At 44.9% G+C, this 72,089-nt stretch overlaps 2 protein-coding genes across 3 annotated transcripts; both read left to right on the top strand.

Moving 5' to 3' along the window:
- The first annotated feature begins 6,102 nt into the window (after nt 1–6,102).
- Nucleotides 6,103–48,479, top strand: LOC115147910 (mitotic spindle assembly checkpoint protein MAD1). Its single transcript, XM_029690165.1, has 16 exons — nt 6,103–6,211; nt 7,167–7,346; nt 7,817–7,957; nt 14,199–14,378; nt 17,710–17,834; nt 17,982–18,063; nt 19,132–19,262; nt 19,474–19,588; nt 19,852–19,913; nt 26,058–26,144; nt 33,118–33,262; nt 37,138–37,278; nt 43,155–43,211; nt 44,452–44,543; nt 47,931–48,021; nt 48,456–48,479. Exons 2-16 carry the CDS (start codon nt 7,200–7,202, stop codon nt 48,477–48,479), a joined length of 1,620 nt encoding a protein of 539 aa, XP_029546025.1. The 5' UTR covers nt 6,103–6,211; nt 7,167–7,199.
- LOC115147664 (uncharacterized) lies at nt 12,706–13,782 on the top strand. Of its 2 annotated transcripts, none has more exons than XM_029689956.1 (2): nt 12,706–13,334; nt 13,377–13,782. In XM_029689956.1, exons 1-2 carry the CDS (start codon nt 12,767–12,769, stop codon nt 13,733–13,735), a joined length of 927 nt encoding a protein of 308 aa, XP_029545816.1. In that variant the 5' UTR covers nt 12,706–12,766; the 3' UTR covers nt 13,736–13,782. The 2 variants fall into 2 exon arrangements, with proteins under 2 accessions (XP_029545816.1, XP_029545817.1); XM_029689957.1 differs by having other exon boundaries at nt 12,706–13,154; nt 13,197–13,782.
- Nucleotides 48,480–72,089: the final 23,610 nt, after the last annotated feature.

Consider the following 72,089-nt stretch of genomic DNA (forward strand, 5'->3'; position numbering starts at 1 on the left):
TTCTTATTTACAATGACGGCCTACCCCGGCCAAACCCGAACCCGGATGACACTGGGACAATTGTGGGCCGCCCTATGGGACTCCCAATCCCGGCTGGTTGTGATACAGCCTGGACTCGAACCTATAGACATATAGGTCCTGGATGTCAGGAAGCTTGGCCCCCGTGATGTACTAGGCTGAACGCACTACCCTCTGTAGCGCCTTGCGGTCGGATGCCCAGCAGTTTCCATAACAAGCGGTGATGCAGCCAGTCAAGATGCTCTCAGTGGTGCAGCTGTAGAACTTTTGGAGGATCTGAGGACCCACGCCAAATCTTTTCAGTCTCCTGAGGGGGAAAAGGTGTTGTCGTGCCCTCTTCAGGACTGTGTTAGTGTGTGTGGACCATGATGGATCCTTGGTGATGTGAACACCACTCCACCACAGCCCCGTTGAAGTGATGGCGGTGTGCTTGGCCCTCTGTTTCCTGTGTTGTCCACGATCAACTCTTTTGTCTTGCTGATGTTGAGGGAGAGGTTGTTGTCCTGGCACCGTACTGCCAGGTCTCTGACCTCCTACCTATTAGGTGTCTCATCGTCGTCTGTGATCAGGCCTTCCACCGTCGTGTCATCACGAAACAAGATGGTGTTGGAGTCGTGCGAGGCCACGCAGTTGTGTGGGTGAAGGTACTATAGGAGGGACTAAGCTTGCACCAGTGATGGGCCCCCGTGTTGAGGGTCAGTATGTGTTGTTCCCTACCCTCACCACCTGGGGGCGGCCCGTCAGGAAGTCCAGGATCCAGTTGCAGAGGGAGGTGTTGTTCCCTACCCTCACCACCTGGGGGCGGCCCGTCAGGAAGTCCAGGATCCAGTTGCAGAGGGAGGTGTTTAGTCCCAGGGTCCTTAGCTTAGTGATGAACTTGGAGGGGACTATAGTGTTGAACGCTGAGCTGTAGTCAATGAATAGCATTCTCACATAGGTGTTCCTTTTGTCCAGGTGGGAAAGGGCAGTGTGGAGTGCAATAAAGATTGTGTCATCTATGGATCTGTTGGGGTGCTATGCAAATTGGAGTGGTTCCAAAGTGTCTGGGATGATGGTGTTGATGTGAGCCATGACCAGCCTCTCAAACCAGTGTCTACATACAGTTCAGTCAACAGTTTGGACACAGCTACACATAAAGAAAAGGACACAGGGTTTTTCTTTATTTTTACTATTTTCTACATCGTAGAATAATAGTGAAGACATCAATACTATGAAATAACACATGTAGTAACCAAAAAAGTGTTAAACAAATCAAAATATATTTTATATTTGAGATTCTTCAAAGTAGCCACCCTTTGCCTTGATGACAGCTTTACACACTCTTGGCATTCTCTCATCCAGCTTCATGAGGTGGAATGCATTTCACCTGGAATGCATTTCAATTAACAGGTGTGCCTTGTTAAAAGTTAATTTGTCGAATTTCTTTCCTTCTTAATGCGTTTGAGCCAATCAGTTGTGTTGTGACAAGGTAGGGGTGGTATACAGAAATAGCCCTATTTGGTAAAAGACCAAGTCCATATTTTGTCAAGAACAGCTCAAATAAGCAAAGAGAAACGGCAGTCCATCATTACTTTAAGACATGAAGGTTATTCAATACGTAAAATTTCAAGTGCAGTCGCTAAAACCATCAAGCGCTACAATGAAACTGGCTCTCATGAGGACCGCCACAGGAAAGGAAGACCCAGAGTTACCTCTGCTGCAGAGGATAAGTTCATTAGAGTTACCTGACTCAGAAATTGCAGCCCAATTAAATGCTTCACAGAGTTCAGGTAACATTGTTAGGGCTCCCGAGTGTCGCAGCGGTCTGATGCACTGCATCTTAGTGCAAGAGGCATCATTACAGTCCCTGGTTTGAATCCAGGCTGTATCACATCCGGCCGTGATTGGGAGTCCCATAGGGCGGTGCTCAGTTGGCCCAGCGTTGGCCGGGGTTAGGCCGTCATTGTAAATAAGAATTTGTTGTTAACTGACTTTCCTAGTTAAATAAAGGTTCAATAAAAAATGGTAATAAAAGCAGACACATCTCAACATCAACTGTTCAAAGGAGACTGCGTGAATCAGACCTTCATGGTCGAATTGCTGCAAAGAAACCACTACTAAAGGACACCAATAAGAAGAAGAGACTTGATTGGGCCAAGAAACACGAGCAATGTAGAAAATAGTACAAATAAAGAAAAACCCTTGAATGAGTAGGTGTGTCCAAACTTTTGACTGGTTCTGTGTGTGTAAATGCCACGCTTCTCTGTGACATCACAGGGTAGGATTAAAAGTAAGAAAAACAGTGATTTTCAAAACCTGCAACATGTTTCTAGTTGGGGAGGAAGGGTATTTTCTTTGCTCTCCAGATCACTGTGAATCTCACAGTGTTTGAAAAATAACTGTTTAACTTTTGACGTCATCGGGTCGAACTTTTTTTAAACATAATTTGTTTCTACAAAAACGTAGAAAATACGCCGTTTTCACCTATGTAGACACTGGTTTGGTGCTGGAGATAATGGTTTGGTGCTGGAGATAATGGTTTGGTGCTGGAGATAATGAGGTTGAAAAATGGCGGAGTGCCCTTTTATTGATAAAAACAGCTTGATTAAAGAAGTTGATTTGTTGTCTGAGGTCAAATCAAGCAGCGCATCGAGCAAAGTTGGTGAAGATTAATGTCCTGAATGGACAATAGCAGTGTTGAAAAATGCAACAACAAAAAATGTATTGTCTTGAATTGGAGGATACGTGTATGAACGATAATGAATTGTTTCTTGTCAGGATGTGTTTGTTCAGCGAGGATGTAGGAGACCCGTTTGAGGTGTTGAAAATAGTGAATTATGCACTGGGAAAAGTGGAGTCTGTCAGAGCGACCAGGAGTGGTCTTATTTTGATTCGTTGTGTTTCTGAAGAACAGAGGAAGTTTGCATTGGGCTTCAAGAGAATCCAGAATAACAGAAGTATCGTGCTTTGAACTTGGGAGTAGAACACCTGTCAGAGGAGTCATCTGGGGTGAAGACGGATGTTCAAGTTGAATACATGAAGAGAATTCCTGGTATGGTTGGTGTCCGGCGTCTGACCCGCTGGGTGAATGGAGAAACAGAAGAAAGTCTGTCGGTCCTGTTGTTTTATGATGAAGAGCATCTACCTACACATGTGAAGCTTGGTTATGTCAGATACACTGTAAGAGCTTTCATTCCCAAACCACTGCAGACGAAGCACCGTAAAGGATTTGGCCATGTTTCAAGTGTGTGCAGACTGGCGGAGTATAATGAAGAACGGTGTGTAGAAGGACGGTGGTGTTGCAATTGTGGTGGGATCACGATCCTGAGTTCCTGGAGTGTCCTGTAAGGGTGAAGGAGATTGAGGTGTAAAACATTTAGAGCGATCAATCGAATCTCCTATGCGGAGGCGATTAAAATAATTAACAAAACAATAAGTGATGCTAGTAAAGATATGGTAGGGGATGGACCCACAGCCTGTAGTAAATGTTTGCTATGAGTCAAAAGATACCCGGTGTGTTAAAAAGGTGGATTTTGTGGTGTTCATTTCCAAAGTTATAAACTGTACGGCTCAAATCTCAAAGGGGTCAAAGAAACTGGATATTATTGTGGCTGCGGCAGAAATGTTTTGGGGACTTTACATCTGAAGGACTTGTAAGGGGTGCTGGCGCCAGAAGAAGGCCCTCCCAGGCTCCTCTTGAGACTTGTGTGTAGGGATCAGATCGTTTTTATTTTTTAACATGAACGTTGTTTGATTTAGTTTTGTAAAAAAAGTATACATTTTTGTTGTTGTTTTTTGGTATCAGCCGAATCTATTTATAAAAATATAAGAAAATTAAGATATGAATAATCAAAAGATTTAAATGAACAGAATTAACTAATTCAAAGAACGAAAAAATAAATAAAATAATGTAGGCCTAAATGCTCAAGCGCACATACATTCGTTCTGACTGTCTGCTCAGACTAACAGCCTCACCTGTTGTTCCTGTCAATCAGACATGCAGTGTCAACCAATGAACCAAAGGTGCGTGAGGGAGGGCCGAGTCAACTCACAGTCACACACTTAGCAGCCGAGTAGAGAGAGGAAGGAAAGCTGTGAAAATGAGTCAGAAACACAGTAGCATTTGGATGCATTTTAATAATGTAGACAATGTTAGAGCACAGTGTAGAATTTGCCAAAACAAAATCTCATATAAAGCCGGTTCTACGCACAACCTACACCGTCATATGCAAACTGTGCACCCAACTGTGAAGCTAGCTGTAGCGGAGCTTGGAGAAACTAGCGGGCCTGCTAGTGATAGTGGTGGAGCCTGCACCTCCACACGTGGAGATGTATCCACTCAGTCAAGTAGGCCTACTCCGTTACCCACAGCAACGAAGTCTTCTATGGACCAGTTTATGCCAAAGTCTATGTCTGTAGAAAAACAAGGCCAAATTGATATTGCACTGGCTAAAATGATTGCCACCGATTTCCAACCATTTTCGATCGTGGAGTACAGAGGTTTTAGAAATTATAGCAATAGTCTAAATCCAATGTACACAATTCCAAGCAGGAAAACCCTTTCAAAATCACTTATTCCACAACTGTACGAGAGCACACAGGCTTCAGTGAGGGAAAGAGTCCAAAAAGCTACTGCAGTTTGCCTTACCACTGACTGCTGGACATCAAGTAACCACTTCTTACATGTTGGTTACATGTCACTTCATTGAAGATTTTTCGATGTCTAACTGTCTTCTGGACTGCTTTGAGTTCAGCAACAGACACACCTCAGAGAACTTGCAGAGAATGGCAAGTAGATAGAACAAGTGGTCTGTTGTGTTAGCGACAATGCAGCTAACATAACCAAAGCCATGAACATTTTAAAATGAACCCATCATCCATGTCTTGCCCACACAATCAACCTGATTGTAAGAGATGCTCTGAAGGTGATGAAGCCCACTGTGGACAAAGTGAAAGCAGCTGTGGAATACCTCCACAGGAGCACAGTAGGCGCTGAGAAACATAAGTCTACACAACGCCAGATGGGGATGCCTGAGCTGAGGCCTAAACAAGACTGCACTACAAGGTGGAATTCAACATTTTATATGTTGAAGCGGTTTCTTGAGTCAAAGGATGCCATCATCTCTACCCTGGCCATTGTCAATGCACCTGTTGATGCTCTGACCCAGAGGAATGGGAGGTGGTGGAGGAGGTGTGCAGAGTCCTGGAACCCTTTGAGCAGGTCACTGTGGAGATCAGTGGAGAGAGGTACAGTAAGCAGTTATTACTACGTCATTATTTAATCCAGTATTATATATGTATATGAGCAGTAGATGAGAATTTAGTATCAGTAGACAAAACATGAACCTGAACTAATAAGTTACTGTTCTCTCTTTTCAGCTATGTGACAGCCTCAAAAATGATACTCCTGTGTAAGGGTCTGCAGCGAATCACAGCCAGCCGCCAGAGAGAAGCAAATGTAACCACAGGACATGTGACAGAGTTGATGGACACCCTATGTTCATCAATGGACAGAAAGTTCCACAGAATGGAATATCATTTATATACACTTTGTTTATATACATTAAAAAGTTATACTTTAAATGCAAATGTTTAATGGCATTCTTTTTCATAACAAACCAATGCATTTTTAAATACATTGTGGTTAAGGTAGAGTATGATTTCATTTAATCATTTAATTACAATTGTTTTAACACCAATCATAGTCAAACTATCGCAAACTGTTTGACTTGAAAACATACAAAATATATATATTTTTTAAAGAGCCGTTTGGGAGCCAAAAGAGCCGGCTCTTTTTTGGTGAGCTGAGCCTAACGAGCCGGAATGCCCATCAGTACATCCGCCAACCCAATTCCAAAGAAGAAGATAAGAATACCATAGAATACGTTTCTTTCTTCAAACAGTGGAAGCCTGCTAAACTGAAAAAAAGGTATTAAAGCCGCTTCACGGATTCGTTTACATAAACATCACCATTACTTCCAAACCAAATGGTATAAAGATATAAGATGATCTTCCTCGGAAGTATTTAGTGAATTGCTCAATATGCGCATCAAGCGCAGCCTTGACTATCTTTACAACGCAGCAGGTATTCTCGCGATAACAGCACAGATCTTGTTCTAGGAAAGGAGGGAGTTCGAAGTTATGCTAGCTAACGTTAGCTGTTGTTAGTATCTATAACTACTTAAGTAGTCAACTTTCTAAGTCAAGTTCTAAGGTAAGATTTGATCAAGCTGTATAATAAATTCTATATACGTGTCCATATTATTTAAAGTCGGATTATTTGCCGACGTCTATCCGATCAACATGTGTCGACAATTTGTCGATTGAGCTTGCTAGCTAACGTTAGCTAACTAGGGGATTCGAAACGTCTAGGTAACCAACGTTGACTATCTTAGAGAAGTTGTTGTGATCACATTATTTATGTTCATCAACACTATTGTCAACTACGACGAGTGAATCGTCCATATTTAAAATGACCGAGTAATCCATAGTTATTAGGCAACCCTGGTTGCAGGTTAGCATGGCTAGTTGGTTACTAGTTCACGTTAGTAGCTCTGGTCCACGGTGTCGCATGCGGCTTGACCCTTCATCTTAACAATTGTGCAATGTTAGTGACTTTGCTAAAGTACTGACCAGCTTTTCTTTGTATGCTCATTTCAAATATCATGTCGCGGCTTTCGGACACTTTTTATTTAACCCCAGACTAGCTTTGCTCCAGGCGCATGCGTCGGATCAGCAGTACGAGTTGTGCATGCGAATGGACTAGTTTATAGGTAGATTTTTATTTCTTTAACCTTTATTTAACTTAACCCTAACCCGGATGACGCTGGGCCAATTGTGCGCTGCCCTATGGGACTCCCAGTCACGGCCGGGTTGTGATACAGCCTGGAATTGAACCAGGGTCTGTAGTGACGCCTGTAGCACAGAGATGCAGTGCCTTGGACTGCTGCGCCACTCTGGAGCTAGCTAACATGCATCTTCTTGCCCACCAGGGAGAGAGGCCCCAGAATGTTCCTTGACCATGGACATAGCCTCCTATGTCACATAGGAATATGAAGCTACTGAAATGTTGCCAGCTAGTTACCCTCTATGTTCTAGTGCAGCAAGCTTGTAAATAAACACTTGACCATGGAAATCGTAGCTCCTGTAAATGTTGGTCTCTCTCATAGAAGCTCCAGCAACCTTGTAAACAGTTGACCACCATGGACATTGAGGATGACACGACGGTGTTCGCCACTCTTAAGTCGTTTAAGAGTTTCATCTCTCTCCCGGACACGTCTCGGAACCAAGGAGAACCGGCCCCGGTGCAGAGCGACGTCCTGCAGAAACAGTACCTGCAGAGATTACAGGTGGGTGGAGTAGGACAGAGCCACGTCCTACACCAACAGTACCTACAGAGATTACAGGTGGGTGGAGTAGGACAGAGCCACGTCCTACACCAACAGTACCTGCGGAGATTACAGGTGGGTGGAGTAGGACAGAGCCACGTCCTACACCAACAGTACCTGCGGAGATTACAGGTGGGTGGAGTAGGACAGAGCCACGTCCTGCACCAACAGTACCTGCAGAGATTACAGGTGGGTGGAGTAGGACAGAGCCACGTCCTACACCAACAGTACCTACAGAGATTACAGGTGGGTGTAGGACAGACATGTAAGGAGAGACACACACCTGCCCTGGTGCAGCACCACTTCCTACACCAACAGGATTTAGAGGACAGAGGTGGTGGGACTGAGACAGACACATTGTATTGTTGTGAAGGTACAGTCTGAAACCTGTGTATGTAAGCCACAGAAAGTGACTGTGTCTCTGTGTGTAGTTGCTGGAGGCAGCAGAGAAGGTTCAGTCTAAGACCCAGCTGATCCAGATGGACCAGGAGAAGAGACAGATGGAGATCAGTCACAAGAGAGCACGCATCGAACTGGAGAAGAACGCTACGCTGAGCGCTAGGGACCTTGAGGTACGTAACACACACACCTGGATGTAACACACACACACACACACACCTGGATGTAACACACACACACACACACCTGGATGTAACACACACACACACACACCTGGATGTAACACACACACACACACACACCTGGATGTAACACACACACACCTGGATGTAACACACACACACACACACACACACACACACACACACACCTGGATGTAACACACACACACACACCTGGATGTAACACACACACACACACACCTGGATGTAACACACACACACACACCTGGATGTAACACACACACACACACACACACACACCTGGATGTAACACACACACACACACACACACACACACCTGGATGTAACACACACACACACACCTGGATGTAACACACACACACACCTGGATGTGTGTTATAATATCCACCCGGCACAGCCAGAAGAGGACTGGCCACCCCTCATAGCCTGGTTCCTCTCTAGGTTTCTTCCTAGGTTTTTGGCCTTTCTCAGGAGTTTTTCCTAGGGAGTTTTTCCCAGCCACTGTGCTTCTTTCACATGCATTGCTTGCTGTTTGGGGTTTTAGGCTGGGTTTCTGTACAGCACTTTGAGATTTCAGCTGATGTACGAAGGGCTATATAAATAAATTTGATTTGATGTAACACACACACACACACACACACCTGGATGTAACACACACACACACACACCTGGATGTAACACACACACACACACACCTGGATGTAACACACACACACACAACCACACCTGGATGTAAACACGATCACACACACCCTGGATGTCACACACACACACACACACCCACCTGGATGGTAACCACCACACCACACACCTGATGTAACACACACACACACACACACCTGGATGTAACACACACACCTGGATTTAACACACCTGGATTGTAACACCACACCACACACCTGGATGTACACACACACAGCACACACCACACACCTGGATGTAAACACACACACACACACACACACACCCTGGAATGGTAACCACCACACACACACACACACACCGGATGTAACACACACACCACACACACACTGGATGTAACACACAACACACACACACACACACCTGGATGTAACACACACACACACCACACACACACACACACACCTGGATGTAACACACACACACACACACACACACCTGGATGTAACACACACACACACACACACCACCTGGATGTAACACACACACACACCACACACACCTGGATGTAACACACACACACACACACCACACCTGGACCCTGTAACACACACACCACACCACACACACACACCTGGATGTACACACCACACACACACACACACCTGGATGTAACACACACACACACACACACCTGGATGTAACACACACACACACACACACACACCTGGATGTAACACACACACACACACCACACACACACCTGGATGTAACACACACACACACACACACACACCTGGATGTAAACACACACACACACACACACCTGGATGTAACACAACACACACACACACACACACACCTGGATGTAACACACACACACACACACACACACCTGGATGTAACACACACACACACACACACACACCTGGATGTAACACACACACACACACACACACACCTGGATGTAACACACACACACACACACACACACCTGGATGTAACACACACACACACACACACACCTGATGTAACACACACACACACACACACACACCTGGATGTAACACACACACCACACAACACACACACACCTGGATGTAACACACACACACACACACACACACCTGGATGTAACACACACACACACACCACACACCTGGATGTAACACACACACACACACACACACACCTGGATGTAACACACACACACACACACACACACCTGGATGTAACACACACACACACACACACACACCTGGATGTAACACACACACACACACACACACACCTGGATGTAACACACACACACACACACACACACCTGGATGTAAACACACACACACACACACACACACCTGGATGTACACACACACACACACACCACCTGGATGTAACACACACACACACACCTGGATGTAACACACACACACACACACACACACCTGGATGTAACACACACACACACACACACACCTGGATGTAACACACACACACACACACACACACCTGGAGGTAAACACACACACACACACACACACACACCTGGATGTAACACACACACACACACACACACACCTGGATGTAACACACACACACACACACACCTGGATGTAACACACACACACACACACACACCTGGATGTAACACACACACACACCACACACACACACCTGGATGTAACACACACACACACACACACACACACCTGGATGTAACACACACACACACACACACACACCTGGATGTAACACACACACACACACACACACACACCTGGATGTAACACACACACACACACACACACCTGGATGTAACACACACACACACACACACACACCTGGATGTAACACACACACACACACACACACCTGGATGTAACACACACACACACACACCACCTGGATGTAACACACACACACACACACCACACCTGGATGTAACACACACACACACACACACACCCTGGATGTAACACACACACACACACACACACCTGGATGTAACACACACACACACACACACACACCTGGATGTAACCACACACACACACACACACACACCTGGATGTAACACACACACACACACACACACACCTGGATGTAACACACACACACACACACACACACCTGGATGTAACACACACACACACACACACACACCTGGATGTAACACACACACACACACACACACACCTGGATATGTAACACACACACACACACACACACACCTGGATGTAACACACACACACACACACACACACCTGGATGTAACACACACACACACACACACCTGGATGTAACACACACACACCTGGATGTAACACACACACACACACACACACCTGGATGTAACACACACACACACACACACACACCTGGATGTAACACACACACACACACCACACACCTGGATGTAACCACACACACACACACACACCTGGATGTAACACACACACACACACCTGGATTGTAACACACACACACACACACACACACCTGGATGTAACACACACAACACACACACACACACACACACACACACACACACACACACACACACACACACCTGGGTGAATAGTAACACACACACACCTGGATGTAACACACACACACACGCACACACCTGGATGTAACACACACACGCACACACCTGGATGTAACACACACACACACACACCTGGATGTAACACACACACACACACACACCTCTGGATGTAACACACACACACACACAGACCTGGATGTAAAACACACACACACACACACACACACACACACACACACACACCTGGATGTAACACACACACACACCTGGATGTAGTGGTTCTGTAGATGGTAGTGGACCACGGGGATGTAGTGGTTCTGTAGAAGGTAGTGGAACACGGGGATGTAGTGGTTCTGTAGAAGGTAGTGGACCACGGGGATGTAGTGGTTCTGTAGAAGGTAGTGGACCACGGGGATGTAGTGGTTCTGTAGAAGGTAGCGGACCACGGGGATGTAGTGGTTCTGTAGAAGGTAGTGGACCACGGGGATGTAGTGGTTCTGTAGAAGGTAGAGGACCACGGGGATGTAGTGGTTCTGTAGAAGGTAGTGGACCACGGGGATGTAGTGGTTCTGTAGAAGGTAGTGGACCACGGGGATGTAGTGGTTCTGTAGAAGGTAGTGGACCACGGGGATGTAGTGGTTCTGTAAAGGTAGTGGACCACGGGGATGTAGTGGTTCTGTAGAAGGTAGTGGACCACGGGGATGTAGTGGTTCTGTAGAAGGTAGTGGACCACGGGATGTAGTGGTTCTGTAGAAGGTAGTGGACCACGGGGATGTAGTGGTTCTGTAGAAGGTAGAGGACCACGGGGATGTAGTGGTTCTGTAGAAGGTAGTGGACCACGGGGATGTAGTGGTTCTGTAGAAGTAGTGGAACACGGGGATGTAGTGGTTCTGTAGAAGGTAGTGGACCACGGGGATGTAGTGGTTCTGTAGAAGGTAGTGGACCACGGGGATGTAGTGGTTCTGTAGAAGGTAGTGGACCACGGGGATGTAGTGGTTCTGTAGAAGGTAGTGGACCACGGGGATGTAGTGGTTCTGTAGAAGGTAGTGGACCACGGGGATGTAGTGGTTCTGTAGAAGGTAGTGGACCACGGGGGATGTAGTGGTTCTGTAGAAGGTAGTGGACCACGGGGATGTAGTGGTTCTGTAGAAGGTAGTGGACCACGGGGATGTAGTGGTTCTGTAGAAGGTAGTGGACCACGGGGATGTAGTGGTTCTGTAGAAGGTAGTGGACCACGGGGATGTAGTGGTTCTGTAGAAGGTAGTGGACCACGGGGATGTAGTGGTTCTGTAGAAGGTAGTGGACCACGGGGATGTAGTGGTTCTGTAGAAGGTAGTGGACCACGGGGATGTAGTGGTTCTGTAGAAGGTAGTGGACCACGGGGATGTAGTGGTTCTGTAGATGGTAGTGGACCACGGGGATGTAGTGGTTCTGTAGAAGGTAGTGGACCACGGGGATGTAGTGGTTCTGTAGAAGACAGATGAAAGGTCATGAATATACTGAACATGGGATATCAGGAGAGCTGTGATAAAGGACCATCTCTGAACGTGGGATATCAGGAGAGCTGTGATAAAGGACCATCTCTGAACATGGGATATCAGGAGAGCTGTGATAAAGGACCATCTCTGAACATGGGATATCAGGAGAGCTGTGATAAAGGACCATCTCTGAACGTGGGATATCAGGAGAGCTGTGATAAAGGACCATCTCTGAACGTGGGATATCAGGAGAGCTGTGATAAAGGACTGTATAAAGGACCATCTCTGAACGTGGGATATCAGGAGAGCTGTAATAAAGGACCATCTCTGAACGTGGGATATCAGGAGAGCTGTGATAAAGGACCATCTCTGAACATGGGATATCAGGAGAGCTGTGATAAAGGACCATCTCTGAACATGGGATATCAGGAGAGCTGTGATAAAGGACCATCTCTGAACATGGGATATCAGGAGAGCTGTGATAAAGGACTGTATAAAGGACCATCTCTGAACGTGGGATATCAGGAGAGCTGTAATAAAGGACCATCTCTGAACGTGGGATATCAGGAGAGCTGTGATAAAGGACCATCTCTGAACATGGGATATCAGGAGAGCTGTGATAAAGGACCATCTCTGAACATGGGATATCAGGAGAGCTGTGATAAAGGACTGTATAAAGGACCATCTCTGAACGTGGGATATCAGGAGAGCTGTAATAAAGGACCATCTCTGAACGTGGGATATCAGGAGAGCTGTGATAAAGGACCATCTCTGAACATGGGATATCAGGAGAGCTGTGATAAAGGACCATCTCTGAACATGGGATATCAGGAGAGCTGTGATAAAGGACTGTATAAAGGACCATCTCTGAACGTGGGATATCAGGAGAGCTGTGATAAAGGACCATCTCTGAACATGGGATATCAGGAGAGCTGTGATAAAGGACTGTATAAAGGACCATCTCTGAACGTGGGATATCAGGAGAGCTGTGATAAAGGACCATCTCTGAACATGGGATATCAGGAGAGCTGTAATAAAGGACCATCTCTGAACGTGTTTAAAGGTTACAAGCTACACTGAGGCAGCATAGATAATGCAACAATAACAACGAATGACTAAGAACACAGCTCACGTTGTGCCTGCACACCATCCCACCAGTCCAGAGATATGAGGGAGTCCTGGTGGTGTTGTGAAAGATGGAGAGGAGCTTGCTGCGTTCTCTGTGACTGAGGGCGAGGCAGGAACTGGGGATCTGGGACCCAGTATGACTGCTTGTGATTGGCTGATCTTGCACAGGCCCCTGGCAACCATGACCCCGTGGCAACCAATGGGTTTGGCTAGGGCCAGTTGATGACTCCAGTGGGTGAGCCTACTGCAGGTGTTAGTCAGTAACGGAGTATCTGAGAAAGGGCTGTGAGGATGAGGTGTGCTGAGAGGCAGGGAATTCATACACCAGTTTGTTTGATGTTCTTTGTTTCCTGGTCTATTCTGTGTTCTAAATTCCATGTTCTGACTTCTATGGCCCACGTTCTAATTGTTCCAGCGTGAGGTGGACCGTAACCAGGACCTGCTGGGACGAATCAGACGCCTGGAAGAGAGGGAGGCGGAGTCTAGCCAGAGCCTATCGGAAAAGGCAGAGGCAAACCGTGCTCTCCGTCGGACCATGGAGTCTCTCAACAGAAGGGTGGAGGAGAGGGACGGATGGCTCAACACCTCTAACCAGGTACACCTGTAACAGAGCTCAGATTATACCATAAAATCACTCCTCTAACCAGGTACACCTGTAACAGAGCTCAGATTATACCGTAAAATCACTCCTCTAACCAGGTACACCTGTAACAGAGCTCAGATTATACCGTAAAATCACTCCTCTAACCAGGTACACCTGTAACAGAGCTCAGATTATACCGTGAGATCACTCCTCACCTATAACCAGGTACACCTGTAACAGAGTTCAGATTATACCGTAAAATCACTCCTCTAACCAGGTACACCTGTAACAGAGCTCAGATTATACCGTAAAATCACTCCTCTAACCAGGTACACCTGTAACAGAGCTCAGATTATACCGTAAAATCACTCCTCTAACCAGGTACACCTGTAACAGAGCTCAGATTATACCATAAAATCACTCCTCTAACCAGGTACACCTGTAACAGAGTTCAGATTATACCGTAAAATCACTCCTCTAACCAGGTACACCTGTAACAGAGTTCAGATTATACCGTAAAATCACTCCTCTAACCAGGTACACCTGTAACAGAGCTCAGATTATACCGTAAAATCACTCCTCTAACCAGGTACACCTGTAACAGAGCTCAGATTATACCGTAAAATCACTCCTCTAACCAGGTACACCTGTAACAGAGCTCAGATTATACCGTAAAATCACTCCTCTAACCAGGTACACCTGTAACAGAGCTCAGATTATACCGTAAAATCACTCCTCTAACCAGGTACACCTGTAACAGAGCTCAGATTATACCGTAAAATCACTCCTCTAACCAGGTACACCTGTAACAGAGCTCAGATTATACCGTAAAATCACTCCTCTAACCAGGTACACCTGTAACAGAGCTCAGATTATACCGTAAAATCACTCCTCTAACCAGGTACACCTGTAACAGAGCTCAGATTATACCGTGAGATCACTCCTCTAACCAGGTACACCTGTAACAGAGCTCAGATTATACCGTGAGATCACTCCTCACCTATAACCAGGTACACCTGTAACAGAGCTCAGATTATACCGTGAGATCACTCCTCTAACCAGGTACACCTGTAACAGAGCTCAGATTATACCGTAAAATCACTCCTCTAACCAGGTACACCTGTAACAGAGCTCAGATTATACCGTAAAATCACTCCTCTAACCAGGTACACCTGTAACAGAGCTCAGATTATACCGTAAAATCACTCCTCTAACCAGGTACACCTGTAACAGAGCTCAGATTATACCGTAAAATCACTCCTCTAACCAGGTACACCTGTAACAGAGCTCAGATTATACCGTAAAATCACTCCTCTAACCAGGTACACCTGTAACAGAGCTCAGATTATACCGTGAGATCACTCCTCTAACCAGGTACACCTGTAACAGAGCTCAGATTATACCGTGAGATCACTCCTCTAACCAGGTACACCTGTAACAGAGCTCAGATTATACCGTGAGATCACTCCTCACCTATAACCAGGTACACCTGTAACAGAGCTCAGATTATACCGTAAAATCACTCCTCTAACCAGGTACACCTGTAACAGAGCTCAGATTATACCGTAAAATCACTCCTCTAACCAGGTACACCTGTAACAGAGCTCAGATTATACCGTAAAATCACTCCTCACCTATAACCAGGTACACCTGTAACAGAGTTCAGATTATACCGTAAAATCACTCCACAACTTGACGTCTCCACTAGAGGTTGACCGATTATGATTTTTCAACGCCGATACCGATTATTGGAGGACCAAAAAAAGCCGATACCAATTAATCGGCCTATTTATTTTTTTTATAATCTTTTTTTTAATATATTTTTATAAATATATGTGTAATATGACAATTACAACAATACTGAATGAACAATGAATACTTTTATTTTAACTTAATATAATACATAAATAAAATCTATTTAGTCTCAAATAAATAATGAAACATGTTCAATTTGGTTTAAATAATGCAAAAACAAAGTGTTGGAGAAGAAAGTAAAAGTGCAATATGTGCCATGTAAGAAAGCTAACGTTTAAGTTCCTTGCTCAGAACATGAGACATATGAAAGCTGGTGGTTCCTTTTTAACATGAGTCTTCAATATTCCCAGGTAAGAAGTTTTAGGTTGTAGTTATTATAGGAATTATGATGCGTCGACTATTTCTCTCTATACCATTTGTATTTCATATACCTTTGACTATTGGATGTTCTAATAGGCACTTTAGTATCGCCAGCCTAATCTCAGGAGTTGATAGGTTTGAAGTCATAAACAGCGCTGTGCTTCAAGCATTGCTAAGAGCTGCTGGCAAACGCAGTAAAGTTTGAATGAATGCTTACGAGCCTGCTGCTGCCTGCCACCGCTCAGTCAGACTGCTCTATCAAATCATAGACTTAATTATAATATAATAAACACAGAAATATAAGCCTTTGGTCAAATCCGGAAACTATCATTTCGAAAATAAAACGTTTATTTCAGTGAAATACGGAACCATTCTGTATTTTATCGAATGGGTGGCATCCCTAAGTGTAAATATTGCTGTTACATTGTACAACCTTCAATGTTATGTCAAATTCTGGCAAATTAGTTCGCAACGAGCCATGAAGCCCAAACTGTTGCATATAGTCTGACTCTGCGTGCAATGAACGCAAGAGAAGTGACACAATTTCCCTAGTTAATATTGCCTGCTAACATGAATTTTTTTTAACTAAATATGCAGGTTTAAAAAATATATACTTCTGTGTATTGATTTTAAGAAAGGCATTGATGTTTATGGTTAGGTGCATTCGTGCAACGATGGTGCTTTTGTTAAATCATCCCTCGTTTGCCGAGGTTGGCTGTGATTCGATGATAAATTAACAGGCACCACATTGATTATATGCAAAGCAGAACAAGCTAGTTAACCTAGTAATATCATCAACCATGTGTAGTTAACTAGTGATTATGTTAAGATTGATTGTTTTTTTTATAAGATAAGTTTAATGCTAGCTAGCAACTTACCTTGGCTCCTTGCTGCACTCGCGTAGCAGGTGGTCAGCCTGCCACGCAGTTGTCTCGTGGAATGCCAAGTAATGGGCCATAATTGGCGTCCAAAAATTCCTGATTTACCGATTGTTATGAAAACTTGAAATCGGCTCTAATTAACCGGTCGACATCTAGTCTCCACTCACATCGTCAAATTGCTACTTTTTTGTGGAGTAACTCATTATTTGTCATATATATATATATATATATATATATATTTAATTATTATTATTATTTTTTTTTTTAATCCCAGCCCGCATCCCCGCAGCAGGCAGCAGTAGTGCCACACAGCTGATGGCTACAGTATGTGTTATTTGTCCCTGTAGATGGTGAGTGGTTTAAAGGATGAGATCCGTGACCTGAAGCAGCAGATTCAGACTCGGGACAACACCATCTCTAAGCAGACACTGGAGAACCAGGGACTACAGGAACAAGTGGAGCTACAACACAGGTAACACACACTCCTTCCTTCCTGGATTTCCTTTCTTCTGATTAGTATTTCCTCGTTTCCCTTCCCTCTGATTGGTCCTGCCTGGATTTCATTCCCTCTGATTGGTCCTGCCTGGATTTCCTCCCCCCTGACTGGTCCTCTTTACAGGAAGTACCAGGAAGTTTCTCAGCGGTGCCAGGCCCTCCAGTCAGCATCGTCCACCTGCTCCGACCACGAACTCAAGATTAAGGTGAGGCTAAGATTATTGTTGTTCAAAGTAGGACTAAAATGAATGATGTCTAGATTAAGATTGGTATTAATACAGTTCAGATTGGGACTAGGTTTAGAAAACTAGGAGGTTAGGACTAGGGTTGACTGATGTATGAAGATTGAGACTGATTGTACCTGAATTCAAATTAGGACTGGGGTTGAGATTGGGACGAGAGTTGGGGAGCTAGATTAGGATTAGGACTGGGGTTGATATTGGGACTAGAGTTGGGGAGCAAGGTTAGGATTAGGACTGGGGTTGAGATAGGGACTAGAGTTGGGGAGCTAGGTTAGGATTAGGACTGGGGTTGAGATAGGGACTAGAGTTGGAGCTGGGTTAGGATTAGGACTGGGGTTGAGATAGGGACTAGAGTTGGGGAGCTAGGTTAGGATTAGGACTGGGGTTGAGATAGGGACTAGAGTTGGGGAGCAAGGTTAGGATTAGGACTGGGGTTGAGATAGGGACTAGAGTTGGGGAGCTAGGATTAGGACTGGGGTTGAGATAGGGACTAGAGTTGGGGAGCTAGATTAGGATTAGGACTGGGGTTGAGATAGGGACTAGAGTTGGGGAGCTAGGTTAGGATTAGGACTGGGGTTGAGATAGGGACTAGAGTTGGGGAGCTAGGATTAGGACTGAAGTATCAATCTGTCTATTCTGTGGTTCTTTATTTGCCTGTAGAGGTTTTGAGCTGTTGTACCTGCATTTGCTCTGTTCATTTTTTTGCTTCTGCTTATTTTGGCATCCATGTGTGTTCTCTCCAAAGTGCCATTTGGGAAGTAAAGTGGTAGTTTTTTAAAAACAGCCAGTGAGAGGCCTCTGTCCCCTGTAGGCTTTATAAACTCTCAATGTAATCACCATTTATTTTTACTGGGTTTAAATGACCTGCAATCAAATGAAGAGATGCTATTAACTCTTCAGTTTAACACAAACTCAAACTCCACATGATGTTCACCTTTCAGATGGTCATTAAGTCTCTTTCATGAGCAGAGAATACAACTCAAAGGTGTGTGTGTCTCTCTCTCCCCCCCCCCCCCCCCCCCCCCCCCCCAGGAGTTGGAGAGGAAGTTGGCTCTGCAGGAACAGGATGTTGTCATAGTGAAGAACATGAGGTCAGAGGTTGCTAGGGTCCCGGATATGGACAAGGAGCTCCGACAGCTACGAGAAGAGAACGTTTACCTCAGGTAACACTACTAGAACACATGGAGCAGGACAGCTAAGAGAGGAGAATGTTTACCTCAGGTAACACTACTAGAACACATGGAGCAGGACAGCTAAGAGATGTTATTTGTAGGTTTAAAAGAAGACAACTATCATTAATGTCTCTTAAACCTCTCTCCCTCTCTCTTTCTCTCTCTCTTATCTCTCACTGTCTCCCCTCATTCTGTATCCCAGGGAGACGAGGGAGAACGTGATCCTGCTGAAGGAGGAAGCGGAGGGATTGAGACGTAAGGTAGAACGGATGGAGAAGATGAAAGAGGAGATGGTGAACGTGGAGCTGGAGAAGGAGGTGTGTGACCTGTTAGTGTGGAATGACCTGTTGGTGTTTTAAATGTGAAACAGGGCTGGAGGAAAAACATTTGCTGTCTGTTCTAATTAATGGTTGTTCTAAAACAGCTGAAAGGGAAACGTAACTTTTTTCTTTTTTAATTAGCGAAAAATAAACAAATCTCAGGGTTGGAAACAATCTGCATAATAGTTTAATTTGTAAATGTGGAGCCTTGAATCCCTACACCCTGGTGTGTAATCTTGTTCCTTCCTCTCCTCCTTCAGAAACTGTCTCAGAAACTGCAGGCCTGGGAGAACCTGGGACAGTCTACTGGACTCAACATACGGTCAGCTGGAATGTCTCTGTCTGTAGTATAATATTTCACCACTGGGCAGAGCTCTTGAGTCATGAAAAATACTGGTGCCTCATTCTCTCTGTGAAGAGAGAGTGACGTTTTATGATTTGTTTGCTTTATGCCTGTTGTGTGTGTGTGTGTGTGTGTGTTCTGGGCTGAAAGCCCGTAATGACAGAATGATTGCATGTTTCCATATGAGCAGCGACGCACATCAGACACATTACAAACACTGCGCTGCATCTAACACACACACACACACACACACACACACTATATTTTTCTCTCATGACTACCCCAGTGTTTGATGTACACTGAGTGGCCAGATTATTAGGTACATCACCTTGTTAACCAAAATAGATGGCTCCTACAGAGAGTGAGTCACGTGGCTCGCTATAGAAAGCAGGCAGGCAGGCATCGAGGCATTCAGTTACTGTTTGATTGAACGTTAGGATGGGAAAACGAGTGACCTGAGAGACTGAGCGTGGTATGGTCGTCACTGCCAGGTGCTCCAGATCCAGTGTCTCAGAAACATGGCTGTACCTAATAAACTGTGTAAATTGAATGTTAAATGGTGCACGTTTTCTCGTTCTCTCTCCCACACGATACTCTCAAATGGCATCACTCACCTTGACATTGCGCTTGATGTTCTTAGGCTTGTGTGCGGCTGCTTGTTTCACGTGTTTCAGCACTCGTTGGTCCCGTTCTGTGAGCTTGTGTGGCCTACCACTTCGCAGCTGAGCGGCTGTTGCTATTAGACGTTTACTCTTCACAATAACAGCACTTACGGTTGCCCGGGGCAACTCTAGCAGGGAAAAAATATGACAAACTGACTTGTTGGAATGGTGGCATCCTATGACGGTGCCATGTTGAAAGTCACTGAGCTCTTCAGTAAGGCCATTCTGCTGCCGATGTGTGTCTATGGAGATTGCATGGCTGTGTGCTCGGTTTTATACACCTGTCAGCAACGGGTATGGCTGAAATAGCCAAATCCACTAATTTGAAGTGGTGTCCACATACTTTTGTAAATGTATGTATATATACAATAACAGTCAAAAGTTTGGACACACCTACTCATTACTATTTTCTACATTGTATAATAGTGAAGACATCAAAACTATGAAATCACACATATGGAATCATGTAGTAACCAAAACAGTGTCAAAATATATTTTATATTTTAGGTTCTTCAAAGTAGCCACCCTTTGCCTTGATGACAGCTTTGCACACTCTTGGCATTCTCTCAACCAGCTTCATGAGTAATGCTTTTTCAACAGTCTTGAAGGAGTTCCCACATATGCTGAGCGCTTGCTGGGTGCTTTTCCTTCACACTACTGTACAACTCATTTCTAACCATCTCAATTGGGTTGAGGTCGAGTGATTGTGGAGGCCAGGTCATCTGATGCAGCACTCCATCACTCTCCTTGGTCAAATAGCCCTTACACAGCCTGGAGGTATGTTTGGGGTGATTGTCCTGTTGAAAAACAAATGATAGTCCCACTAAGCTCAAACCAGATGGGATGGTGTATCACTGCAGAATGCTGTGGTAGCCATGCTGGTTAAGTGTGTCTTGAATTATAAATAAATGATGTCACTGTCACCAGCAAAGCACCATCACACCACCTCCTCCATGCTTCACGGTGGGAACCACACATGCGGAGATCATCCCTTGACCTACACTGCGTCTCACAAAGACACGGCGGTTGGAAACGAAAATTGCAAATTTGGACTCATCAGACCAAAAATACAGCTTTTCATTGGTCTAATGTCCACTGCTCGTGTTTCTTGGCCCAAGCAAGTCTCTTCTTATTATTGGTGTCCTTTAGTAGTGGTTTCTTTGCAGCAATTCGACCATGAAGGTCTGATTCACACAGTCTCCTCTGAACAGTTGATGTTGAGATGTCTGTTACTTGAACTCTGTGAAGCATTTATTTGGGCTGCAATTTCTGAGTCTGGTAACTCTAATGAACTTATCCTCTGCAGCAGAGGTAACTCTGGGTCTTCCTTTCCTGTGGCGGTCCTCATGATTGGCTCAAACGCATTAAGAAGGAAAGAAATTCCACAAATGAACTTTTAACAAGGCACACCGGTTAATTGTAGTGCACTGTTTGAGAGAATGCCAAGAGTGTGCAAAGTTGTCATCACGGAAAAGGGTAGCTACTTTGAAGACTCAAATATAAAATATATTTTAACACTTTTTTTTGGTTACTACATGATTCCATGTGTTATAGTGTTGTCTTCACTATTATTCTACAATGTGGAAAATAGTAAAAATTAAGAAAAACCCTGGAATGAGTGTGTCCAATCTTTTGACTGGTACTGTGTATACATGCATACATATGTGTGTCAAATATATATATATATATATATATATATATATATCTCCAAGGTAGTAGAATATTCAGATGGATACTGTTAGAATGGCACAAGTGACATTTATCCAAGCTAGATTTACATTTTTCTGTCACTAGTTGTCCATCTTCTCGCTTTCTCTCTGTGGTTGTCACTCTGTCTCTCTCTTTTCTGTTTTCAAATTTTGGAAGATGCTGTAGACCAGTGATTCCCAACCGGTGGGCCTTGAGCAGCTCTCGGGTGGGCCTTGAGCAGCTCTCGGGTGGGCCACAAAACAGTTCCTAATCTTGATACATTTAAAAAACATGATCTCCTTAATGTGACCTATGGGATGTTGACTTGGGCAGTGGCAGTCAGATAATACACTGAATGTCACATGGTTCCATCTGTCTGGTTGATTCACGTCCAGTGTTCTCAAGCTGTTACATTTAGTATCATTTGAGGAGTGGGTGCATCACAAGCAAAGTCATTTGTATTGTTTTACTTGGTCTGTGAACCATTAGCACAGGAGATCCAGCTTAGCCAGAGTCAGTTATTTCTTAACATACTGTATGTCTCTGGGCGTAGCTACAGCCACAACCACAGCCTCTGCTACAGCCTCTGCTACAGCCTTCCCTGTAGCTCAGTTGGTAGAGCATGGTGTTTGCAACACATGGTGTTTGCAACACCAGGGTTGTGGGTTCGATTCCCACGGGGGGCCAGCACAGAACAAAAAAATGAAATGTATGCATTCACTACTGTAAGTCGCTCTGGATAAGAGCGTCTGCTAAATGACTAACATGTACATGTAGAAAACAAACGGGCTTCGTGTCCACCGTTTTTCTGAGATATATTCAGGGTTTTTCTAGCCCAGATTTGCGGGATGCTCTTAAAGGGGTACACACAAATTAACCATCATGAATTAGGTTAATAAACCTTATTTAAGGTTTGTCACAGAAAATCGTTTTTTTGCAGTTTGGATCGGATGAGATGGAGGTCATTACCAGTAAATATACTGAATATAAACACAACATGCAATACATTTTATTGATTTTGAGTTACAATTCATATGAGGAAATCAGTCAATTAAAACAAATTCATTAGGCCGTAATCTATGGATTTCACACGACTGGGAATACAGATGTGCACCTGTTGGTCACAGATGCCTCACAATAGGCATCACGATCTCGATAGGGTATTTTCGTGCATTCAAATTGCAATTGTTTTCATTGTCCGTAGCTTATGCCTGCCTATACCATACCGCCAGCATGGGGCACTCTGTTCACAACGTTGACATCAGCAAACCGCTCGCCCACACAGCGTCATACATACGGTCTGCGGTTGAGGCAGGTTGGATGTTCTGCCAAATTCTCTAAAATGATGTTGGAGGCGGTTTATGGTAGAGAAATGAACATTCAATTATCTGGCAACAGCTATAGTGGACATTCTTGTAGTCAACATGCTAATTGCACGCTCCCTCAGCTTGAGACGTCTGTGGCAGTGTGTTTGATACGACTGCACATTTTTGTGGCCGTTTCTTGTCCCCAGCACAAGGTGCATCTGTGTAATGATCATGCGGTTTAATCAGCTTCTTGATATGCCACACCTGTCAGGTGGATGGATTATAATACAATTTGAGAGAAATAAGCTTTTTTTTTGTTTTGTGCGTATGGAACATTTCCTGTGATCTTTTAGTTCAGCTCCTGAATCATGGGAGCAACACTTTACATGTTGCGTTTATATATATTTCTGTTCAGTGTACGTTAATAAACTGTCACGGTGTATAAGGTTAGTAACCACTGCTCTAGACTGTAATATGAGGAGAAGGGAAGCTGGTGGAACTCATTTAATAGTTAGTCTTTAAGGACTTGAAAGAATAGAAGCTTCCAGAGAGTTTAGATTCAGCATGCTTCCCAAATGGCACCCGATTCCCTATGGGCCCTGGGCCCTGGTCAAAAGTACTGCACTATATAGGGAAAAGGGTGCTACTTGGGATACCGACAGTGTTGGTTAATTGAGCTACTGTAGCGTCTAGGTCCATCAGTTAAGCTTTAGGACTGGAGACAAGCACTTTGAGAAGCTGTGTGATCTCTTTAGAACCTACCCATCTGTCTGTTCCCTCACACTAATTAGTCCTCATCTTCTCTCTATTGCTCTCTTCCCTCTCTGCTCCACCCCTGCTCTCTCTTCCCACTGTCCTCCTCTCTCCTCCACCCCTGCTCTCTTCCCTCTCTGCTCCACCCCTGCTCTCTCTTCCCTCTCTGCTCCACCCCTGCTCTCTCTTCCCACTGTCCTCCTCTCTCCTCCACCCCTGCTTTCTTCCCTCTCTGCTCCACCCCTGCTCTCTCTTCCCTCTCTGCTCCACCCCTGCTCTCTCTTCCCTCTCTGCTCCACCCCTGCTCTCTTCCCTCTCTGCTCCACCACTGCTCTCTTCCCTCTCTCCTCCACCCCTGCTCTCTTCCCTCTCTGCTCCACCCCTGCTCTCTCTTCCCTCTCTGCTCCACCCCTGCTCTCTCTTCCCTCTCTGCTCCACCCCTGCTCTCTTCCCTCTCTGCTCCACCCCTGCTCTCTCTTCCCACTGTCCTCCTCTCTCCTCCACCCCTGCTCTCTTCCCTCTCTGCTCCACCCCTGCTCTCTTCCCTCTCTCCTCCACCCCTGCTCTCTTCCCTCTCTGCTCCACCCCTGCTCTCTTCCCTCTCTGCTCCACCCCTGCTCTCTTCCCTCTCTGCTCCACCCCTGCTCTCTTCCCTCTCTGCTCCACCCCTGCTCTCTCTTCCCTCTCTGCTCCACCCCTGCTCTCTCTTCCCTCTCTGCTCCACCCCTGCTCTCTCTTCCCTCTCTGCTCCACCCCTGCTCTCTCTTCCCTCTCTGCTCCACCCCTGCTCTCTCTTCCCTCTCTGCTCCACCCCTGCTCTCTCTTCCCTCTCTGCTCCACCCCTGCTCTCTCTTCCCTCTCTGCTCCACCCCTGCTCTCTCTTCCCTCTCTGCTCCACCCCTGCTCTCTCTTCCCTCTCTGCTCCACCCCTGCTCTCTCTTCCCTCTCTGCTCCACCCCTGCTCTCTCTTCCCTCTCTGCTCCACCCCTGCTCTCTTCCCTCTGCTCCACCCCTGCTCTCTCTTCCCTCTCTGCTCCACCCCTGCTCTCTCTTCCCTCTCTGCTCCACCCCTGCTCTCTTCCCTCTCTGCTCCACCCCTGCTCTCTTCCCTCTCTGCTCCACCCCTGCTCTCTTCCCTCTCTGCTCCACCCCTGCTCTCTTCCCTCTCTGCTCCACCCCTGCTCTCTCTTCCCTCTCTGCTCCACCCCTGCTCTCTCTTCCCTCTCTGCTCCACCCCTGCTCTCTCTTCCCTCTCTGCTCCACCCCTGCTCTCTCTTCCCTCTCTGCTCCACCCCTGCTCTCTCTTCCCTCTCTGCTCCACCCCTGCTCTCTCTTCCCTCTCTGCTCCACCCCTGCTCTCTCTTCCCTCTCTGCTCCACCCCTGCTCTCTCTTCCTCTCTGCTCCACCCCTGCTCTCTCTTCCCTCTCTGCTCCACCCCTGCTCTCTCTTCCCTCTCTGCTCCACCCCTGCTCTCTCTTCCCTCTCTGCTCCACCCCTGCTCTCTCTGTCCTCTCTCCTCGACCCCTGCTCTCTCTTCCCTCTCTGCTCCACCCCTGCTCTCTCTTCCCTCTCTGCTCCACCCCTGCTCTCTGTCTCAGCAGGGTAGGAGGTTGACATGTGGTTTATCAGAATGTCTAATACATGAGGTCTGTCTCTCTGAGCTCTCTGGATAAACATGCAGTGTGTTAACCCTGTGTTGTGTCCCCTACAGGACACCAGAGGATCTGTCCAGAGAGGTGATTCAGATCCAACAGCGAGAGATCACTGTCAAACAACACAACTACACTCTCACCAGCAGGTAACACACACATCAATGATGTTTAATCAGCTTCTTCATATGCCACACCTGTCAGGTGGATGGATTGATTATCTTGGCAAAGGACAAATGCTCACTAACAGGGATGTAATATTTGAATAGAAAATGAGAGAAATAAGGATCATTTCTGGGATCATTTATTTCAGCTCATGAGACGTGGGACCATCACTTTACATGTTATATTTTTGTTCAGTGTAGTTAGCATGCCATAGAACTATAGGTACCATATGCTCTGTTTAGTTAGCGTGCTATAGAACTATAGGTATCAGGTGCTCTGGCTAGTTAGTGTGCCATAGAACTATAGGTATCATATGCTCTGTTTAGTTAGCGTGCTATAGAACTATAGGTATCAGGTGTTCTGTTTAGTTAGCATGCTATAGAACTATAGGTATCATATGCTCTGTTTAGTTAGCGTGCTATAGAACTATAGGTATCATGTGCTCTGGCTAGTTAGCGTGCTATAGAACTATAGGTATCAGGTGCTCTGTTTAGTTAGCATGCTATAGAACTATAGGTATCATATGCTCTGTTTAGTTAGCGTGCTATAGAACTATAGGTATCATGTGCTCTGGATAGTTAGCGTGCCATAGAACTATAGGTATCAGGTGCTCTGTTTAGTTAGCATACTATAGAACTATAGGTATCATGTGCTCTGGCTAGTTAGCGTGCTATAGAACTATAGGTATCAGGTGCTCTGTTTAGTTAGCATGCTATAGAACTATAGGTATCATATGCTCTGTTTAGTTAGCGTGCTATAGAACTATAGGTATCATGTGCTCTGGATAGTTAGCGTGCCATAGAACTATAGGTATCAGGTGCTCTGTTTAGTTAGCATACTATAGAACTATAGGTATCATGTGCTCTGGCTAGTTAGCGTGCTATAGAACTATAGGTATCATGTGCTCTGGATAGTTAGCGTGCCATAGAACTATAGGTATCAGGTGCTCTGTTTAGTTAGCATACTATAGAACTATAGGTATCATGTGCTCTGGCTAGTTAGCGTGCTATAGAACTATAGGTATCAGGTGCTCTGGATAGTTAGCATGCTATAGAACTATAGGTATCATGTGCTCTGTTTAGTTAGCGTGCTATAGAACTATAGGTATCAGATTAGAGGTCGGCCGATTATGATTTTTCAACGCCGATACCGATTTATTGGAGCACCAACAAAAGCCGATGCCGATTATTCGGCCGATTTAAAAATAAAACATTTTTATTATTATATATTTTTTTATTATTTGTAATAATGACAATTACAACAATACTGAATGAACACTTTTTTTAACTTTATAAAAAACTTAAATAAAATCGATTTAGCCTCAAATAAATAATGAAACGTTCAATTTGGTTTAAATAATGCAAAAACAAAGTGTTGGAGAAGAAAGTAGAAGTGCAATATGTGCCATGTAAGAAAGCTAACGTTTAAGTTCCTTGCTCAGAACATATGAAAGCTGGTGGTTCCTTTTAACATGAGTCTTCAATATTCCCAGGTAAGAAGTTTTAGGTTGTAGTAATTATAGGAATTATAGGACTATTTCTCTCTATACGATTTCTATTTCATATACCTTTGACTATTGGATGTTCTTATAGGCACTTTAGTATTGCCAGTGTAACAGTATAGCTTCTGTCCCTCTCCTCGCTCCTACCTGGGCTCAAACCAGGAACACATCGACAACAGCCAACCTCGAATCAGCGTTACCCATGCAGAGCAAGGGGAACAACTACTCCAAGTCTCAGAGCGAGTGACGTTTGAAACGCTATTAGCGCGCACCCTGCTAACTAGCTAGCCATTTCACATCGGTTACACCAGCCTAATCTTGGGAGTTGATAGGCTTGAAGTCATAAACAGCGCAATGCATTGCGAAGGGCTGCTGGCAAAACGCACTAAAGTGCTGTTTTGAATGAATGCTTACGAGCCTGCTGCTGCCTACCACCGCTCAGTCAGACTGCTCTATCAAATCATGGACTTAATTATAACATAACACACAGAAACACGAGCCTTAGGTCATTAATATGGTCGAATCCGGCAACTATTACGTTTATTCTTTCAGTGAAATAAGGAACTGTTCCGTATTTTACCTAACGGGTGGCATCCCTAAGTCTAAATGTTCCTGTTACATTGCACAACCTTCAATGTTATGTCATAATTACGTAAAATTCTGGCAAATTAGTTTGCAACGAGCCAGGCGGCCCAAACTGTTGCATATACCCTGACTCTGCGTGCAATGAACGCAAGAGAAGTGACAATTTCACCTGCTTAATATTGCCTGCTAACCTGGATTTCTTTTAGCTAAATATGCAGGTTTAAAAATATATATTTCTGTGTATTGATTTTAAGAAAGGCATTGATGTTTATGGTTAGGTACAGTCGTGCAACGATTGTGCTTTTTTCGCAAATGCGCTTTTGTTAAATCATCCCCCGTTTGGCGAAGTTGGCTGTCTTTGTTAGGAAGAAATAGTCTTCACACTTCACAACGAGCCAGGTGGCCCAAACTGCTGCATATACCCTGACTCTGTTGCAAGAGGTGACACATTTTCCCTAGTTAAAAGAAATTCATGTTAGCAGGCAATATTAACTAAATATGCAGGTTTAAAAATATATATACTTGTGTATTGATTTTAAGAAAGGCATTGATGTTTATGGTTAGGTACACGTCGGAGCAAAGACAGTCCTTTTTCGCGAATGCGCACCACATCGATTATATGCAACGCAGGACAGGCTAGATAAACTAGTAATATCATCAACCATGTGTAGTTAACTAGTGATTATGATTGATTGTTTTTTATAAGATAAGTTTATTGCTAGGTAGCAACTTACCTTGGCTTCTTACTGCATTCACGTAACAGGCAGGCTCCTCGTGGAGTGCAACATAAAGCAGGTGGTTAGAGCGTTGGACTAGTTAACCATAAGGTTGCATCCCCAAGCTGACAAGGTAAAAATCTGTCGTTCTGCCCCTGAACAAGGCAGTTAACCCACCGTTCCTAGGCCGTCATTGAAAATAAGAATGTGTTCTTAACTGACTTTCCTAGTTAAATAAAGGTCTAAAAAAACTTGAAATCGGCCCTAATTAATCGGCCATTCCCATTAATCGGTCAACCTCTATATCAGATGCTCTGTTTAGTTAATGTGCTATAGAACTATCTCTACTGTGATCGCCTGTCCCCTCTTCCCAGTTCCCCCCCTCTATCATGTCTACCTCTCCCCTCCTTTCCCCTCCCCACCCCTCATGTGTCCAATACGGTATCTCCCCACCTCTCTCTCTCCCCCAGTAGTGTAGGTTTGATCTAAATTGTCAGACAGCTAATTAGACTCATCTTGACTTCGTTAGTACCGCTACACTAACCCCCAGTATAGAGGTGTGTGTGTGTGTGTGTGTGTGTGTGTGTGTGTGTGTGTGTGTGTGTGTGTGTGTGCTAGTCGTTAGCTAACGAGCTACCCTCTCTTGATCCATACGGAGATAATTATAAAATATAACACTGTTTAGAAGCACTCGATAACGAGGAGAGATGGAGTGCGGGGGGGAGGGTGGAGAGGGAGAAATCGGAGGAGGAATGAGAAGGACTGAGGAAAGTAGAGAGAACAGGGAGGACCCCTACAAATCAGCCGGGCTAGACAATCTGGACCCTTTCTTTCTAAAATGATCTGCCCGAAATTGTTGCAACCCCTATTACTAGCCTGTTCAACCTCTCTTTCGTGTCGTCTGAGATCCCCAAAGATTGGAAAGCAGCTGCGGTCATCCCCCTCTTCAAAGGGGGGGGACACTCTTGACCCAAACTGCTACAGACCTATATCTATTCTACCCTGCCTTTCTAAAGTCTTCGAAAGCCAAGTCAACAAGCAGATTACCGACCATTTCGAATCCCACCACACTTTTTCCGCTATGCAATCTGGTTTCAGAGCTGGTCATGGGTGCACCTCAGCCACCCTCAAGGTCCTAAACGATATCATAACCGCCATCGATAAGAAACAATACTGTGCTGCCAAGGCTTTCGACTCTGTCAATCACCACATCCTCATCGGCAGACTCAATAGCCTTGGTTTCTCAAATGACTGCCTCGCCTGGTTCACCAACTACTTCTCTGATAGAGTTCCGTGTGTCAATCGGAGGGCCTGTTGTCCGGGCCTCTGGCAGTCTCTATGGGGGTGCCACAGGGTTCAATTCTCGGGCCAACTCTTTTCTCTGTATACATCAATGATGTTGCTCTTGCTGCTGGTGAGTGTCTGATCCACCTCTACACAGACGACACCATTCTGTATACTTCTAGCCCTTCTTTGGACACTGTGTTAACAACCCTCCAGACGAGCTTCAATGCCATACAACTCTCCTTCCGTGGCCTCCAACTGCTCTTAAATACAAGTAAAACTAAATGCATGCTCTTCTACCGATCGCTGCCCACACCTGCCCACCCGTCGTCTGGATGGTTCTGACTTAGAATATGTGGACAACTACAAATACCTAGGTGTCTGGTTAGACTGTAAACTCTCCTTCCAGACTCAAACATCTCCAATCCAAAGTTAAGTCTAGAATTGGCTTCCTATTTCGCAACAAAGCATCCTTCACTCATGCTGCCAAACATACCCTCGTAAAACTGGCCATCCTACCTATCCTTGACTTCGGTGATGTCATTTACAAAATAGCCTCCAGTACCCTACTCAATAAATTGGATGCAGTCTATCACAGTGCCATCCGTTTTGTCACCAAGCCCCATATACTACCCACCACTGCGACCTGTACGCTCTCGTTGGTTGGCCCTCGCTTCATACTCATCGCCAAACCCACTGGCTCCAGGTCATCTACAAGACCCTGCTAGGTAAAGTTCCCCCTTATCTCAGCTCGCTGCTCACCATAGCAGCACCCACCTGTAGCACGCGCTCCAGCAGGTATATCTCTCTGGTCACCCCCAAAGCCAATTCCTCCTTCGGCCGTCTCTCCTTCCAGTTCTCTGCTGCCAATGACTGGAATGAACTACAAAAACCTCTAAAACTGGAAACACTTATCTCCCTCACTAGCTTTAAGCACCAGCTGTCAGAGCAGCTCACAGATCACTGCACCTGTACATAGCCCATCTATAATTTAGCCCAAACAACTACCTCTTCCCCTACTGTATTTATTTATTTATTTTGCTCCTTTGCACCCCATTATTTCTATTTCTACTTTGCACTTTCTTCCACTGCAAATCCACCATTCCAGTGTTTTACTTGCTATATTGTATTTACTTCGCCACCATGGCTTTTTTTGCCTTTACCTCCCTTATCTCACCTCATTTGCTCGCTTTGTATATAGACATTTCTACTATATTATTGACTGTATGTTTGTTTTACTCCATGTGTAACTCTGTGTTGTTGTATGTGTCAAACTGCTATGCTTTATCTTGGCCATGTCGCTATTGTAAATGAGAACTTGTTCTCACCTTGCCTACCTGGTTAAATAAAGGTGAAATAAAATAAATAAATAAAAGCTGTGTTCACTTTCCTTCACTGATTTGAAAGGAAATGAGGTTTAAGAACCATGCTGGAAGCTTCCTGTTGTTCATTCCTCCCAATCCAATGCTGTAAGATTTGTGGGAAGCAGTGAACAAGTGCACACTTACGGACAATTTATTATTGGGACGCACCCATTAAGAGGGACTGAAGAGAAAGAGAGGGGGGGATTTAGACTCCCTCTCTCCTCTCCCCCTTCCCCCCTGAAGCTGTAGGTCAGTGGAGCAGTCTAAGGCTGACCTCCAGGGGGAGCTGTTCTCTACATTCTAAAGCTCTCCCCCCCCAGCTGTAGGTCAGTGGAGCGGTCTAAGGCTGACCTCCAGGGGGAGCTGTTCTCTACATTCTAAAGCTCTTTCCTCTCCACCTCCCCCAGCTGTAGGTCAGTGGAGCGGTCTAAGGCTGACCTCCAGGGGGAGCTGTTCTCTACATTCTAAAGCTCTCTCCTCTCCTCCCCCCCAGCTGTAGGTCAGTGGAACGGTCTAAGGCTGACCTCCAGGGGGAGCTGTTCTCTACATTCTAAAGCTCCCCCCCCCCCCCCCCCCCCCCAGCTGTAGGTCAGTGGAGCGGTCTAAGGCTGACCTCCAGGGGGAGCTGTTCTCTACATTCTAAAGCTCCCCCCCCCCCCCCAGCTGTAGGTCAGTGGAGCGGTCTAAGGCTGACCTCCAGGGGGAGCTGTTCTCTACATTCTAAAGCTCTCCCCCCCCAGCTGTAGGTCAGTGGAGCGGTCTAAGGCTGACCTCCAGGGGGAGCTGTTCTCTACATTCTAAAGCTCTCCCCCCCACCCCCCCCAGCTGTAGGTCAGTGGAACGGTCTAAGGCTGACCTCCAGGGGGAGCTGTTCTCTACATTCTAAAGCTCTCTCCTCTCCACCTCCCCCCCAGCTGTAGGTCAGTGGAGCGGTCTAAGGCTGACCTCCAGGGGGAGCTGTTCTCTACATTCTAAAGCTCTCTCCTCTCCTCCCCCCCAGCTGTAGGTCAGTGGAACGGTCTAAGGCTGACCTCCAGGGGGAGCTGTTCTCTACATTCTAAAGCTCTTTCCTCTCCACCTCCCCCCCAGCTGTAGGTCAGTGGAGCGGTCTAAGGCTGACCTCCAGGGGGAGCTGTTCTCTACATTCTAAAGCTCTCTCCTCTCCTCCCCCCCAGCTGTAGGTCAGTGGAGCGGTCTAAGGCTGACCTCCAGGGGGAGCTGTTCTCTACATTCTAAAGCTCTCCCCCCCCCCCAGCTGTAGGTCAGTGGAACGGTCTAAGGCTGACCTCCAGGGGGAGCTGTTCTCTACATTCTAAAGCTCTCTCCTCTCCTCCCCCCCAGCTGTAGGTCAGTGGAGCGGTCTAAGGCTGACCTCCAGGGGGAGCTGTTCTCTACATTCTAAAGCTCTCTCCTCTCCTCCCCCCCAGCTGTAGGTCAGTGGAACGGTCTAAGGCTGACCTCCAGGGGGACCTGTTCTCTACATTCTAAAGCTCTCCCCCCTCCCCAGCTGTAGGTCAGTGGAACGGTCTAAGGCTGACCTCCAGGGGGAGCTCTTGTCGCTACGTTCTAAAGCTCTAGAAGAACAGAAGAAGAGAGAGACCCAGGAATCACTGGTCAGACGACTACAGAAGAGAGTGTTGCTGCTCACCAAGGTAGTGTGTGTGTTTGTCAGACGAACTGGTGGACACCATTGTTATGTTTCTGTGTCCATTCTGAAGGAAGTTTAGCGGTCCGACGCTAACTACACTAGACTTTATCATTGCGTTAACGCTAGATAGCAACTTCCTTCAAACTGCCTGTGGAGACGTATATAAATGGTATCCAGGAGTTCATGTGACTCTGGGGAGGTAGATAAAGCCCCCTACCAGTAACCTGAAGTCCCCCTTTAAGGAGGCTTAGACGGCCTACGTTAAACTGAAGGCTCTTTGATACAGCGACTGGTGGAGGTCTTGGATAAGAGACACACCTGCTTTAGGCTGGACAATGTTTCTCATCATAGTCTCTTTCATATTAACCAACACATTCTTTAATCCGGTTACACAGAGGTGTGTGTGTGTGTGTGTGTGTGTGTGTGTGTGTGTGTGTGTGTGTGTGTGTTAGACAGAGATGACTGTGTGTGTGTGTTGACCTGGTAGAATCCTATTATCACAACAGATAAGTTGACCAAAACCAATTTTGTTTTTATAAATAAATAAAACATGTATGAAAAGAATAAAATGCTAAATGGGACTGTTATCTGTGTGTGTTGTGTTGTCTGTTGTGTGTGTGGTGTGTGTGGTGTGTGTGTGTGTGTGTGTGTGTGTGTGTGTGTGTGTGTGTGTGTGTGTGTGTGTGTGTGTGTGTGTGTGTTGTCTGTTGTGTGTGTGTGTGTGTGTGTCTGGTGTGTTGTCTGTTGTGTGTGTGTGTGTGTGTGTGTGTGTGTGTGTGTGTGTGTGTGTGTGTGTGTGTGTGTCTGGTGTGTTTTATCAGTTGACCTGTGTGGTTTGTTATTAAGATAGTACATTTCATTACGTCTTAATAGACAGTCAGTAGCCAGCGGGGCAGAGACTTAGTTTAGTGGTGGTGGGGGGGGTCACAGTAAGCATCCTGGTGGGGGGTGGGGGGGGTCACAGTAAGCATCCTGAGTAGGACATTGTGTGTGTGTGGGGGGGTCACAGTAAGCATCCTGAGTAGGACATCGTGTGTGTGGGGGGGTCACAGTAAGCATCCTGAGTAGGATATTGTGTGTGTGGGGGGGTCACAGTAAGCATCCTGGTGGGGGGTGGGGGGGGTCACAGTAAGCATCCTGAGTAGGACATCGTGTGTGTGGGGGGGTCACAGTAAGCATCCTGAGTAGGACATCGTGTGTGTGGGGGGGTCACAGTAAGCATCCTGAGTAGGACATTGTGTGTGTGTGGGGGGGGGGGGGTCACAGTAAGCATCCTGAGTAGGACATCGTGTGTGTGGGGGGGTCACAGTAAGCATCCTGAGTAGGACATTGTGTGTGTGTGGGGGGGGGGGGGTCACAGTAAGCATCCTGAGTAGGACATCGTGTGTGTGGGGGGGTCACAGTAAGCATCCTGAGTAGGACGTGTGTGTGTGTGTGTGGGGGGGTCACAGTAAGCATCCTGAGTAGGACATCGTGTGTGTGTGGGGGGGTCACAGTATGCATCCTGAGTAGGACATTGTGTGTGTGTGTGTGTGGGGGGGTCACAGTATGCATCCTGAGTAGGACATTGTGTGTTTGTGTGTGTGTGTGTGGGGCGGGGGGGGGGGGGGGGGGGGGGTCACAGTAAGCATCCTGAGTAGGACATCGTGTGTGTGTGTGTGGGGGGGTCACAGTAAGCATCCTGAGTAGGACATTGTGTGTGTGGGGGGGGGGTCACAGTATGCATCCTGGTGGGGGGGGGGGGGTCACAGTAAGCATCCTGAGTAGGACATCGTGTGTGTGTGGGGGGGTCACAGTATGCATCCTGAGTAGGACATTGTGTGTGTGGGGGGGTCACAGTATGCATCCTGAGTAGGACATTGTGTGTGTGTGTGGGGCGGGGGGGGGGGGGGGGGGGGGTCACAGTAAGCATCCTGAGTAGGACATCGTGTGTGTGTGTGGGGGGGGTCACAGTAAGCATCCTGAGAAGGACATCGTGTGTGTGTGTGTGTGTGGGTGTGTGGGTGTGTGTGTGTGTGTGTGTGGGTGTGTGTGATTGGTCTCAGTTTATGCCAAGTTGTTTGTTCTGTGACAAGTGACTGGTGAGAAAACAACCGAAGTTGAGTCAGTCTGAATTAAACGTTCATTTCACACCAATTTGGTTATTCTCTCTCCATCTTTCTCTTCTCCCCTCATTCTCCGCGTCTCTCCTTCGTTGTTATGATAGACGTTGTGGCCGACTGATTTGACACGCGCTCATTACATGATCCACAGCCGCTAACATAGAAGGAACATTCTACATTTCAGCAAGGAGACGTTCAGAATCTGTTACCGCTGAAACGGATTCAACCGCACGAATGTCCGGCCGTCCCATCTTCCAACGGTTGTTACGGTGACCGCGGTCATTTGGCCGGCCAATTACCGTCGTCCAAACATTCCGTGACCTTCACAACGCTACCCCACACGTTCCAGAGAGAATGATTTTTAAGGACAGTTAACTCCACAGGTCTCTGTTTAATTGACTTGGAAATGAGAGGCACATAGACACATGTCAAAGGGGGTCAGTTGTGTGCTCTTAAAGGTCAACTCCACCAGCATGAACACTTGGGATATTATTAGGAAGTATTTAGACCTTTTGTGTCTAATTGTTTTTTTTTAATGAGGACTGTTTAATGATGAGAGAACCTCTGATATTTCCACTGAATAGCATCCCTGAGATGACTGTGTATATTTTTTTATGGACATTCATTTTCAACGATCTATATAAGACATCGGCGGCCATTTCTCTCTTTCCAGATAACCTTTTATTTTCATAGAGAATTACTTGTAGATTGTTTTGTTACTTCTAGTAGGTCTCCAATGTTGGATGGTTGCTTGGACTGTCGCTGAGGCTGTGTTTTGTCTGTATCGTTGAAAACACTATTTCAGAATGCAGCAGGGTTAGTTACTTAGCGAGCTAGCATTGCTAACGTTAGCACCAAAGATGCAGGCTGAGAGACTTAGATTCTGGTAATGATTTCATAATAAATGTTTTAAGACTGTCGCTAAGATTTAAACTCAGCTGTTATTGTTAAACAGCATTTTTTTGCACGTAGCAGTCGGACTAGCAGATACAGGACTATGATTAGCACCGTTAGCCAGATTAGCATCTACATTCAAATACATTTTTTTCCCACATACACGTGTTTAGCAGATGTTATTGCGGGTGTAACGAAATGCATGATACAGTACTATGGTTAGCACCGTTAGCCAGATTAGCATCTACATTCAGATACAGTACTATGGTTAGCACCGTTAGCCAGATTAGCATCTACATTCAGATACAGTACTATGGTTAGCACCGTTAGCCAGATTAGCATCTACATTCAGATACAGTACTATGGTTAGCACCGTTAGCCAGATTAGCATCTACATTCAGATACAGTACTATGGTTAGCACCGTTAGCCAGATTAGCATCTACATTCAGATACAGTACTATGGTTAGCACCGTTAGCCAGATTAGCATCTACATTCTGATTATTTTTCAGGGTGATGCAGTTGATTGGTGACTATTACTACAAGCATTATAATATGATTACAACCCAACGTGTTGTGAAATGTATTCATAGTCCCATCGGGCGGCGCACATTTGGCCCAGCGTCATCCGGGTTTGGCCGGGGTAGGCCGTCATTGTAAATAATAATTTGTTCTTAACTGACTTGCCTAGTTAAATAAAACAAAACATGGTTTATGACAAAAGCCTATGTGCCTCAATAATCAATGTGTTTTTAGTTGCCTCGCGGTCTCACTGTCTCTTTTTCCGCGTGTGTATTCTAGGAGCGTGATGGGATGCGTGCTATCCTGGAGTCCTATGATAGCCTCGCGGTCTCACTGTCTCTTTTTCCGCGTGTGTATTCTAGGAGCGTGATGGGATGCGTGCTATCCTGGAGTCCTATGATAGTGGGCTGTCTTCTAGTGACTACACTCCTCAACTCAGCCGCAGACTCAGAGAGGCAGAAGATATACTGACCAAGACACAGAACCACAATACAGAGATGGAGGTACGGAGACTGTCTGTGTGTCTGTCTGTCTGTCTGTCTGTCTGTCTGTCTGTCTGTCTGTCTGTCTGTCTGTCTGTCTGTCTGTCTGTCTGTCTGTCTGTCTGTCTGTCTGTCTGTCTGTCTGTCTGTCTTCTGTACCTAGATTACCTAGTCTGTACCTAGATTACCTAGTCTGTACCTAGATTACCTAGTCTGTACCTAGATTACCTAGTCTGTACCTAGATTACCTAGTCTGTACCTAGATTACCTAGTCTGTACCTAGATTACCTAGTCTGTACCTAGTCTGTACCTAGATTACCTAGTCTGTACCTAGATTACCTAGTCTGTACCTAGATTACCTAGTCTGTACCTAGATTACCTAGTCTGTACCTAGTCTGTACCTAGTCTGTACCTAGTCTTATGTAGCAGAATTTGAAATTGTGTTTCTTTTACATTGGATAAAAGTAGACAGAGCTACACAATGGTATCTCATACACTACAGTTGAGGAACAATGGGAAAGTTATTCTGCTTTGAAGTTGATCAACTTGTAAACTCACTTTTGAGAAAATGGCCTTTGAATGTTTTGGTATCTAGTGAAGAGCTCTTCTTTGTCTTCACCCATTCAGCATAGTTCACACCTTCTTAAGCTTTAGCCCCACCCATCTCGTTTCGCTCTCGGAACGAACACTTGGCGCTCTACTAACAGTACAGTTTAGTTAGGTAAACAATGAACCTAGCTAGGCAAACAAAGTGTAAGATCACACGCATCACTTAACCTGTTTGGGGTAGGGGGCAGTATTGAGAATTTTGGAAAAAATATGTTCCCATTTTTAACTGCCTCCTACACCAACTCAGAAGCTAGAATATGCATATTATTGTTCAGGTTTGGATAGAAAACACTCTGAATTTTCTAAAACTGTTTGAATGGTGTCTGTGAGTATAACAGAACTCCTATGGCAGGCAAAAACCTGACAAGGTTTCAAGCAGGAAGTACCCTGTCTGACAAGGAGTCGTGCGTCTTGCATCTTTTTATTGAAAAGTAAGGATCTTAGCTGTAACGTGACAATTCCCAGGGCTCCAATAGGCTCTCAGAGCCCGCGAAATAACTGAAGGTTTACGAGGGAGCCTCAGGTTGAAACAGATTATCGCCTTTTGTAAGTGGATGCTCCGAGGACCTTTGAATGATGCGCGTGCATGAGTCGCTTCTGAGGAGAAATTTTATTCGGCTGTTTAGGCTCAATGCATACTCCCGGTCGGAATATTATCACTAATCTACGAGTTGAATGGCATAAAAATTGGTTTTAAACAGCGGTTGACATGCTTCGAAGTACGGTAATGGAATAGTTAGACATTTTTGACAAGCCAACGCGCCATGCGCGGGAGCGTGAAAAAGCATTCTAGAACTCACGAACAAAACGTCGCTGTTTGGATATAACGATGGATTATTTGGGACCAAACCAACATTTGTTATTGAAGTAGAAGTCCTGGCAGTGTATTCTGATGAAGAACAAGCAAGGTAAGAACATTTTTCTTATAGGAAATGTGATTTTGGTGGATGCTGACCTGGGTGGGTATCTAAATAGCTAGCCCTGTAATGCCGGGCTATGTACTTAGATTATTGCAAAATGTGCTTCATCCGAAAAGCTATTTTAAAATCGGACATATCGAGTGCATAGAGGAGTAATGTATCTATAATTCTTAAAATAATTGTTATGCTTTTTGTGAACGTTTATCGTGAGTAATTTAGCAAACTGTTAGTAAATTCAACGGAAGTTTGCCGGGGGTTATGCGTTTTCTGAACGTCACATGCTAATGCAAAAAGCTGTTTTTTGATATAAATATGAACTTGATTGAACAGACATGCATGTATTGTATAACACAATGTCCTAGGTGTGTCATCTGATGAAGATCATCAAAGGTTAGTGCTGCATTTAGCTGTGGTTTGGGTTTTTGTGACATTATATGCTAGCTTGAAAAATGGCTGTCTGATTTTTTCTGGCTGGGCACTCTGCTGACATAATCTAATGTTTTGCTTTCGTTGTAAAGCCTTTTTGAAATCGGACAGTGGGGTTAGATTAACGAGATTCTTGTCTTTAAATAGCCGTAAAATAGTCATATGTTTGAGAAATTGAAGTAATAGTATTTCTAACGATTCAAAAATCGCGCCACTGGAATTTCAGTAGCTGTTACGTAGGTGGGACGAAATCGTCCCACATACCCCAGAGAGGTTAACGTTAGCTAACGAGCCAACCAGTTAACGTTAGCTAGTTAAACAACAATGCCACAGTGCTGGGAATTAACCAACCAGGTTCATTGTTAGCTAGTTAACATCAGGCTCTAACTAGAAAAGTAAATGGTTCTGGGATACAAATAATATCAGCTAGGGAACCAGCCAGCTAACATTAGCTAGCTAGCTAACAGTACACTGTAGCTTGAAATGAAACCATTTTCTGTCAATTAGAAACGTCTAATATCTGAAAATGATGTATACAGGTAACTATCTTACCTGTATACATCATTATGCATGATGGACGCGTCTCCCTGTCAGGAATACCATGCCACGATTGCCCTTTAGTTTGAAGATGTAATCCGGAGACAGGTGTTTTCTCCATCTCTATAGCTATCATACTCTAATTACACAGATTTTCAAAACTTGATCCTTCAGAAAGTGGAGAGCAACACTTATGCAGCTCCTCTACACTACATTTCATAGAGGATTACCAACACAGACTGACGAGCTCATAGGCAGGACCCTTGTGTAGGGCGGACCCTTATGTAGGGCGGACCCTTATCTAGGGCGGACCAATCTGAACTCTTTCTGCACATAGCCTAGTTTCCCGAATCGAGTCACATATATATATATACAGTTGAAGTCGTAAGTTTACATACACCTTAGCCAAATACATTTCAATTACATTTTTCAGTTCCTGACATTTAATCCTTGGAAAAGTTGCTGTCTTAGGTCAGTTAGGATCACCACTTCATTTTAAGAATGTGGAATGTCAGAATAATAGTAGAGAGAATGATTTATTTCAGCTTTTATTTCTTTCATCACATTCCCAGCGGGTCAGAAGTTTAAATACACTCAATGAGTATTTGGCAGCATTGCCTTTAAATTGTTTAATTTGGGGTCAAACGTTTCGGGTAGCCTTCTACAAGCTTCCCACAATAAGTTGGGTGAATTTTGGCCCATTCCTCCTGACAGAGCCGGTGTACCTGAGTCAGGTTTGTAAGCCTCCTTGCTCACACACGCTTTTTCAGTTCTGCCCACAAATGTTCTATAGGATTGAGGTCAGGGCTTTGTGATGGCCACTCCAATACCTTGACTTTGTTGTCCTTAAGCCATTTTGCCACAACTTTGGAAGTATGCTTGCGGTCATTGTCCATTTGGAAGACCCATTTACGACCAAGCTTTAACTTCCTGACTGATGTCTTGAGATGTTGCTTCAATATATCCACATAGTTTTCCTTCCTCATGAAGCCATCTATTTTGTGAAGTGCACCAGTCCCTCCTGCAGCAAAGCACCCCCACAACATGATGCTGCCACCCCCGTGCTTCACGGTTGGGATGGTGTTCTTCGGCTTGCAAGCCTCCCCCTTTTTCCTCCAAACATAGCGATGGTCATTATGGCAAAAAAGTTATATTTTGTTTCATCAGACCAGAGGACATTTCTCCAAAAAGTACGATTTTTGTCCCCATGTGCATTTGCAAACTGTAGTCTGGCTTTTTTATGGCGGTTTTGGAGCAGTGGCTTCTTTCTTGCTGAGTGGCCTTTCAGGTTATGTCGATATAGGACTCGTTTTACTGTGGATTTAGATATTTTTGTACCTGTTTCCTCCAGCATCTTCACAAGGTCCTTTGCTGTTGTTCTGGGATTGATTTGCACTTTTCGCACCAGAGTACGTTCATCTCTAGGAGGCAGAACACGTCTCCTTCCTGAGCGGTATGACGGCTGCGTGGTCCCATGGTGTTTATACTTGCGTACTATTGTTTGTACAGAAACTTGGTACCTTCAGGCATTTGGAAATTGCTCCCAAGGATGAACCAGACTTGTGGAGGTTTACAATTTTATTGATGAGGTCTTGGCTGATTTTCTTTTGATTTTTCCCATGATTTCAAGCAAACAGGCATAGAGTTTGAAGGTAGGCCTTGAAATACATCCACAGGTACACCTCCAATTGACTCAAATGATGTCAATTAGCCTATCAGAAGCTTCTAAAGCCATTATGTAATTTTCTGGGATTTTCCAAGTTGTTTAAAGGCACAGTCAACTTAGTATATGTAAACTTCTGACCCACTGGAATTGTGATACAGTGAATTATAGGTTAAATAATCTTTCTGTAAACAATTGTTGGAAAAATTACTTGTCATGCACAAAGTAGATGTCCTAACCGACTTGCCAAAACTATAATTTGTTAAAACAAGAAATTTGTGGAGTGGTTGAAAAACGAGTTTTATTGACTCCAACCTAAGTGTATGTAGTCTTCCGACTTCAACTGTGCATGTATTTATGTTATGTTGACACCACTTCAAATTAGTGGATTCGGCTATTTCAGCCACACCCGTTGCTGACAGGTGTATAAAATTGAGCACACAGCCATGCAATCTCCATAGACAAACATTGGCAGTAGAATGGCCTTACTGAAGAGATCGGTGACTTTCAATGTGACACCGTCATAGGATGCCACCTTTCCAACAAGTCAGTTTGTGAAATTTCTGCCCTCTTAGAGCTGCCCCGGTCAACTTTAAGTGCTGTTATTGTGAAGTGGAAACATCTAGAAGCAACAATGGCTCAGCCGTGAAGTGGTAGGCAACACGACCTCAGCAGAACGGGACTGCCGAGTGCTGAAGTGCATTGCTTGTAAAAATTGTCTGTCCTCTGTTGCAACACTCACTACCGAGTTCCAAACTGCCCTCTGGAAAAACTGCCCTCTGGAAAAACTGCCCTCTGGAAGCTGCCCCCTTCCCTCTGGAAGCAACATCAGCACAATGACAGATACGTTTCTAATTTTGACCGACAGTGGTTTCATTTCAAGCTACAGTGTACTGTTAGCTAGCTAACGTTAGCTGGCTGGTTTCCTAGCTGATGTTGTTATTCGTATCCCAGAGCCGTGTTCATGCAGGGTGGTAACCACGTGATCTGAGCTTCAATGGGTTTCCATGGCCGAGCAGCCGCACACAAGCCTGATATCACCATGCTCAATGACACTCGCGGCTGGACTGGTGTAAAGCTCGACGCCACTGGACTCTGGAGCAGTGGAAACGCCTTCTCTGGAGGGATTAATCACGCTTCACCATCTGGCAGTCTGATGGCGAATCTGGGTTTGGCGGAAGCCAGGAGAACTCTCCTGCCCCAATGCATGGCACCAACTGTAAAATTTAGTAGAGGAGGAATAATGGTCTGGGGCTGTTTTTCATGGTTCGGGTTAGGCCCCTTAGTTCCTGTGAAGGGAAATATTAGCGCTACAGCATATAATAACATTCTAGATGATTCTGTGCATCCAACTTTGTGGCAGTTTGGGGAAGGCCCTTTCCTGTTTCAGCATGACAATGCCCCTTCGCACAAAGCAAGGTCCATACAGAAATGGTTTGTCGAGATCGATATGGAAGAACTTGACTGTCCTTCACAGATCGCTGACTGCGAGCCAGGGCTGATCGCCCAACATCAATGCCAGACCTCACTAATGCTCTTGTGGCTGAATGGAAGCAAGTCCCCGCAGCAATGTTCCAACATCTAGTGGAAAGCCCTCCAGGAAGAGTGGAGGCTGTTATAGAATATTTCGCTCTCCACCGGTCTTTCTCTCGCTTTCTCCCTGCTATGCGCGCACACACACACACACACACACACACACACACACACCTTGTCTAAGTGGTGTTTTTCTCCCTCTTCTGCAGGTTCTGTTGACTAAAGCCCAAGAGGAGGCTGGGGCCCTCAAACTACAAGTACAGACAGTGAGTGTACACACACACACGCTCTGTGAAATAAAGCGTGTTTTTCCTAGATGGCGGTCGTTTATAACACACACTTGGCTGTTCCTGTTGCCGGGGTAACGTCACAATTGCCGTGGTGATGGAAAGTGACACGTGTGAAATCCTCTCGTCTCACACACACACACACACCCTCTCATCTCTCCACCTTGTGATTACCTCTCCATCTGAGGAGAGACAGAAGAGGGAGATAGGAATGAATAAATGTATCATTGTGTGTCTGAGTGGTGTTGAATCACCAGCCGCGTCCCTCTCCTCCTCTCATCCCTTGTTACCCAGCCATCTCCTTCATTGATTAGTTTACATCAGAGGAGAGACAGATGGAGGGGGGTGCACCTGTGTGCTGTCTGTTTAGGGAATAGTGGTATAGATCATTTAGAGAGGGAGGTGGAATATATGAGGGGGGAGGAGGGAGAGATGGATGGAGGGAGAGGGGGATGAAATGGATGGATGGAGGGAGAGATGGAGTTAGTGGGAAGAAGGGAGAGATGGATGGATGGAGGGAGAGGGGGATGAAATGGATGGATGGAGGGAGAGATGGAGTTATTGGGAAGAAGGGAGAGATGGATGGATGGAGGGAGAGGGGGATGAAATGGATGGATGGAGGGAGAGATGGAGTTATTGGGAAGAAGGGAGAGATGGATGGATGGAGGGAGAGGGGGATGAAATGGATGGATGGAGGGAGAGATGGAGTTATTGGGAAGAAGGGAGAGATGGAGGGAGAGGGGGATGAAATGGATGGATGGAGGGAGAGATGGAGTTAGTGGGAAGAAGGGAGAGATGGATGGAGGGAGAGGGGAATGAAATGGATGGATGGAGGGAGAGATGGAGTTATTGGGAAGAAGGGAGAGATGGAGGGAGAGGGGGATGAAATGGATGGACGGAGGGAGAGATGGATGGGGAAGATGGGAGAGCGGGCCGGAAGAAGGGAAAGGGGGCTGGAGAGAGGGGGAAGAAGGGAGAGGGGGCTGGAGGGAGGGGGAAGAAGGGAGAGGGGGCTGGAGGGAGGGCCGGAGGGAGGGGGAAGAAGGGAGAGGGGGCTGGAGGGAGGGAGGAGAAGGGAGGGAGGGAGGGCCGGAGGGAGGGAGAAGAAGAAGAAGGGAGGGAGGGAGGGAGGGCCGGAGGGAGGGAGAAGGCATCGGAGTGGTTGGATATGTTTTTATGTTAGTCTGGGTTAGTAAGTGTGTGTGTGTCTGTGTTCTAGATGGAGTTGGAGCTGGATGTTATGAAGAAGCAGCAAGACTCCGTCGCCGAGGGCAACCCCTTAGCAATGAACGAGGAAGTCAACACACTCCGGTAACTCACACACTTAACACCAGTAGAGAGGTGAAGTATCTGTAGGAATACCATACTGAACCATTTACAGAGAGGACGAGAGAGAGTTCAGATGAGTGGAGGGTGAGAGAGGAGAGAATGGAGTGAGCGCGGGGGCCAGGCGGCGGGCTAGGTGAGCGCGGGGGCCAGGCGGCGGGCTAGGTGAGCGCGGGGTCCAGGCGGCGTGGCTTATAGTAATGTATTCATCTCGTGAGACGTAATTCTGTCTGGTCCATCAATATACATGGAGGAATGGAGACGCTGGGAGAAGAGGTTAGTTAGAGAGGTGGGGTGGAGAGAGGCTGGGGGAAGAGGTTAGTTAGAGAGGTGGGGTGGAGAGAGGCTGGGGGAAGAGGTTAGTTAGAGAGGTGGGGTGGAGAGAGGCTGGGGGAAGAGGTTAGTTAGAGAGGTGGGGTGGAGAGAGGCTGGGGGAAGAGGTTAGTTAGAGAGGTGGGGTGGAGAGAGGCTGGGGGAAGAGGTTAGTTAGAGAGGTGGGGTGGAGAGAGGCTGGGGGAAGAGGTTAGTTAGAGAGGTGGGGTGGAGAGGCTGGGGGAAGAGGTTAGTTAGAGAGGTGGGGTGGAGAGAGGCTGGGGGAAGAGGTTAGTTAGAGAGGTGGGGTGGAGAGAGGCTGGGGGAAGAGGTTAGTTAGAGAGGTGGGGTGGAGAGGAGGAGAGGCTGGGGGAAGAGGTTAGTTAGAGAGGTGGGGTGGAGAGGAGGAGAGGCTGGGGGAAGAGATTAGTTAGAGAGGTGGGGTGGAGAGGAGGAGAGGCTGGGGGAAGAGATTAGTTAGAGAGGAGGGGTGGTGAGGAGGAGAGGCTGGGAGAAGAGGTTAGTTAGAGAGGTGGGGTGGTGAGGAGGAGAGGCTGGGAGAAGAGGTTAGTTAGAGAGGTGGGGTGGAGAGGAGGAGAGGCTGGGGGAAGAGATTAGTTAGAGAGGTGGGGTGGTGAGGAGGAGAGGCTGGGGGAAGAGGTTAGTTAGAGAGGTGGGGTGGTGAGGAGGAGAAGCTGGGGGAAGAGGTTAGTTAGAGAGGTGGGGTGGAGAGGAGGAGAGGCTGGGGGAAGAGGTTAGTTAGAGAGGTGGGGGTGGAGAGGAGGAGAGGCTGGGGGAAGAGGTTAGTTAGAGAGGTGGGGGTGGAGAGGAGGAGAGGCTGGGGGAAGAGGTTAGTTAGAGGGGTGGGGGTGGAGAGGAGGAGAGGCTGGGGGAAGAGGTTAGTTAGAGAGGTGGGGTGGAGAGGCTGGGGGAAGAGGTTAGTTAGAGATGTGGGGTGGAGAGGCTGGGGGAAGAGGTTAGTTAGAGGGGTGGGGGTGGAGAGGAGGAGAGGCTGGGGGAAGAGGTTAGTTAGAGAGGTGGGGTGGAGAGGAGGAGAGGCTGGGGGAAGAGGTTAGTTAGAGAGGTGGGGTGGTGAGGAGGAGAGGCTGGGAGAAGAGGTTAGTTAGAGATGTGGGGTGGAGAAGTTGGGGGAAGAGGTTAGTTAGAGAGGTGGGGGTGGAGAAGTTGGGGGAAGAGGTTAGTTAGAGAGGTGGGGGTGGAGAGGCTGGGGGAAGAGGTTAGTTAGAGAGGTGGGGTGGAGAGGCTGGGGGAAGAGGTTAGTTAGAGAGGTGGGGTGGAGAGAGGCTGGGAGAAGAGGTTAGTTAGAGAGGTGGGGTGGTGAAGAGGAGAGGCTGGGGGAAGAGGTTAGTTAGAGAGGTGGGGTGGAGAGGAGGAGAGGCTGGGGGAAGAGATTAGTTAGAGAGGTGGGGTGGAGAGAAGCTGGGAGAAGAGATTAGTTAGAGAGGTGGGGTGGTGAAGAGAGGCTGGGAGAGGTGGGGGTGGAGAGAGGCTGGGAGAAGAGATTAGTTAGAGAGGTGGGGTGGTGAAGAGAGGCTGGGAGAGGTGGGGGTGGAGAGAGGCTGGGAGAGATGGGGGTGGAGAGAGGCTGGGAGAAGAGGTTAGTTAGAGAGGTGGGGTGAAGAGGAGAGTGATGCGAGGTCCACTTAGAGATTGGGAGCGATAGAGAGATGGAGGGGGATAATCAAGTCGTTGATAATGTGATGTAGAGTGAAGGAGACAGGAAGTCTATGGAGGAAGTCCCCCTGACATTACTATGACACTGGAGATCAGCAAGCTCCCTCAACTACTAGACACACACAGAACGTTAGAACACTAAATTATACAACAGTGGAACATTAACTGTTCACAGGTTTCCCCCTGTCACTCTGTCGCGTCATGCCGTCGTTATGAACGTTGTCAAGCTGGCGTCCAGCGGTGACGTCACAGTGCTGACCTAAAGTCATTCTGGACAGACTGACAGTTATGTGGTGTAAATTACACCGAGTCTGGAAATACCATGACGCTGCTAAAGTAGGCAAATGTTTAGTAGGAAACAACTTTGCCAGCATTTTCATTTCCTCAAATGGACTTTAGGCAGATGGCAATGTAGCTCAGTTGGTAGAGCATGGTGTTTGCAACACCAGGGCATGGTGTTTGCAACACCAGGGTTGTGGGTTCGATTCCCACGGGGGGCCTGCACAGAAAAAAAAAATGAAATGTATGCATTCACTACTGTAAGTCGCTCTGGATAAGAGCGTCTGCCAAATGACTAAAATGTAAATGTAAAATGTCATTAGCTAGCAAAGTTTGTCAAAAATAGCTAGCGATGCTAACGTTATACTGCATCTAAAGTCTATCTGGTGACATCAAAATGATGACCAAAGGTTTTCCTATTAATTATTTGTCTCCATTGGAATGTCATTGTGTTTCCAAGCCACTATAATTTGCTTTTGGAGAAATGTTCATCAGCGTTAATTGACTGTGTATTGAGTAGAATGCTCAGTCGGGCGTCAGTCCAAAACAAACGCTCAAAACAATATTGTAAGGAAACATGCAGCCCATGAATAGAACACCAAACTTTAGAACATAGAACTAGGGAACACAGAACTGTAGAATATAGAACTATGGAACACAGAACTGTAGAACATAGAACTATGGAACACAGAACTGAAGAATGAAGAACATTACAATGTAAGAAGTTATCTTGTTGGGTTATTAAATGACTATTAGATGGTGTTCAGTTCATGTCGTCATGACGACGATACGTTTACATCACAATGGCCTGACACACACCTGCTTTCCACTTACGTACCTACCTTATGTAGACGACACACAGAGACACACACACACACACACACATACACACACACTTTACAATCAATTACACATGTTGTGATTAGCGTCTCTGTTTCACTACAGTCTGGATATCAAAACAAACATTCAGCTCATTAATGGAGAGGAGAGACACAGACACACACACACCGCTTCATTACACTCAGAATGATGATCGCCATTGAGCTCATTCATCTAAGGTGTGTGTTGTGTTGTGTGTATCGGCAGGCTGAAGATTGAGGAGTTGGAGGGAGAGCGACAACGTCTGGAAGAACAGAACAATGTTCTAGAGCTGAGGCTGGAGAGACACAACTTACAGGTACACAGTCGTGTGTGTGTGTGTGTGTGTGTGTGTGTGTGTGTGTGTGTGTGTGTGTGTGTGTGTGTGAGGACTCGACATACAGGGCTGCTCTCTGACCCGGGAGGTTTTGGAAACTCACCTGACCGGTCAATCATCCACGTCAGCGGCCTGAATCAGCCTGTAAAATAATATTTGAATAATGCTGTTTTCAATCTAGACTGATGGATGAAAAGAACGCTGCATTCCCAAAGCTGTTAGTTCACTATGTAGATGATCTATCAGCCTAGTTTGAGCTGAATAACAATTATAATAATTATAATCTGTTGGGCAGCAAGAGCGCACAGCTCTCAAACAACTTGATACTCAGAGGGGGCAGCACTGAGCTAGCCTGCAACGTCACTTCCTTGAGAATCTCAAACTGCGCGTGCCATGTTTCCAAAACCTCCATGTAGCAAGATGGCGACATGCTGAAATGACACTTCCTGGTCTTCAAATGCGCCGCTGAGACTTCACATGGGAAACAATGGGGTGACGTCATCAAATAAAATACAATGTTATTGGTCACATACACATGGTTAGCAGATGTTATTGGTCACATACACATGGTTAGCAGATGTTATTGGTCACATACACATGGTTAGCAGATGTTATTGGTCACATACACGTGGTTAGCAGATGTTATTGGTCACATACACATGGTTAGTAGATGTTATTGGTCACATACACATGGTTAGCAGATGTTATTGGTCACCTACACATGGTTAGTAGATGTTATTGGTCACATACACATGGTTAGCAGATGTTATTGGTCACATACACATGGTTAGCAGATGTTATTGGTCACATACACGTGTTTAGCAGATGTTATTGGTCACATACACATGGTTAGCAGATGTTATTGGTCACATACACATGGTTAGCAGATGTTATTGCGAGTGTAGTGAAATGCTTATGCTTCTAGATCCGACAGTGCAGCAGTATCTAACAATTCCACAACAACTACCGTATACACACAATCTAGTAAAGGAGTGGGATGAGAATATATAAAATATATGGATGAGCAGTGACAGAGCAGCTAAGATGCAATAGATAGTATAGAATAGATAGTGTAGGATTCAGTACACAAATCAGATCAAATTGTATTAGTCACATGTGCCGGATACAACAGGTGTAGTAGATCTTACAGTGAAATGCTTACTTACAAGCCCCTAACCAACAACGCCGTTTTAAGAAAATGCGTAAATAAATTAAATTAAGAGATAAGAATAACATGATTAAAGAGCAGCAGTAAATAACAGTGGGGCTATATACAGGGGGTACTGATGCAGAGTCAATGTGCGGGGGGCACTGGTGTCCAGGTAACAGAGGTAATATGTACATGTAGGTAGAGTTATTAAAGTGACTTATGCATAGATAATAAGAGTAGCAGCAGTGTTCCAGAGGGCGGGGGGTGCAATGCAAATAGTCTGGGTAGCCATTTGATTAGCTATTCAGGAGTCTTATGGCTTGGTGGTAGAAGCTATTTAGGAGTCTCTTGGACCTAGACTTGGCGCTCCGGTACCGCTTGCCGTGCGGTAGCAGAGAGAACAGTCTATGACTAGGGTGCCTGGAATCTTTGGCAATTTTTATGGTCTTCCTCTGACACCGCCTGGTATAGAGGTCCTGGATGGCAGGAAGCTTGGCCCCAGTGATGTACTGGGCCATACGCACTACCCTCTGTAGTGCCTTGTAGTCGGACGCCGAGCAGTTGCCATACCAGGCAGTGATGCAACCCGTCAGGATGCTCTCGATGGTGCAACTCTAAACTTTTGAGGATCTGAGAACCCATGCCAAATCTTTTCAGTCTCCTGAGGGGGAATAGGTTTTGTCGTGCCCTCTTCACGACTGTCTTGTTGTGCTTGGATCATGTTAGTTTGTTGGTGATGTGGACGCCAAGGAACTTGAAGCTCTCAACCTGCTCCACTACAGCCCCGTCGATGAGAATGGAGGCATGCTCGGTCCTCTTTTTCCTGTAGTCCACAATCATCTCCTTTGTCTTGATCATGTTGAGGGAGAGGTTGTTGTCCTGGCACCACACGGTCTGGTCTCTGACCTCCTCCCTATAGACTGTCTCATCGTTGTCGGTGATCATCAGCAAACTTAATGTTGTGTCATCAGCAAACTTAATGATGGTATTGGAGTCATGCCTGGTCGTGCAGTCATGAGTGAACATGGAGTACAGGAGGGGACTGAGCACACGCCGTGTTGCGGATCAGTGTGGTGGATGTGTTGTTACCAACCCTTACCACCTGGGGGCGGCCCTTCAGGAAGTCCAGGATCCAGTTGCAGAGGGAGGTGTTTAGTCCCAGGGTATTTAGCTTAGTGATGAGCTTTGTGGGGACTAAGATGTTGAACGCTGAGCTGTAGTCAATGAATAGCATTCTCACATAGGTGTTCCTTTTGTCCAGGTGGGAAAGGGCAGTGTGGAGTGCAATAGAGATTGCATCATAAGTTGGTACGGTATGCAAATTGGAGTGGGTCTAGTTTTTCTGGGATAATGGTGTTGATGTGAGCCATGACCAGCCTTTCAAAGCATTTCATGGCTACAGACGTGAGTGCTAAGGGTCAGTAGTCATTTAGGCAGGTTACCTTAGTGTTCTTGGGCACAGGGACTATGGTGGTCCGCTTGAAACATGTTGGTATTACAGACTCGGACAGGGAGAGGTTGAACATGTCAGTGGACACTTGCCAGTTGGTCAGCGCATGCTCGGAGTACATGTCCTGGTAATCCGTCTGGCCCTGCATCCTTGTGAATGTTGACCTGTTTAAAGGTCTTACATCGGCTACGGAGTACGTGATCACACAGTCATCCGGAACAGCTGATGCTCTCCTGCATGTTTCAGTGTTACTTGCCTAGAAGTTTTTTTAGTTCGTCTGGTAGGCTTGTTACAGTATATACATATGAGAAGTGATGTGAGATATGTAAGCATTATTATAGTGACTAGTGTTCCATTTAGCTGGGGGGGTGCTCCCTCTGCTGTTTCCTGAAGTCCACAATCATCTCTTTTGTTTTGCTGACATTGAGTTTTTTTCTCCACACTCCGAGGGCCCTCACCTCCTCCCTGTAGGCTGTCTCGTTGTTGGTGATCAAGCCCACTACTGTTATGTCTGCAAACTTGATGATTGAGTTGGAGGCGTGCATGGCCACGCAGTGGTGGGTGAACAGGGAGTACAGACCCTTGTGGGTCCCCAGTGTTGAAGATAAGCGTGGTGGAGATGTTTCCTACTTTCACCACTTGGGGGGGGGGGGGCCCATCAGGAAGTCCAGGACCCAGTTGCACAGGGCACGGTCAAGACCCAGGGACTCAAGCTTAATGATGAGTTTGGAGGGTACTATGGTGTTGAATGCTGAGCTGTAGTCAATGAACAGCATTCTTGCATAGGTATTCCTCTCGTCCAGATGGGATAGGGCAGTGTGATGGAAATTGCATCGTCTGTGGACCTATTGGGGCGGTAAGCAAATTGGAGTGGGTCTAGGGTGACAGGTAGGGTGGAGGTGATATGATCCTTGACTAGTCTCTCAAAGCACTTCATGATGACCAAAGTAACTGCTACGGGGCGATAGTCATTTAGTTGTTACCTGGGCTTTCTTGGGAACAGGAACAATGGTGGCCATCTTGAATCATGTGGTGACTGGGATAGGGAGAGATTGAATATGTCCGTAAATACACCAGCCAGCTGGTCTGTGCATGCTCTGAGGACGTGGCTAGGGATGCCGTCTGGGCCGGCAGCCTTGCGAGGGTTAACACGTTTAAATGTTTTACTCACGTTGGCCACGGAGAAGGAGAGCCCACAGTCTTTGTTAGTGGTACGGTGGTACGTGCTTTCAGTTTTGTGTGAATGCTGCCATCAATCTACAGGAGGGTTTTAATGGTCACAGTGGGTACGACATCTCTTATAGACGTCCTTATGAACCCGCTCACCGAGTCAGCATCAATGTTGTTCTCTGAGGCTACCCGGAACATATTCCAGTCCACGTTGGATAGGCCTAAGCACGGGCGCTTCCTGTTTTAGTTTCTGCCAATAGGAGGGGAGCAACAAGATGGAGTCGTGGTCAGATTTGCCAAAAGGAGGGCGGGGGAGGGCCTTCTATGCATCGCGGAAGTTAGAGTAGCAATGGTCGAGCGTGTTACTTGCTCGTGTACTGCAATCAATATGCTGATAGAATTTAGGTAGCCTTGTTCTCAAATTAGCTTTGTTGAAAGCCCCAGCTACAATAAATGAAACCTCCGGATATATGGTTTCCAATTTGCATAAAGTCCAGTGAAGTTCCTTGATGGCTGCCTTGGTATCCGCTTGCGGGGGAATATACACGGCTGTGACAATAACCGAGGAGAGTTCTCTTGGGAGATAATACGGTCGGCATTTGATTGTGAGGAATTCTAGGTCAGGTGAACGAAAGGACTTGAGTTCCTGTATGTTGTTACAATTACACCATGAGTTGTTAATCATGAAACATACACCCCCGCCCTTCTTCTTACCGGAGAGATGTTTATTCCTGTTAGTGCGATGCACTGAAAATCCCATTAGCTGTACTGACTCCGAAAGCATGTCCCAAGCTCGCCATGTTTCCGTGAAACAGAGTATGTTACAATCCCGGATATTTCTTTGGAAAGCAACTCTTGCCCTGATTTCGATGTCGACTTTGTTAACTAGGGACTGGACATTAGCTAGTAATATACTGGGAAGAGGTGGGTGGTGTGCGCGCATCTGAACCCTCACAAGAAGACCACTCCGGCACCCTCACCTCCGACGGCGTTGTTTTGGGTTGGCCTCTGGAATCAGTTCAAATGCCCTGGGAGGTGAAGACAAAGGATCCACTTTGAGAAAGTTGTATTCCTGGTCGTTATATTGTTACGTTAACGTCTCTCTGATATTACATACAGCCGGGAAGAACTATTGGATAAGACTTAAGGTTTTCTGGGCTAAGAATGTAAGAAATAATAAAAAACATAAAATACTGCACAGTTTCCTAAGGACTAGAAGCGACGCTACCATCTCTATCGGCGCCATCATCGATGGCTTCGTCGATTCTTTTTATAGTCTTATGGTTTTGTAGGCAGTTAGCAGCCGAAACAGGCATTTCTAAAGGCTCTCCCCAAAACAAAATCCCTCCCTATTAAATGCTGACTGCAGAGCAGTTTTACCTGGCAGAATTATATCATGATGATTTGTGTCAATCAGGTGGGCGTTTGTTTTGCTAACTCTGCCATCACATGTATGCCCTACGTTGTACGGTAGGCTACAGAAACACTGCTAGCCAAACACAACGGTCTCTTGCTAGGTGCACAATTGAATTAAAGGGAAACTACCTGATCTTTCCCTGATCTAATAAACCGTGGTCTCCTGATGTGGTTTAAGCATTGCTGTGGACAGACTGTGTTGGATTGAACTGGATATGTAATGGACAGATAGACTGACACTGTGTTTAGTTTGATAGGTGACAGACCGACTGTTTGATAGGTGACTGACTGACTGTTTGATTGTTTAGTTTGATAGGTGACAGACTGTGAAGTTTGATAGGTGACAGACTGTGTGGAGTTTGATAGGTGACAGACTGAGACAGACATAGACAGTAGGGCATCATTACTTTCCCACGGTTGACAATGACATGGGAACAAGTGCAGTGTTGGCCATTGAAGAAAGGTTTGACTGACAGACAGAGAGGGAGCTTTGATGAGGGGTCTGTCTCTCTGCCTCTCTCTTTCACTGTCTCTCTCTCTTTTTCTTTTTCTCTCTCTTTCTCTTTTTCTCTCTCTGTCCCTCTCTCTCTCTTTTTCTTTCTCTCTCTCTCTCTGTCCCTCTCTCTCTCTTTTTCTTTCTCTCTCTTTTTTCTCTCTCTGTGTCTCTCTGTCTCTCTCTCTCTCTGTGTGTGTGTGTGTGTGCTACTGCAGCCAAGGAGAACATGGGCTTCTCTCTATTCAATTGAATAGACACATTTCAAATGTCATATGTCTATGTGCAGTGTTATAATGGTGTACAAAAGGTAAAATAAATATAGGTTGTATTTACAATGGTGTTTGTTCTTCACTGGTTGCCCCTTTCTTGTGGCAACAGGTCACACATATTGCTGCTGTGATGTCACACTGTGGTATTTCACCCAGTAGATATGGGAGTTTATCAAAATTAGATTTTTTTCCCAAATTCTTTGTGGGTCTGTGTAATCTGAGGGAAATATGTGTCTCTATTATGGTCATACATTTGGAAGGAGGTTAGGAAGTGCAGCTCAGTTTCCATCTCATTTTGTGGGCAGTGGGCACATAGCCTGTCTTCTCTTGAGAGCCAGGTCTGCCCACGACGGCCTTTCTCAATAGCAAGGCTATGCTCTCTGAGTCTGTACATAGTCAAAGCTTTCCTTCATTTTGGGTCAGTCACAGTGGTCAGGTATTCTGCCACTGTGTACTCTCTGTTTAGGGCCAAATAGCATTCTAGTTTGCTCTGTTTTTTTGTGATTTCCTTCCAATGTGTCAAGTAATTTTCTTTTAGTTGGTTGGGTCTAATTGTGCTGCTGTCCTGGGGCTCTGTGGGGTGTGTTTGTGAACAGAGCCCCAGGACCAGCTTGCTTAGGGGACTCTTCTCCAGGTTCATCTCTCTGTAGGTGATGGCTTTGTTATGGAAGGTTTGGGAATCGCTTCCTTTTAGGTGGTTGTAGAATTTAACAGCTCTTTTCTGGATTTTATATCTCCTATTAGATGACTGTATAATCCTTCACCACACACACCTAGAGAGAGACACACCATGTAATCCTGCCTCTCACATCTCACCTAGAGACACACACCATGTAATCCTGCCTCTCACATCTCACCAAGAGACACACACCATCTAATCCTGCCTCTCACATCTCACCTAGAGACACACACCATGTAATCCTGCCTCTCACATCTCACCTAGAGACACACACCATGTAATCCTGCCTCTCACATCTCACCTAGAGACACACACCATGTAATCCTGCCTCTCACATCTCACCAAGAGACACACACCATCTAATCCTGCCTCTCACATCTCACCAAGAGACACACACCATCTAATCCTGCCTCTCACATCTCACCAAGAGACACACACCATCTAATCCTGCCTCTCACGTCTCACCAAGAGACACACACCATCTAATCCTGCCTCTCACGTCTCACCAAGTTTCGAAACTACCTCTCTATGTGGACCTGATCCCCTTCACTTTTAAATTGGCTGGAGGGGTTGGCTCTGTGTGTGTGTGTGTGTGTGTGTGTGTGTGTGTGTGTGTGTGTGTGTGTGTGTGTGTGGTCTCTCCCCAGCTTGCAGGAGTGATGTGCTTTTGGTCCACCAATGAAGTGACTGTTCCAGCCAGGGGCTGCTGGGTCTTCATGCTTCGCCACCGTTCACTTACTTGGCAATTGGTTTGTGAGAGAGATGGTAGTTCTCATGTGTTTAGAGTGGGACAGGCAGGGTGATTTTAGAGTCTATTACGGTAGTGTGTTTAGGGACCGTCAGAATGGGAACCCAATGATGAAGGTATCAGTAACTAAATGATTTCACTGGCCGTCTTTCGATCGCGACCCTGAATGTCTGAAGAATTTCTCAAGTGTTACTCAGTGGACAAACTAGTTTCAACTCAGGCTGTGACATTCTGTCAGCCGCTGAATATCAAGCAAATACCTGCCGGTCTCACGGCGATAGACCGTTAATTAACATAAACACGTTTAGCATGTCCTGGCTTCCACACACAGCCTCTGATGCTGACCTTTAGGAATGTCTACACCTTATATATATCCTACACTTTCACAATAAATCCATGTAATATCGTCTACACCTTCACAATAAATCCATGTAATATAGTCTACACCTTCACAATAAATCCATGTAATCAAATCAAATGTATTTATATAGCCCTTCTTACATCAGCTGATATCGCAAAGTGCTGTACAGAAACCCAGCCTAAAACCCCAAACAGCAAGCAATGCATGTGTAGAAGCATGGTGGCTAGGAAAAACTCCCTAGAAAGGCCAAAACCTAGGAAGAAACCTAGAGAGGAACCAGGCTATGAGGGGTGGCCAGTCCTCTTCTGGCTGTGTCGGGTGGAGATTATAACAGCGCATGGCCAAGATGTTCAAATGTTCATAAATGACCAGCATGGTCAAATAATAATAATCATAGTAGTTGTCGAGGGTGCAACAAGTCAGTAACACGAGTCAATGTCAGTTGGCTTTTCATATCCGATCTTTGAGAGTATCTCTACTGCTCCTGCTGTCTCTAGAGAGTTGAAAACAGCAGGTCTGGGACAGGTAGCACGTCCGGTGAACAGGTCAGGGTTCCATACCCGCAGGCAGAACAGTTGGAACTGGAGCAGCAACACGGCCAGGTGGACTGAGGACAGCAACGAGTCATCATGCCAGGTAGTCCTGAGGCATGGTCCTAGGGCTCAGGTCCTCCAAGAGAGAGAGAGAAAGAAAGAAAGCAAGAGATAATTAGAGAGAGCATATTTAAATTCACACAGGACACCGTATAAGACAAGAGAAATACTCCAGATGTGACAGACTGACCCTAGCCCCCCGACACATAAACTACTGCAGCATAAATACTGGAGGCTGAGACAGGAGGGGTCAGGAGACACTGTGGCCCCATACGATGATACCCCCGGACAGGGCCAAACAGGCAGGATATAACCCCACCCACTTTGCCAAAGCACAGCCCCCACACCACTGGGGGATACTCCAACCACCAACTTACCATCCCGAGACAAGGCCGAGTATAGCCCACAAAGATCTCCACCACGGCACAACCCAAGGGGGGGCGCCAACCCAGACAGGAAAACCACGTCAGTGACTCAACCCACTCAAGTGACGCACCTCTCCCAGGGACGCCATGGAAAAACACCAGTAAGCCAGTGACTCAGCCCCTGTAATAGGGTTAGAGGCAGAGAATCCCAGTGGAGAGAGGGGAACCGGCCAGGCAGAGACAGCTAGGGCGGTTCGTTGCTTCAGCCTTACCGTTCACCTTCACACTCCTGGGCCAGACTACACTTAATCATAGGACCCACTGAAGAGATGAGTCTTCAGTAAAGACTTAAAGGTTGAGACTGAGTCTGCGTCTCTCACATGGGTAGGCAGACCATTCCATAAAAATGGAGCTCTATAGGAGAAAGCCCTGCCTCCAGCTGTTTGCTTAGAAATTCTAGGGACAATTAGGAGGCCCGCGTCTTGTGACCGTAGCGTACGTGTAGGTATGTACGGCAGGACCAAATCGGAAAGATAGGTTGGAGCAAACCCATGTAATGCTTTGTATTTTAGCAGTAAAACCTTGAAATCATGCCTTGCCATGACAGGAAGCCAGTGAAGGGGGCTAACACTGGCGTAATATGATTGCATTTTTTGGTTTTAGTCAGGATTCTAGCGGCTGTATTTAGCACTAACTGAAGTTTATTTAGTGCTTTATCCGGGTAGCCAGAAAGTAGAGCATTGCAGTACTCTAACTTAGAAGTAACAAAAGCATTGATTAATTTTTCTACATCAATTTTGGACAGAACATTTCTAATCTTTGCAATGTTACGCAGATGGAAAAAAGCTGTCCTTGAAACAATCTTGATATGTTCGTCAAAAGAGAGATCAGGGTCCAGAGTAACGCCGAGGTCCTTCAGTTTTATTTGAGACGACTGTACAACCATCACGATTAATTGTCAGATTCAACAGAAGATCTCTTTGTTTCTTGGGACCTAGAACAAGCATCTCTGTGTTGTCCGAGTTTAAAAGTAGAAAGTTTGCAACCGTCCACTTCCTTATGTCTGAAACACAGGCTTCCAGCGAGGGCAATTTTGGGGCTTCACCATGTTTCATTGAAATGTACAGCTGTGTGTCATCCGCATAGCAGTGAAAGTTAACATTATGTTTTCGAATGACATCCCCAAGAGGTAAAATATATATAGTGAAAACAATAGTGGTCCTAAAACGGAACCTTGAGGAACACCGGAATGTACAGTTGATTTGTCAGAGGACAAACCATTCACAGAGACAAACTGATATCTTTCCGACAGATAAGATCTAAACCAGGCCAGAACTTGTCCGTGTAGACCAATTTGGGTTTCCAATCTCTCCAAGAGAATGTAGTGATCGATGGTATCAAAATCAGCACTAAGGTCTAGGAGCACAAGGACAGATGCAGAGCCTCGGTCTAATGCCATTAAAAGGTAATTTACCACCTTCACAAGTGCAGTCTCAGTGCTATGACGGGGTGTAAAACCAGACTGAAGCGTTTCGTATACATTGTTTGTCTTCAGGAAGGCAGTGAGTTGCTGCGCAACAGCTTTTTCTAACATTTTTGAGAGCAATGGAAGATTCGATATAGGCCGATTTAGTTTAAAAAAAATATTTTCTGGGTCAAGGTTTGGCTTTTTCAAGAGAGGCTTTATTACTGCCACTTTTAGTGAGTTTGGTACACATCCGGTGGATAGAGAGCCGTTTATTATGTTCAACATAGGAGGGCCAAGCACAGGAAGCAGCTCTTTCAGTAGTTTAGTTGGAATAGGGTCCAGCATGCAGCTTGAGGTTTTAGAGGCCATTATTGTCTGACCAAGCACAGGAAGCAGCTCTTTCAGTAGTTTAGTTGGAATAGGGTCCAGTATGCAGCTTGAGGTTTTAGAGGCCATTATTGTCTGACCATTTCTTGCCCTTCTTTGTCATCTCTATTCATTACAAAGGATCTCTGCTGTTACGTGACACTTCCTACGGCTCCAATGGGCTCTCATAGCCCGGGAAAAACCTGAATGACGTAATTCAAAGCCCTGGCTGAAACACACGAGTGCTTTTGCTAAGTGGTCTATCAGCAGACAAAGGGCTTCATGCTCGTGCACTGGCCGCCCCCGCCTTTCTGTTTTTCCCTCTTTTTACCGAAACGCAGATTCCCGGTCGGAATATTATCGCTTTGTTACGAGATAAATTGCATAAAAATTGATTTTTAAACAGCGGTTGACATGCTTCGAAGTACGGTAATGGAATATTTAGAATTTTTTTGTCACGAAATGCTCCATGCGCACGACCCTGATTTACCATTGGGATAGTGTCTAGAACGCACAAACAAAACGCCGCTGTTTGGATATAACGATGGATTATTTAGGACCAAACCAACATTTGTTATTGAAGTAGAAGTCCTGGGAGTGCATTCTGACGAAGAACAGGAAAGGTAAGACCATTTTTCTTATAGTAAATATGATTTTGGTGAAGGCTAATCTTGCCGGGTGTCTAAATAGCTAGCCCGTGATGGCTGGGCTATGTACTTAGAATATTGCAAAATGTACTTCATCCGAAAAGCTATTTTAAAATCGGACATATCGAGTGCATAGAGGAGTTCTGTATCTATAATTCTTAAAATAAATGTTATGCTTTTTGTGAACGTTTATCGTGAGTAATTTAGTAAATTGTTAGTAAATTCCCCGGAAGTTTGCGGGGGGGTATGCTTTTTCTGAACGTCACATGCTAATGTAAAAAGCTTTTTTTTTATATAAATATGAACTTGATTGAACAAAACATGCATGTGTTGTATAACATAATGTCCTAGGTGTGTCATCTGATGAAGATCATCAAAGGTTAGTGCTGCATTTAGCTGTCTTCTGGGTTTTTGTGACATTATATGCTAGCTTGAAAAATGGGTGTCTGATTATTTCTGGCTGGGTTCTCTGCTGACATAATCTAATGTTTTGCTTTCGCTGTAAAGCCTTTTTGAAATCGGACAGTGTGGTTAGATTAATGAGAGTCTTGTCTTTAAATAGTGTGTTTGAAAACTTGAAGTTTTCGGATTTTAGAGGAATTTGTATTTCGCGCCACGCCCATCATTGGATATTGGAGCAGACGTTCCGCTAGCGGAACATCTAGATTTAAGAGGTTAAAAAAGTCACATCTTTCCAAAACTTCATATGTGTGACTAGGCAACCCTCATGAACTGTAAATCAGTCATTTATCCCATCAGATTTGCAAAAAATACACACATACACACACACACACACACACACACAGTGTGGGGCTTATTTCTGCAGTATTTTTGAGCATGTCAAATTCGTGATGCTAAATGCCCATTGAAACATATTGCAACATATGTTACATTTGCAATATGATTCAATAGTGCAAAACATCACCAAATGGACATGATGAAAACACCACAACGAGCGATGGAGAGGAACCACAGTCACTGCCCGGCCATCCTGATTTCATCGGGCCAGTCAATTTCGCATTTCTGCAGTATTTTTGAGCATGTCAAATTCGTGATGGTAATGGTCATTTTGGACGTTTTTCAAAAAATCGTTAAACAGAGTCCCACTTCTCCCTCATCATACATGACAAATAGACCATCTAGGTTGATTCATGGCTTAACATAGGGCTATATATCATTTGGGTAGTATAAATGCCATTTGGACATGGTTCACTGACTTTTGGGTTTGGAAACTGACTTCCTATGATCGTACATGGCAAATGGACAAACATCTTAATTTGGCACATTCAATACTTTCATACATGTATAATTGACAAAAAAATAATTAGACATTTCATTTGGACATTTCTAATGGCATTTGGCCAAAAAAAGGGAAAAAAAAGTCGCTTTTGACTTCCTTTGAAATCATATTCCAAATGCACAAAACATATGCCTTATGCACAAGCAAAAACAACCCAAAAAATTATGTCAATATATGTCAAAAGTATGTTCATACAGCTCTTATACATGTGTTATTGACAAATAAATCGAAAAAAAATTCAAAAAACGGTCAAGAAAGCACTTTTTTAAGGGGGTGATAAGTTTTCAACCAAAAAAATATTTTTTTTCAAAATTTGACCCTTGCGTGTTGACTTGTGTTACATTTGCAATATGAAAATCCACGGTGGAGCGTGCTCGACATCTATAGGATTTTTGGGGTGTGACACTTGGCATTTGCCATATGACATTTGCAATATGATTTGGATGAATATGGGCCAAATTGGGTGGTATTGTCCATTGGGTGTATGATTCGTACAGTGCCAATATGTTCCCATTCATTTTTGTCAATTTGGAGGGGGTCTTCCCTTACTAACATGTTACCAGGCCTTATTAACATGTTACCAAGCTTTACTACAATGTTACCAAGCCTTACTACAATGTTACCAAGCCTTACTAACATGTTACCAGGCCTTACTAACATGTTACCAGGCCTTATTACATTTACATTTTTACATTTTAGTCATTTAGCAGACGCTCTTATCCAGAGCGACTTACAGTAGTGAATGCATACATTTCATTTTTTTTTTTCTTCTGCGACCCACAGCCTCTGCGACCCACAGCCTCTCTGGTTTTTCATGTTTCAGATCAATATGTTGTTTTTATTGGTTACGTATCAATGAGTTACATTTAGGTAACTTTCCTTTCCTCTACACCCCACTGAACTGGTACTAGATAGCTGCCCTTTCCTCTCCTCTACACCCCACTGAACTGGTACTAGATAGCAGCTCTCTCCTCTACACCCCACTGAACTGGTACTAGATAGCAGCCCTCTCCTCTACACCCCACTGAACTGGTACTAGATAGCAGCCCTCTCCTTTCCTCTACACCCCACTGAACTGGTACTAGATAGCAGCTCTCTCCTCTACACCCCACTGAACTGGTACTAGATAACAGTCCTCTCCTCTACACCCCACTGAACTGGTACTAGATAGCAGCCCTCTCCTCTACACCCCACTGAACTGGTACTAGATAACAGCCCTTTCCTCTACACCCCACTGAACTGGTACTAGATAGCAGTCCTTTCCTCTCCTCTACACCCCACTGAACTGGTACTAGATAACAGCCCTCTCCTCTACACCCCTCTGAACTGGTACTAGATAGCAGTCCTTTCCTCTCCTCTACACCCCACTGAACTGGTACTAGATAGCAGTCCTCTCCTCTACACCCCACTGAACTGGTACTAGATAACAGTCCTCTCCTCTACACCCCACTGAACTGGTACTAGATAGCAGCCCTCTCCTCTACACCCCACTGAACTGGTACTAGCTAACAGCCCTCTCCTCTACACCCCACTGAACTGGTACTAGATAGCTGCCCTTTCCTCTCCTCTACACCCCACTGAACTGGTACTAGATAACAGCCCTCTCCTCTACACCCCACTGAACTGGTACTAGATAGCTGCCCTTTCCTCTCCTCTACACCCCACTGAACTGGTACTAGATAGCAGCTCTCTCCTCTACACCCCACTGAACTGGTACTAGATAGCAGCCCTCTCCTCTACACCCCACTGAACTGGTACTAGATAACAGTCCTCTCCTCTACACCCCACTGAACTGGTACTAGATAACAGCCCTCTCCTCTACACCCCACTGAACTGGTACTAGATAGCAGCCCTCTCCTCTACACCCCACTGAACTGGTACTAGATAACAGCCCTTTCCTCTCCTCTACACCCCACTTAACTGGTACTAGATAGCAGCCCTTTCCTCTCCTCTACACCCCACTGAACTGGTACTAGATAACAGTCCTTTCCTCTCCTCTACACCCCACTTAACTGGTACTAGATAGCAGCCCTTTCCTCTCCTCTACACCCCACTGAACTGGTACTAGATAACAGCCCTTTCCTCTCCAGACACTCGTTTGCCTTGTAAAAAAAAATAATGGCTTAATTTACTACTGCTGGGGCACATCATCAAACACACACGTTCTGATAAGCCTTAGGGCATTCTGTCTTATTATCAGAGAAGAAAAACTCACCCTCCCCTCTCTCCCTCTCCCTCTCCTCCTCTCTCCCTCTCCCTCTCCTCCTCTCTCCCTCTCCCAAGTAACTCAATCAAGCTTTCCTTATCCCCCTTCTCTATCTTCCTCGCCTCTTCTTCCTTCCCTCGGTTCATATATTGTAGTCCAGACCAGACCTCCCTAGAATAGGAGTGACTAAACAGGAACAGTGTTTTATATTGTAGACCAGACCAGACCTCCCTAGAATAGGAGTGATTAAACAGGAACAGTGTTTTATATTGTAGACCAGACCTCCCTAGAATAGGAGTTACTAAACAGGAACAGTGTTTTATATTGTAGTCCAGACCTCCCTAGAATAGGAGTGACTAAACAGGAACAGTGTTTTATATTGTAGTCCAGACCTCCCTAGAATAGGAGTGACTAAACAGGAACAGTGTTTTATATTGTAGTCCAGACCTCCCTAGAATAGGAGTGACTAAACAGGAACAGTGTTTTATATTGTAGTCCAGACCTCCCTAGAATAGGAGTTACTAAACAGGAACAGTGTTTTATATTGTAGTCCAGACCTCCCTAGAATAGGAGTTACTAAACAGGAACAGTGTTTTATATTGTAGTCCAGACCAGACCTCCCTAGAATAGGAGTTACTAAACAGGAACAGTGTTTTATATTGTAGTCCAGACCTCCCTAGAATAGGAGTGACTAAACAGGAACAGTGTTTTATATTGTAGTCCAGACCTCCCTAGAATAGGAGTGACTAAACAGGAACAGTGTTTTATATTGTAGTCCAGACCTCCCTAGAATAGGAGTGACTAAACAGGAACAGTGTTTTATATTGTAGTCCAGACCTCCCTAGAATAGGAGTGACTAAACAGGAACAGTGTTTTATATTGTATTCCAGACCAGACCTCCCTAGAATAGGAGTGACTAAACAGGAACAGTGTTTTATATTGTAGTCCAGACCAGACCTCCCTAGAATAGGAGTGACTAAATAGGAACAGTGTTTTATATTGTAGTCCAGACCAGACCTCCCTAGAATAGGAGTGACTAAACAGGAACAGTGTTTTATATTGTAGTCCAGACCAGACCTCCCTAGAATAGGAGTGACTAAACAGGAACAGTGTTTTATATTGTAGTCCAGACCTCCCTAGAATAGGAGTTACTAAACAGGAACAGTGTTTTATATTGTAGTCCAGACCTCCCTAGAATAGGGGTGACTAAACAGGAACAGTGTTTTATATTGTAGTCCAGACCAGACCTCCCTAGAATAGGAGTGACTAAACAGGAACAGTGTTTTATATTGTAGTCCAGACCTCCCTAGAATAGGAGTGACTAAACAGGAACAGTGTTTTATATTGTAGACCAGACCAGACCTCCCTAGAATAGGAGTTACTAAACAGGAACAGGGTTTTATATTGTAGTCCAGACCTCCCTAGAATAGGAGTTACTAAACAGGAACAGTGTTTTATATTGTAGACCAGACCAGACCTCCCTAGAATAGGAGTGACTAAACAGGAACAGTGTTTTATATTGTAGTCCAGACCAGACCTCCCTAGAATAGGAGTTACTAAACAGGAACAGTGTTTTATATTGTAGACCAGACCTCCCTAGAATAGGAGTTACTAAACAGGAACAGTGTTTTATATTGTAGTCCAGACCTCCCTAGAATAGGAGTTACTAAACAGGAACAGTGTTTTATATTGTAGTCCAGACCTCCCTAGAATAGGAGTTACTAAACAGGAACAGTGTTTTATATTGTAGTCCAGACCAGACCTCCCTAGAATAGGAGTTACTAAACAGGAACAGTGTTTTATATTGTAGTCCAGACCAGACCTCCCTAGAATAGGAGTGACTAAACAGGAACAGTGTTTTATATTGTAGTCCAGACCTCCCTAGAATAGGAGTTACTAAACAGGAACAGTGTTTTATATTGTAGTCCAGACCAGACCTCCCTAGAATAGGAGTTACTAAACAGGAACAGTGTTTTATATTGTAGTCCAGACCAGACCTCCCTAGAATAGGAGTTACTAAACAGGAACAGTGTTTTATATTGTAGTCCAGACCAGACCTCCCTAGAATAGGAGTGACTAAACAGGAACAGTGTTTTATATTGTAGTCCAGACCTCCCTAGAATAGGAGTGACTAAACAGGAACAGTGTTTTATATTGTAGTCCAGACCAGACCTCCCTAGAATAGGAGTGACTAAACAGGAACAGTGTTTTATATTGTAGTCCAGACCTCCCTAGAATAGGAGTTACTAAACAGGAACAGTGTTTTATATTGTAGTCCAGACCTCCCTAGAATAGGAGTGACTAAACAGGAACAGTGTTTTATATTGTAGTCCAGACCTCCCTAGAATAGGAGTTACTAAACAGGAACAGTGTTTTATATTGTAGTCCAGACCTCCCTAGAATAGGAGTGACTAAACAGGAACAGTGTTTTATATTGTAGTCCAGACCAGACCTCCCTAGAATAGGAGTTACTAAACAGGAACAGTGTTTTATATTGTAGTCCAGACCAGACCTCCCTAGAATAGGAGTGACTAAACAGGAACAGTGTTTTATATTGTAGTCCAGACCTCCCTAGAATAGGAGTTACTAAACAGGAACAGTGTTTTATATTGTAGACCAGACCTCCCTAGAATAGGAGTTACTAAACAGGAACAGTGTTTTATATTGTAGTCCAGACCTCCCTAGAATAGGAGTTACTAAACAGGAACAGTGTTTTATATTGTAGTCCAGACCTCCCTAGAATAGGAGTGACTAAACAGGAACAGTGTTTTATATTGTAGTCCAGACCAGACCTCCCTAGAATAGGAGTTACTAAACAGGAACAGTGTTTTATATTGTAGTCCAGACCAGACCTCCCTAGAATAGGAGTGACTAAACAGGAACAGTGTTTTATATTGTAGTCCAGACCTCCCTAGAATAGGAGTTACTAAACAGGAACAGTGTTTTATATTGTAGACCAGACCTCCCTAGAATAGGAGTTACTAAACAGGAACAGTGTTTTATATTGTAGACCAGACCAGACCTCCCTAGAATAGGAGTGACTAAACAGGAACAGTGTTTTATATTGTAGTCCAGACCAGACCTCCCTAGAATAGGAGTTACTAAACAGGAACAGTGTTTTATATTGTAGACCAGACCTCCCTAGAATAGGAGTTACTAAACAGGAACAGTGTTTTATATTGTAGTCCAGACCTCCCTAGAATAGGAGTTACTAAACAGGAACAGTGTTTTATATTGTAGTCCAGAACTCCCTAGAATAGGAGTTACTAAACAGGAACAGTGTTTTATATTGTAGTCCAGACCAGACCTCCCTAGAATAGGAGTTACTAAACAGGAACAGTGTTTTATATTGTAGTCCAGACCAGACCTCCCTAGAATAGGAGTGACTAAACAGGAACAGTGTTTTATATTGTAGTCCAGACCTCCCTAGAATAGGAGTTACTAAACAGGAACAGTGTTTATATTGTAGTCCAGACCTCCCTAGAATAGGAGTGACTAAACAGGAACAGTGTTTTATATTGTAGTCCAGACCTCCCTAGAATAGGAGTGACTAAACAGGAACAGTGTTTTATATTGTAGTCCAGACCTCCCTAGAATAGGAGTGACTAAACAGGAACAGTGTTTTATATTGTAGTCCAGACCTCCCTAGAATAGGAGTTACTAAACAGGAACAGTGTTTTATATTGTAGTCCAGACCAGACCTCCCTAGAATAGGAGTTACTAAACAGGAACAGTGTTTTATATTGTAGTCCAGACCTCCCTAGAATAGGAGTTACTAAACAGGAACAGTGTTTTATATTGTAGTCCAGACCTCCCTAGAATAGGAGTGACTAAACAGGAACAGTGTTTTATATTGTAGTCCAGACCAGACCTCCCTAGAATAGGAGTTACTAAACAGGAACAGTGTTTTATATTGTAGACCAGACCAGACCTCCCTAGAATAAGAGTGACTAAACAGGAACAGTGTTTTATATTGTAGTCCTGACCTCCCTAGAATAGGAGTGACTAAACAGGAACAGTGTTTTATATTGTAGTCCAGACCTCCCTAGAATAGGAGTGATTAAACAGGAACAGTGTTTTATATTGTAGTCCAGACCTCCCTAGAATAGGAGTGACTAAACAGGAACAGTGTTTTATATTGTAGTCCAGACCTCCCTAGAATAGGAGTTACTAAACAGGAACAGTGTTTTATATTGTAGTCCAGACCAGACCTCCCTAGAATAGGAGTTACTAAACAGGAACAGTGTTTTATATTGTAGTCCAGACCTCCCTAGAATAGGAGTTACTAAACAGGAACAGTGTTTTATATTGTAGTCCAGACCAGACCTCCCTAGAATAGGAGTTACTAAACAGGAACAGTGTTTTATATTGTAGTCCAGACCAGACCTCCCTAGAATAGGAGTTACTAAACAGGAACAGTGTTTTATATTGTAGACCAGACCAGACCTCCCTAGAATAGGAGTGACTAAACAGGAACAGTGTTTTATATTGTAGTCCAGACCTCCCTAGAATAGGAGTGACTAAACAGGAACAGTGTTTTATATTGTAGTCCTGACCTCCCTAGAATAGGAGTGACTAAACAGGAACAGTGTTTTATATTGTAGTCCAGACCAGACCTCCCTAGAATAGGAGTTACTAAACAGGAACAGTGTTTTATATTGTAGTCCAGACCAGACCTCCCTAGAATAGGAGTGACTAAACAGGAACAGTGTTTTATATTGTAGTCCAGACCTCCCTAGAATAGGAGTGACTAAACAGGAACAGTGTTTTATATTGTAGTCCAGACCAGACCTCCCTAGAATAGGAGTGACTAAACAGGAACAGTGTTTTATATTGTAGTCCAGACCTCCCTAGAATAGGAGTTACTAAACAGGAACAGTGTTTTATATTGTAGTCCAGACCTCCCTAGAATAGGAGTGACTAAACAGGAACAGTGTTTTATATTGTAGTCCAGACCTCCCTAGAATAGGAGTTACTAAACAGGAACAGTGTTTTATATTGTAGTCCAGACCTCCCTAGAATAGGAGTGACTAAACAGGAACAGTGTTTTATATTGTAGTCCAGACCAGACCTCCCTAGAATAGGAGTTACTAAACAGGAACAGTGTTTTATATTGTAGTCCAGACCAGACCTCCCTAGAATAGGAGTGACTAAACAGGAACAGTGTTTTATATTGTAGTCCAGACCTCCCTAGAATAGGAGTTACTAAACAGGAACAGTGTTTTATATTGTAGTCCAGACCTCCCTAGAATAGGAGTGACTAAACAGGAACAGTGTTTTATATTGTAGTCCAGACCTCCCTAGAATAGGAGTTACTAAACAGGAACAGTGTTTTATATTGTAGTCCAGACCTCCCTAGAATAGGAGTGACTAAACAGGAACAGTGTTTTATATTGTAGTCCAGACCAGACCTCCCTAGAATAGGAGTTACTAAACAGGAACAGTGTTTTATATTGTAGTCCAGACCTCCCTAGAATAGGAGTTACTAAACAGGAACAGTGTTTTATATTGTAGTCCAGACCAGACCTCCCTAGAATAGGAGTTACTAAACAGGAACAGTGTTTTATATTGTAGTCCAGACCTCCCTAGAATAGGAGTTACTAAACAGGAACAGTGTTTTATATTGTAGTCCAGACCAGACCTCCCTAGAATAGGAGTTACTAAACAGGAACAGTGTTTTATATTGTAGTCCAGACCAGACCTCCCTAGAATAGGAGTTACTAAACAGGAACAGTGTTTTATATTGTAGACCAGACCAGACCTCCCTAGAATAGGAGTGACTAAACAGGAACAGTGTTTTATATTGTAGTCCAGACCTCCCTAGAATAGTAGTTACTAAAAAGGAACAGTGTTTTATATTGTAGTCCAGACCTCCCTAGAATAGGAGTTACTAAACAGGAACAGTGTTTTATATTGTAGTCCAGACCTCCCTAGAATAGGAGTGACTAAACAGGAACAGTGTTTTATATTGTAGTCCTGACCAGACCTCCCTAGGATAGGAGTTACTAAACAGGAACAGTGTTTTATATTGTAGTCCAGACCTCCCTAGAATAGGAGTGACTAAACAGGAACAGTGTTTTATATTGTAGTCCACACCTCCCTAGAATAGGAGTTACTAAACAGGAACAGTGTTTTATATTGTAGTCCAGACCAGACCTCCCTAGAATAGGAGTGACTAAACAGGAACAGTGTTTTATATTGTAGTCCAGACCAGACCTCCCTAGAATAGGAGTGACTAAACAGGAACAGTGTTTTATATTGTAGACCAGACCTCCCTAGAATAGGAGTGACTAAACAGGAACAGTGTTTTATATTGTAGTCCAGACAAGACCTCCCTAGAATAGGAGTGACTAAACAGCAACAGTGTTTTATATTGTAGTCCAGACCTCCCTAGAATAGGAGTGACTAAACAGGAATAGTGTTTTATATTGTAGTCCAGACCAGACCTCCCTAGAATAGGAGTGACTAAACAGGAATAGTGTTTTATATTGTAGTCCAGACCAGACCTCCCTAGAATAGGAGTGACTAAACAGGAACAGTGTTTTATATTGTAGTCCAGACCAGACCTCCCTAGAATAGGAGTTACTAAACAGGAACAGTGTTTTATATTGTAGTCCAGACCTCCCTAGAATAGGAGTGACTAAACAGGAACAGTGTTTTATATTGTAGTCCAGACCTCCCTAGAATAGGAGTGACTAAACAGGAACAGTGTTTTATATTGTAGTCCAGACCTCCCTAGAATAGGAGTGACTAAACAGGAACAGTGTTTTATATTGTAGTCCAGACCTCCCTAGAATAGGAGTGACTAAACAGGAACAGTGTTTTATATTGTAGTCCAGACCTCCCTAGAATAGGAGTGACTAAACAGGAACAGTGTTTTATATTGTAGTCCAGACCTCCCTAGAATAGGAGTTACTAAACAGGAACAGTGTTTTATATTGTAGACCAGACCAGACCTCCCTAAAATAGGAGTTACTAAACAGGAACAGTGTTTTATATTGTAGTCCAGACCAGACCTCCCTAGAATAGGAGTTACTAAACAGGAACAGTGTTTTATATTGTAGTCCAGACCTCCCTAGAATAGGAGTGACTAAACAGGAACAGTGTTTTATATTGTAGTCCAGACCAGACCTCCCTAGAATAGGAGTTACTAAACAGGAACAGTGTTTTATATTGTAGTCCAGACCAGACCTCCCTAGAATAGGAGTGACTAAACAGGAACAGTGTTTTATATTGTAGTCCAGACCTCCCTAGAATAGGAGTGACTAAACAGGAACAGTGTTTTATATTGTAGTCCAGACCTCCCTAGAATAGGAGTTACTAAACAGGAACAGTGTTTTATATTGTAGACCAGACCTCCCTAGAATAGGAGTTACTAAACAGGAACAGTGTTTTATATTGTAGACCAGACCAGACCTCCCTAGAATAGGAGTGACTAAACAGGAACAGTGTTTTATATTGTAGTCCAGACCAGACCTCCCTAGAATAGGAGTTACTAAACAGGAACAGTGTTTTATATTGTAGACCAGACCTCCCTAGAATAGGAGTTACTAAACAGGAACAGTGTTTTATATTGTAGTCCAGACCTCCCTAGAATAGGAGTTACTAAACAGGAACAGTGTTTTATATTGTAGTCCAGAACTCCCTAGAATAGGAGTTACTAAACAGGAACAGTGTTTTATATTGTAGTCCAGACCAGACCTCCCTAGAATAGGAGTTACTAAACAGGAACAGTGTTTTATATTGTAGTCCAGACCAGACCTCCCTAGAATAGGAGTGACTAAACAGGAACAGTGTTTTATATTGTAGTCCAGACCTCCCTAGAATAGGAGTTACTAAACAGGAACAGTGTTTTATATTGTAGTCCAGACCTCCCTAGAATAGGAGTGACTAAACAGGAACAGTGTTTTATATTGTAGTCCAGACCTCCCTAGAATAGGAGTGACTAAACAGGAACAGTGTTTTATATTGTAGTCCAGACCAGACCTCCCTAGAATAGGAGTTACTAAACAGGAACAGTGTTTTATATTGTAGTCCAGACCAGACCTCCCTAGAATAGGAGTGATTAAACAGGAACAGTGTTTTATATTGTAGACCAGACCTCCCTAGAATAGGAGTTACTAAACAGGAACAGTGTTTTATATTGTAGTCCAGACCTCCCTAGAATAGGAGTGACTAAACAGGAACAGTGTTTTATATTGTAGTCCAGACCTCCCTAGAATAGGAGTGACTAAACAGGAACAGTGTTTTATATTGTAGTCCAGACCTCCCTAGAATAGGAGTGACTAAACAGGAACAGTGTTTTATATTGTAGTCCAGACCTCCCTAGAATAGGAGTTACTAAACAGGAACAGTGTTTTATATTGTAGTCCAGACCTCCCTAGAATAGGAGTTACTAAACAGGAACAGTGTTTTATATTGTAGTCCAGACCAGACCTCCCTAGAATAGGAGTTACTAAACAGGAACAGTGTTTTATATTGTAGTCCAGACCTCCCTAGAATAGGAGTGACTAAACAGGAACAGTGTTTTATATTGTAGTCCAGACCTCCCTAGAATAGGAGTGACTAAACAGGAACAGTGTTTTATATTGTAGTCCAGACCTCCCTAGAATAGGAGTGACTAAACAGGAACAGTGTTTTATGTTGTAGTCCAGACCTCCCTAGAATAGGAGTGACTAAACAGGAACAGTGTTTTATATTGTAGTCCAGACCAGACCTCCCTAGAATAGGAGTTACTAAACAGGAACAGTGTTTTATATTGTAGTCCAGACCTCCCTAGAATAGGAGTGACTAAACAGGAACAGTGTTTTATATTGTAGTCCAGACCTCCCTAGAATAGGAGTGACTAAACAGGAACAGTGTTTTATATTGTAGTCCAGACCTCCCTAGAATAGGAGTGACTAAACAGGAACAGTGTTTTATATTGTAGTCCAGACCTCCCTAGAATAGGAGTGACTAAACAGGAACAGTGTTTTATATTGTAGTCCAGACCTCCCTAGAATAGGAGTGACTAAACAGGAACAGTGTTTTATATTGTAGTCCAGACCTCCCTAGAATAGGAGTTACTAAACAGGAACAGTGTTTTATATTGTAGACCAGACCAGACCTCCCTAAAATAGGAGTTACTAAACAGGAACAGTGTTTTATATTGTAGTCCAGACCAGACCTCCCTAGAATAGGAGTTACTAAACAGGAACAGTGTTTTATATTGTAGTCCAGACCTCCCTAGAATAGGAGTGACTAAACAGGAACAGTGTTTTATATTGTAGTCCAGACCAGACCTCCCTAGAATAGGAGTTACTAAACAGGAACAGTGTTTTATATTGTAGTCCAGACCAGACCTCCCTAGAATAGGAGTGACTAAAC

This window comes from Salmo trutta, chromosome 14 (assembly GCF_901001165.1).
Source record: "Salmo trutta chromosome 14, fSalTru1.1, whole genome shotgun sequence".
In the NCBI taxonomy this organism is placed as follows: domain Eukaryota; kingdom Metazoa; phylum Chordata; class Actinopteri; order Salmoniformes; family Salmonidae; genus Salmo; species Salmo trutta.

What these genes read in the sequence shown, in the direction of transcription:
- LOC115147910 (XM_029690165.1), top strand. Translation starts at nt 7,200, where the DNA reads ATGGACATTGAGGATGACACGACGGTGTTCGCCACTCTTAAGTCGTTT. An exon ending in ACCACGAACTCAAGATTAAG is followed by an intron (nt 18,064 to 19,131) that starts GTGAGGCTAAGA and finishes CCCCCCCCCCAG; the next exon opens with GAGTTGGAGAGGAAGTTGGC. An exon ending in GAGGAAGTCAACACACTCCG is followed by an intron (nt 44,544 to 47,930) that starts GTAACTCACACA and finishes GTGTATCGGCAG; the next exon opens with GCTGAAGATTGAGGAGTTGG.
- LOC115147664 (XM_029689956.1), top strand. Translation starts at nt 12,767, where the DNA reads ATGGGATATCAGGAGAGCTGTGATAAAGGACCATCTCTGAACATGGGA. An exon ending in TGATAAAGGACTGTATAAAG is followed by an intron (nt 13,335 to 13,376) that starts GACCATCTCTGA and finishes GCTGTAATAAAG; the next exon opens with GACCATCTCTGAACGTGGGA.